Raw genomic sequence first — 72089 nt, 5'->3', positions numbered from 1 at the left:
ATGGAAACAGGATGAACCTAAGCTCAATTTTGAGTGTCATAGCAAAGGGTCTGAATACTTATGTCAATGTGATATTTAAGTTATTTCTTTTTAATTTCTTTGCAAAAATTTCCAAAATCCTGTTTTCGCTTTTTTATTGTGGGGTATTGTGTGCAGATTGATGATTAAAAAATAATAATTTAATCCATTTTACAATAAGGTTGTAACGTAACAAAATGTGGAAAATGTGAAGGGGTCTGAATAGTTTCTGAATGCACTGTATCTCTTGGGGCAATATCATACACAGGCTGTTTACTGCCTTGTGGAAATGGCCTCAGGCATGCCGGAAAGTCACCACAGTCTGATACCTCAAAGTCATCTTTAGATCAAAAAAGTGAAAGGGGGCATTTTGGTAACAAGGTATTCCCATTGACCAGGAGTGGACAGTCACTTTACATATAGAAACAAAGAACTGCAGATGCTGGTTTATGCCAAGAATAGACTCAAAGTGCTGGATAACTCCCTGGGTCAGGCAACATCTCTGGAGAGAAAGGATAGGTGGTGTTTTGGGTGAGGACCCTTTACATATTCATCCAACCAGCAATGTTAAGCATGCAGTGAAAATCTGTGCATTCAGTGAAAGCAAAAGCAAAATATTCTGACTGCTGGGTGTTGCCATTATTTTCTGCTTTCATTTCAGATTTCCAGCATCAGAAAATCTAGAAAGTCATAAACTGGGGGAAAAGGACAAGAGGAAATTTTGAGACATTGGGCAATAACTTATATTCGCTTTCTTTGAATTTAGGTTAACAAAATTTTTTTTAAAATCAAAGTTATTGCCCTAATGTCTCAAAATCTCTTCTTGTTCTTTCCTCCAGTTTATGGGTTTCCTGGGTGCTTCTCCATGTTCTAGGCACTTTGTGGATTGAATTTAAGTGATGAGTGCCTTGGCCTTGTTTATATAGCTTAAAACATTTTGGACTTGAGGGAATCAATCAAACCCGAAGAAATCCGATGTCCTAAGATCCTGTAGTTCCCTTTTTTTATTGGAAAAATAACACATTTTCCTCTGAGTGAGCACAGTGTCTATGGTCTTTTTGATGGATCTATGCAGTGGAAATGCAAATTGAACTTGGCATAAAGGTTCAGCCTGATGGAAGGTTTGACTGTCACTGGCAATGCCACCAAAGTGGTAGAGACCCTGTACTACTCAAATTGATGAATTCTGAAAATCTGTAATGAATTAATCATTAAATTTTATGCTGGAATCAAGGACAGAAAGCTAATTAAAGCATGAAGAAAGAGCCAGGGACTTCAATTACTTATCTGCATTGTTCTCTTTACCACCTGGCTCACACTGAGCCACAACAACATTTACATTTTATGTTAAAAAAACATGTTCTGCTATTTTCCTGCTGGCAATTAAAAAATGTTACGTTTTTGAAAAAAAAATCCCCTCTTCCACATGCTAATTAGGAAGGTGGAATCAATCTCAGAATATTTTTGCTGTTGCTTTCACTTTTTTTGTTGGCTGGTTAAAAATGTAGGATCTGTTCCCATAGATTTATTTCACCAGGAATTGATGATTTTTGGCCAGACATAACTCAGACATGCATTTGTAGCTACTGCAACTCACTTTGCATTTATTAGTTCAACAAAGTATCGGGTTGCTTAAAAAATGGGACTTTCATGACAGCTAACTCCTAATAAGACAGGGAAATTAGACAGGCTCTGATCCCAATACACAATCCTTCCAGTCTAGTTTTTCTTCTTACCACTAAGGCATGGTGATGAAGAAGAGTCTCGGGAAAACATAATCTAGGATCTTTTCAATCCTGGTTATCTATCCCCTCTTCCCCCTCTCCAATTGGGCAGAATATACAAAAGCTTGAAAGCACATACCATCAGATTTGGGAACAGCTTTTTCCCCTGTTGTTATCAGATTACTGAGCATTCCTCCCATTAGCTAGGGTGTAGTCATGATCTTCCAACCTATCTCATTGCGGACCTTGACTTTTCTCTTTTTCTCTTTAACACTGCAATGCTGTAACACCATTTTCTGCACGCAGATATTTTTCTCATTACACTATCTGTTGTACTTGCATATCTCATGATTGTACTCAAGTATAATAGGATTTGATTTGACAGAATAGCACAAACAAAAGCTTTTCACTGTACTTGGGTACACATGATAATAATAAAACAATATCAACATCAATGCAGAGATGCCCAGCAGTGCATGCTTTGTTTATAGGTGTGAATGCAGTCAGCATTCAAACTGCCTGCTCCTACGATTGTAAGCCTATATGACCAGATTCTCAATATGGTCCATGGTTTAAAGCTAGATGGCACTTTCCTCACAAACATTTTCCAAACACAGCTAAACTATGCACGCTTGAGAACACTCAATTACCTGAAGATGCCACACAAGGGTGATGACAGAGGAGTGTCTTATGCATGGCCACAACACTGCCAACATTCCTACAGCTGTGCAGTGATTTTGGGAGCCACAAATGGACTTTTACATCTGAAATGCAATAAACAGAGGATGTGTACAAATGTTTCTGTAATATTGAACTAATATTGAATACTGTAATATAGAAAAACACAAGCAGATTTGTCATGGTATTAATCTTGGTTATATTACTGTTATAGATCGGACACTGTTCCAGGTGTAGCCAACAAAATTGCTTAGAAAGTAATTAATAGGAAATTTGTCTGGAGATTATTTTATGCCTGGTTGTGGGAAGTAAATAATAAAGGTAATTTTCACCCTTGGTGATACTCTGCCAACGCAGATTGTGCAACCATTGTAGAATGGATCTGAGTTTAGTTTATGGTCATGTGTACTGAGGTACAGTGAAAAGCTTAGTACGCGTGCTAACCAGTCAGCGGAAAGACAATACATGATTACAGTCGAGCCATCCACATGTATCCACCGACATGATACATTATACAAAATAACGTGAATAATGTTTAGTGTAAGATAAAGCCAGTAAAGTCCAATTGAGGATAGTCCCAGGGTCTCCAATGAGGTAGATAGTAGTTCAGGGCTGCTCTCTAGTTGTTGGTAGAATGGTTCAGCTGCCTGATGGCTGGGAAGGAACTGTACCTGAATCTGCAGCTGTGCATTTTCACACTTATATATCTTTTTCCCACGCCAGGAGTTGTTGCGTTAGGTCTTCGGGTTCTGGGAGTCGGAGAATGGACAGATCCGAGAGGAGATTAAGACCAGCATGGTTAAAGTAAGAAATGTTGCTGTCGGAGTAGAGATTTAAACGAGTGGAGCTATTGTAATGTGTGATTGCAGATCCGCTTCAGTGACGAGCACACAAAGAGTCGCCTGGGGTGGGCACCATCTTGGGGATCAGATTTTTCTTTTCTGGAAATGGTTCATAAAGACAAATAAACTGCCAGAGATGCTTTTGCAAAGGTCAGATGTGTAAGAATGGAACCAAATCATGACAGAATCATTGAGTAGATAACAAGGTGCAAGCATTGGAGAGAATGGCATGCTGAACTGTGCCAAAGGCTGCGAAAACATCATGAAAAGATAGTGTGCCATTATCATTGTAAAATTATGAATGACAGAAGGACCTTTTAGAACTTAGTTCATAGTATCTTGTTACCCCATCCATCAACTACAGTCATAAAATTAACTATTCTGAATTTGAACACATTGGACTTACAAAGAACAGTTTTGACTGTTCCTCATTTAGTAGATTACTGGTTTTCTGCCTTACTAATTAAATTTTGACAACATCAGCTAATTTGTGCCATATTTGATCTCAAAATTCTTCCAGAAAAAGCTACAGTATATGTTACCTCTTCCTGTTCTTTTATAACACTTCTCCAATCTTTGGAAACTCTGACATCCCTCAGCTCTGGGACATATTACAAAATTAAATCTCAAAGCATTCCATTGCCTCAGTTTTCAAATGGCAACTTTGCTTTAGATTTTTGGTTGTAACTTGTACCTGCTGAATATCAATATTTGATATTTTCACCCCTTTCATCCCACTTATTGATATGTACATATCTTTACTGTGTAGACACAAGGTAGACACCAAGGGTGAAGATATGTACATATCTTTACTGTGTAATAATCATTTGTTTTTCATTAAATTTGTCATTTCAACTGATACTAGACAAAATGCGTGCTTAACATTTTATATATAGCCATGATCATGGCCTCTTCTGGCAAATCAAGGATCATGTTTTTTTTCAATGCGGTGAGGGAGGGATAATTGTGGAATTTCTTGTAAAAGTATCTGAAAAATCAGCAGGAGATTTTGTTGAATGTATTGCATTAAATAGTTAAACTAATTAGATCCCTTTTCACTCCATGCTTACATAAGTAATCAAGTCCCCACAAGGATTATGGTTGAATAGCATATTACTTTCAATAACTGTTTATTTATGATGTGTACTTTTAAAATAAAGGTCAAGAAATATTGGATTATTTTATTTTTCATTTTACATTTCCATCTCCAAGTGTAAGCATACCTTAAAAAATATTTAGTTCAAAATGTTTAATTACTCTACCCTAATTCAGAACTCCACTGAATACTTCCTCATTATTTGTTTTTATGAATGACTTTTAAGTTCTCTCTGTATCCTTCTTAGGGTGACGCAGGGGTAGACTCGCTACCTTACAATGCCAGAGACCTGAGTTTGATCCTGAGTACAGGGGTTGACTGTACGGAATTTGTAGGTTCTCCCCATGACTGCATGGGTTTTCCCCGGAGCTCCAGTTTCTTCCCACACTCCAAAGACTAACTAGGTTAATCGGCTTCGGTAATGATTGTAAATTGTCCCTAGTGTGTAGGATAGTGCCGGTGTACAGCGTGGACTCGGTGGGCCGAAGGGACTGTTTCCATTCTGTATCTCTGAACTGAACTAAACTACTGACGTAAAATAGTAGGTGATGTAAGCATTCAGAATGCATAGAGGTGCAAGCATTGGAGAGAATGGCATGCTGAACTGTGCCAAAGGCTGTGAAAACATCATGAAAAGATAGTGTGCTATTATCATTGTAAGATTATGAATGACAGAAGGACATTTAATATGCTGGAAACAATTATTTAAATGTTATTGCCAAAACTATTTTGTTTTCATAAGGTTATGGCAAAAAAAGTACAATCTTGTAAAAAAAAGTTGTATTTTGCTTCACTACTAATGTTCTATATCAAAAAGATCCGTTTACTTTAACTGTGCTAAAATGTTTCCCTGAGAATTTCCACTGCTGGTAACCTTGTATGACTTAACCTCAATTTGCAGTGGGGTTGGGTGGATACATTGAGGGACATCACGGCTTGCAGGCAAAGATTTGCAGCTGAGTTGAGAATAAAACAACAAAATGTGAAAAAGTAACACTGGCGTTTTATTAATTGCAGTAATTTTCAAAATGCAGTAGTGTTTATTTGTTTCAATGAAGAAAGGAACCTGAGAAGTCTGAAAAGTAATTACATAGTTTTAAAAGGTTTTAAATGTGGCTGTATAGTTGCTGGGAAACCAGCTATCGGCTTTCCCGGATGTCAGCTGCCATTCTTCAGTGAGCACCAGGGAGTGACTGGGAATGCACAGGACATAGTGTCCTGGAAGATTGGGCTGCTTCACTCTTAGCATTTGTCAGGAGGAGGACTTAGCTATAGTTTGCAATCTGTACCCTTCCTTATCAATTACCACCCTCAAGGGCTCATTTGTCAGTTTAGTTTAGAGATGCCGCGTGGAAACAAGCCCTTTGGCCCACCGAGTCCGCGCCGACCAGAGATCCCCGTTACACTAGCACATATGATAGACAATTTACAATTTTTACCTAAGCTAATTAACACAGAAATCTGTACGGCTTTGGAGTGTGGGAGGAAACTGGAGCACCCAGAGAAAAACCATGCAGTCACAGGGAGAACGTACAAACTACGTACAGAAAGCACCAGTAGTCAGAATCGAACCTGGATCTCTGGCGCTGAAGGCAGCAACTCTACTGCTGCGCCACCGTGCCATAGGCAGTTCTGGAATCACCAAAGAGGAGCAGCTTGTCATGGGTTAGGGATAGTGCAAGGGGACGGCAAAATTCCTTGTGGACCTTGTCCATTGCTTCCAGTGCAGCAGAGTATGTGCTGATGACGTTGGCATACTATTGCTCTGATAGAGTACATCAGCAGATTATGAGGCATCTGTTTATTCCACATGGGATTATCTGAGGCACCAAACCACTTCATTCTTTTTAACGACCAATCCAAAGATGCCAATATTCCTCTTTCACTTTGAATTTCCAGAAGAGTGTATCCATCATCGTTTTCTTTAAGGCAGGCATCTCCTGCTCAACACATCTCACACAAGACAACAATATCAACAAACTAAATCACAAAGTGCTGGAGTAAATCAGTGGGTTAGGCAGCATCTCTGGAGAACATGGATGGGTGACATTTCGGGTTGGGACTCTGCTTCAGACATGCATGGGTTAGTATCTGAAGAAGGGTTCTGACCCAAAACGTCAGTCTGAAGAAGGGTCTAGGTCATAAGGTCATAAGTGATAGGAGCAAAATTAGGCCATTTACCCATCAAGTCTACTCTGCCATTCAATCAAGGCTGATCTATCTCTCCCTCCTAACCCCATTCTCCTGCCTTCTCCCCATCTATCCATGGTCTCCAGAGATGCTGCCTACCGCGCTGAGTTACTCCAGCATTTTTAACATATTTTTGTAAACCACCATCTACAGTTCCTTGGTTCTAATATCAAGATAGAGAATGGGATGACTGAAGTTCAGGACTGCCGCTGCTGGGAGTGTCTAAAGTGTTCTTGACATTGCAGATTCTGCACTTCATTTGGAGATGTGAAGATTGCCAGTAAGTGGTTTATTTTAATGTGGAGTGGTTTTAGCACAGCACCTACCACACAGGTTTGACTGAAAAAGGCTTTCGTCCAGTGGCTAGAGGTCATTGCAGGAAGTCAAAGTAGAACTTTTTATGTGTAACATTGAAATAAAAGGCACATACGTATTTTTAGAAATAATTCAATGTGACAAAGCAGGATTTAGAATGGTACAAAGTGTCTGGTGGGAGTTCTGCTGCTTGTCAGGGTAAACAGCATCAGCCAGAACTCATGGCACAAAAGCATTAAATTGGTGTTCCATGAGTAGTTGGACGTCCATGCTGATAGCAACATACTTCAAAAAACAATGATCTTTTCATACTTCTCAGTTGTATGTGCGGTTTATAAATTTAGGCCCAACGCATGAGAACTGGTGGTGGAAGGATTCACGAACAGCAAACCTCACTGGTACTCTTTCACTCACCTTTTTACTTGCTTCCAACAAATAGTGGAATAAAACAGCAGCAAATACTAGACAGACCTATTTTCACAACCACTATTCTAAGAGCAGCTCTCTGAGAAATTAAGCATGCACACATCCTTGGAAGGATAATGTGCCTGCCTGTGTAATTCATTTTAAAATCTAAAAACAAATTTGGTACAGCTTTTTTATATTTCAGGTTGCTTAGAATGCAACACTAACAATTGTTTTTTATTTTATTTCCATTGGCCTTGCCAAATAAGCCTTTGCAGCTTATTCTTTAAATTTCCAAGCACCATTTACTTTGCATCCTTTGCACAGTTTCAATATTGGCAAACACAGAGTCATTTCATGGGGATTCTACTGTCTCTGTCTCACAAAGTTCGCCTGCATTCAATTTTGATTTAGTCCATAAAGCCAAATTTTGCACACAACAGACATAGAGCTCAGGTTAAATTATTTTATTACATTTAGTCCTGAAATGTCACTGTCCTTTTTTGGATGGTATTAATAATAATAATAATAATTTATTTGTCATATGTAGGTTGGCACAGGGTCAACGGTACAATGAAATGTATTTAACAAGACAACGGGTCACCTCAGAAGTAATATTCCAAGGATAAATAAGATACAAATGACATTAGTAACGTAAAAAGACAATATTAAAATAATCAACATATATCATGTGAAAAGTGTTTATGAGTTCAGAAGCCTGATGGCCTGATGGTAGAAATTGTTCTTAAGTCTAGCGGTACACGCAGCCATACTCCTGCATTGTCTGCCTGACGGTAACATGGAGAACAGCTGGGTGGCTGTGGTCCTTGATGATGCTGTGTGCCTTCCGCAGGCACCGCTGGTAGAAAATGTCCTGAATGGCCGGGAGACAGTTGCCAGTGATGTGCTGTGCCGTCTTCACCACTCTCTGTAGTGATTTGTGGCTGTGGGCAGAACAGTTCCCGTACCAGACTAATGCAGCTCGTCAGCAGGCTCTCGATGGTGCATCTGTAGAAGTTTGTGAGGGTGCTGGCGTTCATGCAAAACTTCCTCAGTCTTCTCAGGAAAAAGAGCCGCTGATGGGCCTTCTTTGTTATTGTGTCCATGTGCAGTGTCCAGGAAAGGTCCTCAGTGATGTGCACACCGAGGAACTTAAAGCTGCTGACCCTTTCAACCTCAGCATCACCGATGTGGATGGAGAGGTGTCCACTCCCCCCCTGTCTCCTGTAGTCCACGATCATCTCTTTAGTTTTGCTGACATTGAGAGAGAGGTTATTTTCCTGGCACCAGCTGTTTAGTGCCTTTACCTCCTCTCTGTAGGCCATCTCATTGTTGTCTGTGATGAGGCCCAAGATGGTCGTGTCATCAGCAAACTTTAGGATGATGTTTGAGCTGTGCTTAGCAGTACAGTCGTGCGTAAACAGGGAGTACAGGAGAGGACTGAGCACACAGCCCTGTGGCGTGCCCGCGTTGAGGATCAGCGAGGAAGAGGTGTGGCTGCCAATTCTCACCACCTGGGGCCTGCCCGTCGGGAAATCGAATATCCATCCGCAGATGGAGGTCTCCAGTCCAAGATCAAGGAGCTTGGGGACGAGTTTTGAGGGAATAATAGTGTTGAATGCCGAGCTGTAGTCAATAAAGAGCATTCTCACATATGTATTTCCTTTGTCCAGGTGGGTGAGCGCAGTATGTATTGCCATGGCGATGGCATCGTCCGTGGCCCTGTTTGGTCTATATGCAAACTGAAGAGGGTCCAAGGTGTCAGGGAGAGAGGAGCAGATGTGAGTTTTGACTAGTCGCTCGAAGCACTTCATGATGACTGATGTCAGTGCGACAGGACGGTAGTCATTTAAACAGGAGGTTACTGGTTTCTTTGGAACAGGAACGATGATGGATGCTTTGAAGGAGGTGGTAATAAAGTAATACAAATAATCGTCATTTGTCTCCAGTTTCCTTTTCCTTTGTTGTCCTCCATTGTTCCCTGAGGTTCCTGACTGATATAAAATAAATTAGCTTAAACATCTAGCTAGATCAATGATAAGTAATTTTGGACTTAACTCACAACTTTCCAATTTGGAATCGAACAGCTAATCACCACACAATTTTCACTAAAAATTAACTCTATCTCATGGACACCAGATTTGTATGATGTGGCGAAGCAATGTTACTGAACTTGACAAAAGTCTAGTTCTACAAAGCTGCTGAGGTTCCTGAAACATATGTTTCATACATCCCTCTAATTTTTAATACCAGGATGACAAAAATGATATTGGGTTTTTATTTCTTCAGATGTAGTGATGTAACATTGAACAGAAATTTCCATCCTGATTTCCTGGACTGGACACAACAGGATCAATCTCCAGCGGAAATTATTGAAAAAGGAAGTTCCTGCCCACAGTGAATACATCCAAGCTGATTTTATTTAAGACTTTGAAAATACATAAAGGAGCCCAGTCACAAGCAGGCAATTTGCAGGAGCCTTGACAGCTCATTGACAGTTTCGGGCATGGCAAATTAATCTGATGTCACTCTTCATTCTTGACCAGATTTCATGCACCTGTGATCATCGCTACAGGACTGGGCGGAAAATTTGTAATCTGTCATCGACATTTTTGTTGGCCAAATTGCTTGGGTAGACAGGAAATTAGAATAGCTTTTTTCAACAGCTCAGGTTGTGGTCTTTCATAGAACTGGTGCCATGCAGACATTGAGCCAAGCGCACGAAGTGAAAAAAAAAGAGAGCGGATGTTGTATTTGGCTCTACTTATATTTAATTGCAGCTGTTAAAAAGTGTGGCAGAGCTTGAAAATGCTAGCAAGGCATCTGGGTTTAATTAGATGAGTATGTAAGGTAGAGAAGAATTTTTAAACTACTTTGGGAAAATTTGCCGGATTCAATCCTTTTAGCTAAACAAAAGAGAGAATGTGAATGAGGTTAGCGTGCTGGAGAGAAATGTATGACAGTGCTCTTTACATCTGTTCCCCCAGACTGACCTTGCCAACCGAGATATGCTGTGAATAGTGGTACTAATTGCCCTGAATACTAAATAACCTATTCCACAGCAGGTGAGTGCAAAAAAACAGCTGCTCACTGTACAAACAATATGTATTCACACGTAATGTAAATTGTACATTAAATAGCAAAAATTAACAATAATATTTTTTGGGGCAGTCTATAAATTAACTTTGTTTTACATATTTTACTTCCATTGAACCAGTTTCAATTCATTTTTGCCAAACCCACTTTGATCAGATAGGCAATAACGTGCTTATTTAAATTCTGTTCCCCCGACCATGAAGATGTTACATTGTGATTCAGATATTCTGACATATGGCAAAAGATATACAGTAGATAAGGTATGTACTGTTCGGCTCTGAGTGATATTCTATTGTGTTTAGCTGCTGGAACAGAATTAATTTCCTATGCTTCATCCATTTTAAAACTGACTTTAGTCAATTGTAATTGAAGTTGGAAGCCAAAATTCCTAGAAATACATAAAATAAAAACTAATATTTGGCTGTCTAGATAACTGCATTTCAGCCTTGGTATAGTAATTTACTCGTGAATGGAAATGCTAATTGGTTGTTATTTGCTTCAAGTAAATAAAAAGGAAATCGCTTCAGGATAATTTAACAGATTTTATTTGTATGATGGTTGGTAATCTATGACAATACAGTGAAACCTACTTGTATATTTAATTGTATTTAGCTTCTGCAGTAAAAAATAGGCTTATTAAAAACTATTAAAATGCAGAGGCAACCTTGCAATTGTCTGATGTACCCACGTACACCATGGAACACCAGCACTGTGCCTCTGTTGTGCTGACGTTTCTGAAATAAACTACCATAAACACATCACCTTTAAGACTAGAAGATAGACACAAAATGCTGGAGTAACTCAATGGGACAGGCAGCATCTCTGGATTGAAGGAATGGGTGACGTTTCGAGTCGAGATCCTTCATCAGACTAGTGTAGGACCCTTCAAGATTAAGGTAAGACCCAAGATTCTCAACCACTGCTATACCACCATTAGGAATGCCAATCCCCAGAGAGGCATTCGAATATGGCAGAAATGCAACGGCCCTCCCCCACATCCTCACATCTTTCTGGCAAATGTACAATCCCTGGAGAACAAGATAGGGGACCTAAGAACAAGAAAGCTACATCAGAGAGAATGATAAGGGACTGCTGTGTTTCGCAGAGAGATGGCTCACCATCAACCCACTGAACATGGCACTCCACCCTGCAGGCTTTTCCATCCATCGAACAGACCGGATGACAATGTCTGAAAAAGGAAGAGGTGGCACCTGCTTCATGATAAACTCGCCATGGTGCTCAGATGTGATAATCTTCTCCCATTCCTGCAACCCCTCCCCCACCCCAGCTGAAACATTTGACATTTAACTGCCAAATCCTCCATGTACTGTAGTCCCCACTGCTATCCTGACTGCAGTCAGGTGTAACTATTGTATTTACCTGGCTAAATTAATTGTGTCTCTACACAGTAGCCCTCCAATTGCATTACAATTGTATAAATAGAAAGCAGCAAATAGGTTGAAGAAAGTGATTAAATGTTATTACAATTATTTGCTTCCTGACTCCACTGTTATCCTTACCTCTCACCTTAGGTAAATGTCAAGCTAGCACTCAAGGAATGGCGCACCGTGACCAACAGCATAAACAACCGGACCCTGGAGCCTTCCTCATCATTGATGAAGACTGCAGCCAGGCACCCGAGGAACACCATCAACACATCACTTTCAACGCCAGGGAACTCAATACATTTGACCACTGCTACATCATCATCAGGAATGCCTACCCATCCGCCGCTTGCCCACACTTTGGAAAATCTGACCACGAAGCTGTGCAGCTTCTTACAGACAGAGTCCGCAGAACACGGCAACATTGAAGCGGACTATGAAAAGTTCATCAGGGGAGGCAGAGAAGTGGTTACAGGACACCTTGAAATTGGTGGAATCGTTGAGGACTTCATCAGTGGACCTGAAATGCCACAGTAACCACTGACGTTATAAAGAAATACATGGGCGAGTGCAACAATACAAAAACATTTGGAGTCTTATCCTACCCAGAAGCCCTGGTTCAACCAGGAGATTCGTAATCTGCTAAGGAGTAGATCTGTGGTGTTTAGGACTGGTGTTGCTTAGTGGTGTACAAGAAGTCCAGGTACAAAGGCTACTGTGTGCAAAGGGACAATTTCAGACTAAGCAGGAGCCACAGATGAATGCTCAGCAGGTGTGGCAGGGCATGCACACTGTCACTTCCCACAAGGCGAAACCCAGCTAGCATAAGTGGCAAAGACTCACTATTGTTGCACTTCTGGATGAGCACTAATGCCTTTGATTTCCATTTTGAAAGGGGGAATGATGACTCTGCGGGGGCTGTTGACAGGCTGTGGGGACTATCATCAGCCACACAGCCCCTCATGATCCTGTGAACAGTCTCCGAGGCCAACGTCAGAGTATTCTCCGAGAAGATGAATCCACGCAAGGTGTCTGGCCCAGATGGCGTACCTGACTGAGTGCTAAAGGCCAGTGCAGATCTGAGATTTTCACCTGCTTCAAAATGGCTATCTCGCCAGCTCTCCACCCATCTGCATAACAAGAAAGTATATGCCAGATGCCATATGCTCATGGTCCACAGCGCAGCATTCAACACAATCACTCCCTCCAAACCCATCACCAACCTCAAAGACTTGGGCCTCTATTCCTCCCCTTGCAACTGGACCCTTGACTTCCACAGGGTAACTTTTTCACGCAAAGGGTGGTCGGTGTATGGAATGAGCTGCCAGAGGAGGTAGTTGAGGCGGGTACTAACGCAACATTTAATAAACATTGACAGGTACATGGATAGGACAGGTTTAGAGGGATATGGGCCAAACACAGGCAGGTGGGACTGGTGTAGATGGGACATGTTAGCCGGTGTGGGCAAATTGAAACGAAGGGCCTGTTTCCAAGCTGTAAGACAATGACTCTATAACGAGCATTTGGATAGTTTTACTTCCATTGCTTGGCTAGTTGAGCTGTGGGAACTGTTCCTGTACTGTATAACTGCCAAGCATGAATACAGTGACATCATCCACATACAAAAGCATCTTTCTATTTCTTTCTTCGTCAGTGCATCATGGATAACTTCAATACCTGGAAGGTAATCACTATCTACGGGAACAGCCTAATTTCAAGTTTCCATAAATTCCTCTTTATGTCCTCACATCTCCATCCTGCTCGTATTGAGAACTCATCCCATTCCCAGTCTATTTCCTCATCTTAACCTCAACCATGCTTTTCTTGCTGCTATCATTTATGCCACCACTTGTTTGTTACTGACTCCGGTTATAGTTTCTCTCCTCTCCACAGCAGTTAAAATAGATCAACACTGTGGATGTAATTATAAAGGTGAGAATAATGAATTCAATCAATTTAATCAATCAAAGATAGACACAAAATACTGGAGCAACTCAGCGGGACTCCACAGTCAAACAGGCCCAACAGAGGATGTACATCCTGTGGCAGCTGAGGAAACACAATCTGCCACAGGCAACGGTGGTCCAATTCTATACTGCCATCATAGAGTCTGTCCTCACCTTCTCCATCATGTCTGGTTTGGCTCAGCTACCAAGCACGACATCCGGAGGCTGCAACGAATCGTTCAATCAGCTGAGAAGGTTGTTGGCTGCAAACTTCCCCCCATTGACGAACTGTACACTGCAAGGGCCAGGAAGTGAGCGGGCAAGATCATCTGACCCCTCTCACCCTGGCCACTTCGCCAGGCAGCATCTCCGGAGAGAAGGCTCCTTGGAGGTTGACACCACCTGAGAGGGTGACATTTCTGGTCGTGACCCTTCTTCAATCAAAGAAATGTTTTGCTGATCTGTTTTATTCCATTTTATTGCACTGAATGCCATCAGATCATGCGCTTGATATGGATATATGCATTTGAATGCTTTTGTATGATATTCAGAAACACATAAAACCATTATAACCTTATCTGTACAAAATAAATAAAGAGACAGCACCTAAAACAGAGCCTTGGGGATTCGGCTCCTGCCAAAACCATCTAGTGCAGTACAGATTAACTGCCTGTTTACGCTGTGGTGGGAAGGTTGAGTGGGGTGAGGAAGCAGTGGCAGGAAGTATACTCCTAATAGGCAGATTGAGGTGCCACCACATATTTTGGCCCTGATTATAATTGTAAAGCACAAATGGAGATTACTGTCAAAAAATAGCATAAACACATGGCCAGGAATTACAGGAGCACCATAAAAACATGAAGATACTGGCGATTCAGCCATTACCTTCATGTTCTCTGCAAGCCCATTACCAAAAGCCAACCGCACCCCATTGGACCATCTTGCCAGACACCCTCAGCTTGATACTGGTGCAAACTGATCTTGCCTATGAATTGCCGAGAGACCCATTAGCTTACCTGCTAGATCTGAGGCTCAGGGTTCAACACAATTTGGATCTTCCCGACACCATTCTGTAGTGTTGAAATATCAAGATAATTATTGATCTCCAAGCTGAAATATACTAATTGACCAATCATTTATAGCCCCCAATGGGGGTAAAAAAATTTAATCTTTTGAGATGGGACATATTGTCATATTTGTATCAAATGACCCCATCTCACATACCCTGAGGTCTAATTCTGAATTCCTCAATCAATGGAAACATCCTCGCAGCACAGTGACACAGCTAGTAGACCTGTTGCCTTACAATGCCAGAGACCCAGGTTGAATCTGACCTTGGGTATTGTCATTATGGAGTTTGCACGTTCTCACTGTGACCACGTGGGTTTCCTCTGGGTGCTTCAGTTACCTCCCACATCCCAAAGATGTGTGGGTATGTGGGCTAATTGGCCTCTGTAAAATTGCACCTACTGTGTCGGGAGTGGATGCGAAGGTGAGATAACATAGAAGAAGTGTGAATGGCTGTTCAATGTTCGGTGAGGAATCGAAGAGCTGAAGGGTCTGTTCCATTCTGTAAACTAAACTAAAACTTCTCCAGCCTTAACCAAACCTGCCACGTCGAATCCCTTGAGAAAGATATAAATTTATATAAATTTCAATTGGTTCACCTATACTTCTACATTTAGAAGAACATTGTTCGAAGATTGAGTTCAGCTTTAGATTTTTTACCATTTATATGTGATGTCATCTTCGTCTCTCAAACCCTATTTTCTTTGTAATATATTTCTTCTCTGTTTCAGACATGATCTGATTATTTTTACCCAATACTTTTACTGTTCTACAGCCATTACTAATCAATTATTTCTTTTGAATTTATCTCTCCCAACTCTTTCCATCCCCTACCCAGAAATTGCACTAACTCCCACCCCACAGCAATTTTTTCCATCCCTCTTGAAAATTTTCACATCGGGCTTATTAATGGGGATGCTAATGGTAATATGTGCATTCTTTTTGATAACGATGCAAAAATCACTGGGAAGTGGGTTAAAGCTGAGGCAGGGTCTGAAGAAATAGCTCTGATTAGAAGAATTACCTCTGATTCCTGATTGGTACAGGTGGAGAAGGTAGGAGAACAGGGATAAGAGGGAGAGATAGATCAGCCATAATTGAATGGCGGTGTAGACTTGATGGGCCCAATGACCTAATATCAGTGGTGCTGGCTCAAAGGACCAAATGGCCCTCCCCTGCACCTATTTTCTGTTTCCTTATGACTATGAACTTATTAAATGGGCGAATTACAGTTTCGAGATTCTGGCCATTGAAGGGGAAGAGGAGGTGAAAAAATCAGAATAGAAGTTGCCCTGTGTGTGGAGACAGAATCTGGGAACGAAGAATAGATGGAGTCAAGGGTAGTGGAGGAGTGAAACAAGAAGCCACAGCAGGAGATGCTTCATCACAAAAACAGAGATAACTGTGAAAACTGCATTCTGCAAGCTTAATAATGGAGGAAATATTTTCCAAGATCTTGGTGGTAGACCACATCAAAGCCTTCAGGAATATGAACACTAATGCATATGCTAATACACTTTCACTTCTGCCTGCTCCCAGTATTGATGCATCTACTTATCCCTGGTAAACTGCATTATATCTCCTCATTTTCCCTTAATTCCTTAACATCCTGACCTTGACTTTCTTTGCAAGAGACTGAAGAAGTACAGGGGGATCTCGGTGTTTGAGTGAATGAAAAACGAAAAGCTGGCCAGCAGATCCAATATTTCGTTATGAAGGCCTGTGGTATTTTGGTTTTCTTTGCAAAGGGGTTGGAGTAAACAATAGGGAGGTTTGCTGCATTGTTAAGAGTGTTTGTTGGTGAGACCTCACCTGGAATACTGCATATGGTTTTGATCCCCTTACCTAAAGAAAGATAGCATGACATGGCAAGCAGCACAAGAAAAAAGTCAACAAGCAAATTACTGGAATAAGTGTGTTATCCTACCAAGAGAGAATAAATGATTTTGAACCTTATTTCTTTGCATTTAGAAGAATAATGGGCGACCTTATTCAAACATGCAAGATCCTCAGGGGACTTGACAAAGTAGATTTGGGTATCCTTTTTTACGAGTGTAAGTCTTGAATAAGGGTACATAACTGCAAGGTAAGAAGCTGGTCAATTAAAACTGAGGTGTGGAGACATTTTTTCTCCCAGTGGGTGGTGAATCTCTGTAATTACCTGCCCATGCAGGTGGTGGCAATTGCATCATCAAAAACATTTAAGGTGGAGGTGGATAAATACTTGATGGATAGAAGAATACAGAGGGATTGAGAAATGGACCAGAAGAGGAGTTTAGTTTAGAGATATAGCATGGAAACAGGCCGTTCGGCCCACCTAGTCTGCGCCGACCAGCAATCCCCGTACACTAACACTATCCTACACACTAGGGACAATTTACAATTTACAGAAGCCAAATTAACCTACAAACCTGAACGTCATTGGAGTGTGGGAGAAAACTGGAGCACCCGGGTAAAACGTGCAAATTCCGTACAGTTCCATAGTTAGGATTGAACCCTCTGGCGCTGTAAGGCAGCAACTTTACCACTGCACCACCATGCCGCACATAGAGGTCAGTTGAAGCCAGCATAGATCTGCTATGATCATTTACAATGGTGGGATGGGCTTCCAAAGGCATTGCCTACACCTGCTCCTATTTTCTTGAGGTTTAGCAACAGCTACACACCTTGCGTTTCTACAGCAGCTTCAGCCAGGTAAGAAACGTCAACCAGATGAGAGAGGATCATTAAGATTAGGAACTTTACTAAGGGATATCAGCTTGTTCTGTTCTCACTGACTTCATTGTCGCTGATTTTCAAAGATTTGAGCTCCCATTATAGGCGAGAAGTGGGTAATCTATCAACGTCACAGTCTAGCACAGCCTAATGAGATCATCTGCGCAACAATGCGACCTTAAAAGAAAGTTAGATGTATCCCCTACACGGTCTGGAAGCAGTAGAGCCTGTAAAACCTCAGGTCAGGGTGTTAACTGAACAAAAATAGGGCATTTAAGCCAAATTTGTAAAATTTGTAGACTGCAAGGGTTAGCATTGCTAAATTTCGGTCTATTTGGTGGCTTGAGGCAGCCCACAAGCAGTCTCTACTCTGATCGCAATGGAAGCCCCCTCACCACTCTCCTCCAGACTCTTCCCTCCTTTCAATCGCTGCAAATACCTGTTGCACAATTCCCTACATTCCTCCTTTTTAAATTGGGAACCAACCTTTTGCATTTTGTGCTCTTTTGAACTCTTTTGCCTCTTCTTTTGAGTTTGTGTTTCCTAACTTCCTCAAAGGCTGGTGAAAGCAGAGTCATCTATTTTCTTTAAAGCAGAGTTACATAGGTTCTTGATGAGCGAGCAGGTGATAGGTTATGATGGGGTGGGGGCAGTGGGAATGTGGAGTTGAGGCTACAGTCAAGCAGCCACGATGTAATGGAATGGATGAGAATGCTTCTCGCCTACTCACGTTGGATTAGCACGCAACAAACCTTTTTCACTGTACACCTGACAAAAACTAAACTCAAACTCCAGCTACTAAATCACCTGATTATTGGCGGCACGGTGGCGCAGCGGTAGAGTTGCTGCCTTACAGCGAATGCCGCGCCAGAGACTCAGGTTCGATCCCGACTACGGGCGCCGTCTGTACGGAGTTTGTACGTTCTTCCCGTGACCTGTGTGAGTTTTCTCTGAGATCTTCTGTTTCCTCCCACACTCCAAAGACGTACAGGTATGTAGGTTAATTGACTGGGTAAATGTAAAAATTGTCCCTAGTGTGTGTAGGATAGTGTTAATGTGCGGGGATCGCTGGGCAGCACGGACTCGGTGGGCCGAAGGGCCTGTTTCCGCGCTGTATCTCTAAATCTAAATCTAGATTATTATATCTGTTCCCTTGGAGAAAATACTTCATGAGAGGAATAAATCAGGTAGATGCACAGAGTCTCTTGCCCAGAGTAGGTGAATCGAGGACCAGAGGACATACAGTGGGCTTGAGGTGAAGGGGAAAAGATTTAATAAGAATCTGAGGGGTAACGTTTTCACACAAAGGGAGTTGGGTGTATGGAACAAGCTGCCAGAGGAGGTAGTTGAGGCTGGGACTATCCTCATGTTTAAGAAACAGATAGACAGGTACATGGAATCGGACAGGTTTGGAGGGATATGGACCAAACGCAGGCAGGTGGGACTAGTGTAGCTGGGACATGTTGGCCGGTGCGGACAAGTTGGGCCGAAGGGCCTGTTTCCACACTGTATCACTCTATGACTCTATGACTTCCCTGGTTTTTCACCTTCCAATTTTAATTACATTGCAAAAGCCTGTTAACAATTGTTTTTCTCAGTAACATAAGTCCATATTGAACATCATTTTGGTTCTTTACATTTGTGACAGACTGTTGAATCCTCCATTTTCCCTATTCTTTAGACTTCCTGACATAATTCATTTTGTTCATAATGTTATATCCAGCCTGCATTCTTTCAGGTCACAGCCACTATCAGGTCTAGTTACTAATTATTTCTAGTTCCTTTCTACAAGGGAGCTATTTTTAATCACATTTCTTTCCTCTTATTTCGAATCTCCAGTTTTTATTTTCGCCTTGCTTTCGACTGCAGCGATATTTATTCTCATTTCCCCTACTCCCTATGTCTATGTACACATTCAGCGTGAGCATCTGTTGTAACCTGGAGTCAGGTACATTATTACTGAAACCTGTTTAAACACTCAGCTTTTCATGTCTGTGTGTCATTAACAATGTCCACAGCTGTTTAAACTCTCCCAGCCTACCCTTGAGCAGTTACTCTATATGAACTCTCTGACCTATCCTGCAGATCAAGATTTTAACCCTTTGGGACAATTCACACACATGCATATTTCACCATAGTCCGTTGAATAATTTATCTGATAATGGATACGGCAGAATACGTCAACTTTTAATAACTCTGTTCATGTTATTGGCTGCTTAGTTGACATCATTTGAGTGTAGAGGAGATGATTGTTGACCACGGGAAATCGTTTTTTTTTATCCCCTAAGTTTTCCTTGCACTCAGTTTCATCCCTTTCTTTTAATGTAAAAAAACATTAATCCCTCTTCTGAATGTGAACATTACTGTAATTCAAAGGTAGACACAAAATGCTGGAGTAACTGAGTGGGGCAGGCATGGGTCTCTGGACTGGAATGGGTGATGTTTCGAGTCGCGACCCCTCTTCAGTCTGAAGCCTAAAGAAGGGTCTCGATCCAAAACATCACCCATTCCTTTTGTCCAGAGATGCTGCCTGTCCCTCTAGCCGAGTTACTCCAGCATTTTGTGTCCATCTTCGGTTTAAACCAGCATCTGCAGTTCCTTCCCACATATTACTGTAATTCAGTTCAATTTCAGTACTGCTGGTGACAAAACTCTTTTCCGGAGATGGGATTCTGTGTGGATCCTGCAGAGTTTTGTTTAAATTAACTTTTATTGCAATTTTCATCCATTTAATGAATTTTTACATGGAATTGCTGAAAGATACATCATTTTCTTATTTACATTTTACCATAAGACACACACCCAGGTCTGATCACCCTGCGGTGGGCCTGCCTCAACTGAGGGTGTCTTGTGATAAAAGGCCGAAACACCCAGTGACGTTGAGGTACACAACTGAAGATGTGTCTGAATGGTAGCAACATCACCTAGTGGTCACCCCCAAGAACAACACCAGTCAATTGTAGTGCAAACCTTAGGGATTGTAACATCAAGTCCTACTAATCAATCAGGTGAGAAAGGCAATACATTATTTCTAAATCATTATTTATTAATAGAATATTTTAGGGTAGACCATAGAACAGTATGGCACTGTAGTTATGCTGAACATGTTGCCTACTTACACTGATCTCGTGCCTATATCTAAAAGCCTCTTAAATGCCATTATTGTGCCTGCCTCCACCTCCACCTCTGGTAATGCATTCCAGGCCCCCACCACTGCGTAAAATACTTGCCCCACGCATCATCATTAAACTTTACCCCCCTCATCTTATAGCGATGCCCTCTAGTGTTGGACATTTCCACCCTGGGAAAAAAGGTTCTGACTGTCTACCCTATTGATGCCTCTCATAATTTTATATAGTTCTATCGAGTCTCCCTTCAACCTCTGATGTTCTGCAGAAGGGTAGGTATACTTAATGTTAATTACAAAATCACCAGCCTATGGTTAATACAAGCCTTTCATAAATATGCATGAAATGAAGGACAGGTTTAATTTACAAGAGTTATTGATAGGATGCTATCAGGTAGGAGGCACCACCTTGGATCTATTGAGTGTAAAGATAAAGTGCATTATTATTGAATCAAAAAGCATTGGTCAGATGGATGAGAACATCATTTAAGATCCAAATGTGAAAGCCCTGGAAGGTTAGAGGATCACAAGAGGAGGGTTCATCAAGATTAATGAGTCCATTTGTAATTGAAATATGTAAGTAAACCACACTGACCACAAGCAAATGTTTCTGAAGGTAAGGGTTATATTTAGACCTACAGACCTATAAGTCTTAGTCAGTTACTTAAAAACTGCTCCTAATGTTCTATCTCCACAGAGGAATGCGGCTTGGTTTGGGAACAGTTCTGCCCAAGACCGCAAGAGAGTGCAATGTCAGAAACTTGTGGACGTAGCTTAGTCCATCACCCCGACCTGGGTTTCCACATTTGACTCGATCTACACTTGTCGATGCCTCAGTGAAACAATCAGAACTTCTCCCACCCTGGTCATTCCTTTTTCTCCCTGCTCTTGTTTGGCAGAAGACACTGTGGCTTGAAAGTGCATACCACGAGACTCAGGAACAGTCTCTTTCCCTCTATTATCATGCTCCTGAACAGTCATACCATAAGCTTGGGTACTGAAACAGAATAAATAAAAGCTAATTGTTTTGTGATTGAATAAGAACTGTCATTTTTTCAGACCAGATGAATTTTGCAGCGAGATTTTCAGTATCAATGTCATTTTGGGCAGTTTCTAAGTGCTAAGGAGAACATGTATGCTGCAAGGTAACAAATTTCCCAAGTGAAAACAAAAACAAAGACAATTTATCCCTGGGCACTAAGGGACAAAAATATATGGAAAATTATTCCTGTCTGGGTCAACCCCACTTTAAACTTCACATGACTGTTTATTTTTAGAGTTGCGCAAATGATTTTTTAATTCAAAATGTCTTAATTTCTAATTGCAGAAAAGCAGTCTCTGCTCTAAAAATGTGACATTTCCATGTTCTCACATCATCGCTATTCAGGGCCGATCCTACAACAGTCTGAAAATGGTCTCAACTTCAAAAGTCACCTGTCCATGTTCTCCAGAGATGCTGTCTGAGATGCTGAGTTACTCCAGCACTTTCTGGGTTTTTTTGTCAATAGCATCTGCAGTTCCTTGTTTCCACCCAGAACAATGGATACTTTAGTACTAACTAGTACTGAACCATGAGAGTTTTGTCCCATTGACTAATACATATAAAAAACTAGACTAAAGCACCCCAAACACTTCACCTTTGTGATTCTCATATCAATTTCAGCTGTAATTAAGCCCAAATTGTAGAACTATAAAGCACAACCTATAAACGCACTTCATCACCCATACCTTGATATACGTAGATACTTCAAATAAATTATGATAAATCACTGCATTTGTAAGAATCAGAGAGATAGATAGATTGATCACAAATTATCTCTGATAAATGCTGATTAAGAACTGCTTACATAAAACTTTCTCCTGTGCAGTTAAACTATAGTCTCATTTAGGTATGATTCCTGATGACAAAGCTTTGTTTAACTCTTTTGATATAAATTCTGACACTGAAGAACATAGTGATACCTCAATTACTTTTAAAGTTAACCTTTATTACCAAACTGCCTATGAAACGTGTTCATTCTCGTCAATGGGAATTGTCCAAAATTCTGTTCATTCAAATTGATCATCAAATGACTGAGTTATGAAACATCTAAAAATATATACTGGATTTTCAGGCTTGGTCAAAGCAGATATTTTTATCCAGATAAACTGTCAGCGACCAGAACTTAACACTTATTCCTTATTCCTTTGTGAAATGGTGAGTTGCCACCATCTTGGAAAACTGGAAAACTTATGGTGAATTTTCACCATGCAGTTGTACAAGGACACCCACAATTGTGACCCACAGTGGTGAATGAATGGCATCATTTTCCCAAGTCAGATTGGCAGATGACTTGTGTGATTCAGGAAGATGTGGTTTCCTATATCTCTTGTTTTTCTGGATAATAGTTTGCAGATTTAGCAAGATAGCAAGAGTACAGGGGTAACATGTTAGGTTGAAGGGTAAGCCAGGTTGACAAGAAATGTTGAGAGTGTGGTCAGGAAAACTGAGGATGCATGCATTAGATTTAGGCAGACAATTTTTGTTGGATAGTACCTGTCTGGCCATTATTCTACAATAACAGGTAGATGTTACTGTTACAGCAATACCTGTAGAGCTCTGAGGATGTCACAGCTAAGTCTACACTTCAAGTCTTCAGCACTTCAGCTGGGACATTGATGAACTCCATTATTTTTGTTATAACCCAGCCCCCTCTGCTACTTTTAAAATATTATATGGTGTGATTTATGTTAACTGATGACTGGCATCTGTCTTGCTGTGTGCCACATGGATAGCAAGCACATGTTGGATTTATTTCTTTAAGTTTCTGGTTGGAGAAAGTAACATATTTCAGCACCAGCCTTTCTATTCATGTGCTAGGCTCTGCCCCCACCAATGTTGGGACTGCCTAGGATTCTCCTTTGTCTATTAACAAGAAAATAGTGGTTTCCACCATTATTCAGGATCAGATACGATTTGTGACCTATCATCTGATGTGTTGTTTGTTAACACTAGAACCAGTCTTGTATTTTTCCTGGTGTTCTGTTTTTAACTCCACCATGTTTATCAGTTACATTATAAAACAGAGGTGATGCAGTGAAGACATATTCAAAATGAGTTTTTAGTAAACTGGAGGGATGGTACATATTGCAGTGTGGGGTGAAACCAAATGGCTGATTGGTTGAACGGTTTACAATTGCACCGTAATAACTTGTGATCCCACAGGTATATGACATTAAATTATAGATACCCCACCTCAGTCAGGAAAAACATAATTTCTGTATTTATCTTGTCAAAACTAATGAGAAATTACCTTGCATTCTTCATAACTCACAAAGGTGTAGCCCTGGTCTGATTAGTTTCTCCTCATATACCAAACCCAGAATCCTTCTTTGAGTCAGAGCCAGATTGTTTGGTCCCCTGAGACCACGCCGACCATCAACAACTAAGACTGCATGGAGTCATAACGAGCCATCCAATCCTTATTTCACTATCACTGATATATCCTTCCTTAAGGTGGGAGACCAGATACACTAGATGAGGTTTCACCATGCCTTGATATAACTAGAGCGTATCTTTGTTCTTGAATTTAATACTTCTTGCATTAAAGATGAACATACAATCTACCTTCCTAATTTTTCATTATATCTCCTAGTTATTTTTCACTTGTTAATATTCAGGGACACCCAGGTCGCACTGAACTCAAGCACCTTTCATTATCTCACCTATTGACACAAGTATTCTGCAGTTCTATGTTTATACCGAAATTAATGCCCTCATATTTTTCCACATCATGTTCAGTCGACCAATATTTTTTTCAATAGGTGAGATAATGAAAGGTGCTTGAGCCCATTCCATTAGCCAGTCTTTGTCCACCCAAAGCTAACTGCAGTCAGTCTCTTTATACTTTGCATCATCAGCAAACCTGGGTATGTTACACCAGATCTTTTGGTTTAGTTTTGTTAAGTTTGGAGATACAGCGTGGAAACAGGCTCTTCAGCCCATTGAGTCCCTGGCTGTCCTACACACTAACAACAGTTTACAATTCACAGAAGCTAAGTTAACCTACAAACCTGCAATTCTTGGAGTGTGGGAGGAAAAAAGAGCACACGGGTAAAACCCACACGGTCATGGGGAGAACGTACAAATTCCGTACAGCCAGCACCCATAGTTAGGATCGAACCTGGGTCTCTGGTGCAGTAAGGCAGCAACTCTACCGCTGCGCCACTGTGCCACCCGATCTTCTCACGAGATGGTGTCTTAAACGTGGTGACTCTTGTGCACGGACTCAGTGTGGTCTACTACCTTACACTCTTGTGCTTAATAAGATTGTGACTAATATATAACAGGATTGTTATTGAACTGTATGCAATAAAATAATTTCACTGTACTTACGATACGGTACGATAAAACTTTATTCATCCCCGGAGGGAAATGGGTCTGCCGACAGTCACAACACACAAGGTACACAAAAAAGGTACACCAGATAATAACGTACCATTGAAACTTTTGTCTTACATTAATTAATCATCCTCATCCATGCCGCAATATGTCCCAAGTATTACTTTACTTTTGTTTTGTAATTTAATAACCTCTTATGTGACACCTTATCAAAAGCCTTATGAAAGTTCAAATACACTACATCAGCTGGATGCCCTCCTCAGCTCGGCTAGTTAAACACTCAAACATGAATCCCCATCATAAATCCATAGTAATCCTATCCAATCCTATTTTCTTTTCTATTACCATTTCCTTTATAATATGTTACAGCCTCCTCCCTGCTACTGATGCCAGGGTAACAAATTTAGAATCCCATGCTTTCTCTCTCCCTCCTTGTGTGAATACAGCATGAAACAGTCCCTTCAGCCTCCCAATTCATGCTATCAAGCACCAAAGGACCAATGTATATTAATCTACATTAATCCAATGCTAATCTCATCCAACCCCCCCCCCCCCATATTCCTATCAACTCCCTCTAGGTTCTTCCACACAACTATGTACTAGCAGCAATATATAGCGACTAATTAACCTGCCAAGTAGCACATCCGTGAGTCACAGGAGGAATCCAGAGCATCCAGCAGAAAGCCACACAGTCCCAGGGAGAATGTTCATCCTCAGCACAAGCAGAACAACAGGTCAGGAACAGGTCAGGATTGAATCTGGGTCACTGAGGATGTGAAGCAGTAGCTTTGTTAGCTGCTCTACACTGGCACCCAAGGCGCTTAGTTAAGGGTTTAGTTTAGTATAGTTTAGAGATATCACGTGAAAACAGGACATTCGGCACATCGAGTCCGCACCAACCAGCGACCACCCCATATGCTAGTTCCATCCTACACACTAGGAACAATTTACAGAAGCCAATTAACCTATAAACCTGTATGTCTTTGGAGTGTGGAAGGAAACCGGAGCACCCGGAGAAAATCCACGCGGTCACAGGGAGAATAGACAAACTCCATACAGATAGCACTCCTGCTAGTCAGGATCTAATCAGGGTCTCTGACAGTGTAAGGCAGCAGCTCTACTGCTGCACCTCTGTGGTTACATCTGCTAGCTTCAAATTTGTGGAACCATTCTTAAAACAAGATATTTTGGAAGATGACAAACAGTGCATCCACCATCTCTATCAACACCTCATTCAGAACTTGTAGCCTGCCAGTCACCAGGGCCTGCCTGGGCTTTATTGCATTTCATTTTCATTAATTTCAACAAAATTAGTTTTTTTCTCCTAATACTAGTTTTTTTGACCACCTCATTCACTCCAGCCTGATATTTCTCTATTATTTATGAGGAAAAGTCCCACATTAACTTGAGCTAATCATTTCTTTTTCATATATACATAAAAGGTTTTAAAGTTTCCACTTGCATTTCTCGCTGATCTACTTTCGCTGTATTTCACTTTCCTTTTCTTTATCAATGCTTTAGGCCCACCTTTGCTGAATTTTGACATTTTTCCAATTCCCAGACGTACTGCTTTTTTTGGCAGTTATCCTTTTCCTTTGATCTTATACTATCCTTAACTTCTCTTGATAGCTGTGGATACAACACCTTTCCTGTTTTCTTTACCTTAAAAGGGATATACATTACTTGTGAAGTATATACTACTTCTTTAAATGTTAGCCATTGCTTGTTTACTCTCATAACTTTTAACATAATTTTCCGGTCGACTGTAGCTGACACACACCTTATACCATCATAGTTGCTGTATTCAGATTTGAGACCGAACCTAATCATTTCCAATTTTTTGCATTAATAACCTTATGTGCACGGTTTCCTAAATACCCTTTAACTGCCAAATCTTCAATATGTATATAGAGTGACCTACAAGGGAGAGTCCAAAGCTTGATCTACTTTGAGGGAATGAGGCAGGACAAGTAACAGTAGTGTCTGTGGGAGAGTCTTTAAGGACTCGCGATCGCAATTCTATTAGCTTTAAACTGATTATAGATTAGTACAGGGTTTGGTCCCCAAGTTAAATTTCTGAATTGGGGCAAGGCCAACTTTGATGGTGTTAGGCATGAACTTGCAAAAATTAATTGGAGTAGGGTTATTTGCGAGCAAAGGAACTACCTGAAAGGTAACATTGCATGGGGCCCAGGGAGAGCTAGATAACTGGAAAGCGAATTGGCATCAAGGTAAGAAGCAAAGGTTGGTAGTGGAAGGTTGTTTATTGGACTGGAAGCCTTAGACTAGTGGTGCGCCTCATGGATTGGTGCTGGATCCTTTGCTATTTGTCAACTCTATCAACGATTTGAATGAGAATGTACAAGGCATGATTAGTAAGTTTGCAGAAGAAACTAAAATAGGTGGAATCATAGAGAGTGAAGATGGCTGCCAAGCATTAAAAGTGTGATATTTATCAGCTGAGTAGGTGGGCTGAGGAATGGCTAATGGAGTTTAATTCAGATAAATGCGAGGTGCTGCATATTCACTGGAGTTTAGAAGGATGAGAGGGGATCTTATAGAGACGTATAAAATTATAAATGGACTGGACAAGCTAGATGCAGGAAAAATGTTCCCAATATTGGGCGAGTCCAGAACCAGGGGCCACAGTCTTAGAATAAAGGGGAGGCCATTTAAAACTGAGGTGAGAAGGAACTTTTTCACCCAGAGACTTGTGAATTTGTGGAATTCTCTGCCTCAGAGGGCAGTGGAGGGCAAATCATTAGATGAATTTAAGAGAGAGTTCTAGGGGCTAGTGGAATCAAGGGATATGGGGAGAAGTTGGGAACAGGTTACTGATTGTGGATGATCAGCCATGATCACAATGAATGGCAGTGCTGGCTCGAAGGGCCGAATGGCCTCCTCCTGCACCTATTTTCTATGTTTCTATGTTTCTATATTGGGGATTCAAATCAGTGCTGGGGGAACTCAAGAGTCAGGCAACATCTGTGGAGGGACTGGAAAGACAACATTTCAGGTTGGGACCCATGTCTTCCTCAGGCGTTAATGTTGTTAGGAAAGGAGTTTCTCTGTTTCCACCCATACACCTAATTTTGGCTTTGCACCACTCCTCCTCTTCTCTCCTTATCAACTACCTTATTAGATAGGGCGGCACGGTGGCGCAGCGGTAGAGTTGCTGCCTTACAGCACTTTCAGCGCCAGAGACGTGGATTTGATCCCGACTACAGGTGCTGGCTGTACGGAATTTGAACATTCCCCCGTGACCAACGCGGGTTTTCTCCGAGATCTTCGGTTTCCTCCCACACTCCAAAGACGTACAGGTTTGTAGGCTAATGTATAAATGTAAATTGTCCCTAGTGTGTCTCGGATAGTGTTAATGTGCGAGCATCGCTGGTCGGTGCGGACTCACCTGTTTCCATGCTGTATCTCTAAACTAAACCCTTTTGGCTTTTTTTCCCCTCCAGCCTTTGCCACTATCACCACCCATCTGCCAATCACGCACCTTCGCCTATGCCCACCCATCACTTGCCAGGCCTTGCCACCCTCCTCTATCTCCTCACCCCCCCTCCCCACTCCATCAGGCTGAATGTGTCCCAGCCCAAAAATATCATCTGTCCATTCACTCCACAGATGCTGCCTGATCCACTGAGTTGCTTTGGAATGTTGGTGCAGAAGTTGAAAATATAAGCACCTGGCCAATGGATCAGAGTTAGCAAGAGTGTGGGTACACTGCCTAAACTGTCAGTGGGAATAGATTTACTGATGACCTTAAAAAAGGAAAACTGGAAAAATATAAGAAAATATAATTTTGCAAGGTTAGATCAACATAAAACATAGGTGAGAAGAGTTAGATGGGGCAAGTTGGCCAGCCTGGATGAGTTGGGCTGAAGCTGTTTCTGTATTGTATGATTCTATGACTCTAACTCTTTCTCATTCCAGAGTATTAAGTCAAAATTTGGTTGATAGTCCAGCATATGGAATGGGTTACAGGCTATTGCAGAGGAATCATCTCAAAATATTTAACATGTCTTTTTTCCATGTTAAACAAATTTATTTTAATTTAGTTTTCAGTAAATGTTGATTTGAAAGCAGTAGCAATTGGCATGTATCCACTTTTAAGAACTTGCAGAAAAAGCCTTGAATGTGAACCAAAAAAAATCAGGAGGTTGAGGAGTTCGGCCTACTGTGATAAATTATGATGAAACAAGAATAAATAGTTCAACAAATGCAAATGCAATGTTGAACTTATTTTTTAAGGTACTTTTTGATCCCCACTAATTTGTCCATTTTCACTTTCCAAGAAGACAACCACATTTTCAAAATATGCAATACATTGTCTCGAAATTATCGGGATTGACCAGATTTTACTTTTGATTCATGTCTCAATCATGGTTATGGTAAACCACAATTTTTTTCAAAACTTGTTATTCAGTCCCTCAGAGTGACCACACATTCTGAAGGTTTGGAATTTAAAGAGTTATTTATAAAGCAATTACCTACCGTAAGACCATAAGGCGTGTGAGCAGTATTAGGCCATTTGGCCCATCGAGTCTGCTCTGCCATTAAATCATGGCTGATCTATCTTTCCCTATCAACTCCATAATACCTGTCTTTTCCCCATAACTTTTGATGCCTTTACTAACGAACCTATCATAGAAACATAGAAACATAGAAAATAGGTGCAGGAGTAGGCCATTCGGCCCTTCGAGCCTGCACCGCCATTCAATATGATCATGGCTGATCATCCATCTTCATTTTAAAAATCTCCACTACTTGGACTCCACAGACTTATGTGGCAATGAATGCCACAGATTCACCATCTTCTGACTGACAAAATTCAAAAGGTACATCCTTTTATTCTGAGGCAGGTCACTGTGGTCCAAGAATCACCCACCACTGGAAACATCCTTTTCATATCCACTCAAGTTTGGCCTTTCATTATTATTTGATGGGTTTCAATGAGATCCCCCCTCATCCTTCTGGGTGCCACTATCACCACCCATCTGCCACAAGTACAGGCCCAGAGCTATCAAACGCTCATACATAAAACCTATAAACCATGGTATCATACTTGGTAAACCTCCTCTGGACCCTCTCCAAAGCTAGCATATCCTTCCTCAGATATTGGGCACAAAATTTCTCACAATATTCTAAATGTGGCCTGACCAGTGCTTTGTAAAGCCTCAACATTACATACTTGCTTTTATATTTTAGTCCTCTCAAAATGTATGCTAACATTGCATTTGCCTTTCTTACCACTGACTTAACCTGCAGATTAACCTTTCGGGAATCCTGCCCCAGCAGTCTCATGTCCCCTTGTACCTCTGATTTCTGAATCCTGTCCCCAATTTGAAAATAGTCAATGTCTTTAGTCCTTCTACCAAAGTACTTAACCGTACACATTGCTACGCTGTATTCTATTTGCCTACCTAAGCTATTCTGACTGTTACAGCCAAACACATGGTGACTTCTTCCACCAAGAAGTACAAGACATTACTTGCATGTTCCTCTCTAAGTTGCACACTGTTCTGACTTAGAAGCACAGGGAGTCTGTTCATGGTGCATCAAGGGTTGTTCATCCTTAGTTGCCAATACCAAATTATAACGGTTATTATTCGAGTCATAGAGTGGTCCACCAAGTTTGCTTCAACCATCAACTACCCATCCAATTTTTTATTCTCCCCATATTTTTTTATTTCAAATTTATACTTTATTCAGAATAAAGGATATAGAAAAAACAAAAATTGTGCAAAGATTCTTCATACATTCTCAGTGCTTCGCTCCACATTCAACTCAACTTCCCGCAGATTCTACCATTGCCCAACACAATATTGGCAAATTACAGTAGCCAATTTACCAACATACATCTTTGGGATGTGGGAGGAAACTGGAACACCCACAAGAAAGCCACCTGGACACAATGAGTACATGTTAACTTCACGTAGATGTTGCCTAGAATCAGAATTAAACTAGGTCCCTGGCAGTGTGAGCCACTGTGAGCCAGCTGCATCACAACACTACATTATTAGATGGTAGTCGTGGACACTATTGGTTAAGACAATAGACAATAGGTGCAGGAGTAGGCCATTCAGCCCTTCGAGCCAGCACCGCCATTTAATGCGATCATGGCTGATCACTCTCAATCAGTACCCCGTTCCTGCCTTCTCCCCATACCCCCTCACTCCGCTATCCTTAAGAGCTCTATCCAGCTCTCTCTCGAAAGCATCCAATGAACTGGCCTCCACTGCCTTCTGAGGCAGAGAATTCCACACCTTCACCACTCTCTGACTGAAAAAGTTCTTCCTCATCTCCGTTCTAAATGGCCTACCCCTTATTCTTAAACTGTGGCCCCTTGTTCTGGACTCCCCCAACATTGGGAACATGTTTCCTGCCTCTAATGTGTCCAATCCCCTAATTATCTTATATGTTTCAATAAGATCCCCCCTCATCCTTCTAAATTCCAGTGTATACAAGCCTAATTGCTCCAGCCTTTCAACATACGACAGTCCCGCCATTCCGGGAATCAACCTAGTGAACCTACGCTGCACGCCCTCAATAGCAAGAATATCCTTCCTCAAATTTGGAGACCAAAACTGCACACAGTACTCCAGGTGCGGTCTCACCAGGGCCCGGTACAACTGTAGAAGGACCTCTTTGCTCCTATACTCAACTCCTCTTGTTATGAAGGCCAAGGTTATGAAGGTTAAGTGTAGTGTTATCTGCAAGACAACTAATGTTCTGCTTTTTCCAACTGTCATTATTGTAAACACTAACCTGGGACTCATCCTTGCCCCCTCTACCAATTAAAATGGACATTTCAATTACCTTTATTGTCATAAACATTCAAAGCCATAGCTTAGGTTGATGGAAATGAGAAACCAAAGAAAGGAAGAGTTTAGCTTGGTCTAATGTCTCTTCCATCTTGCTGCCATCTCCATCTCTCAACTATAGCTCTTGTTAAGAGCTTATAATTTCCATGAAGTTGCAGAACCCAGCACGTTGTTGATGCACGAAATGCATCTCATGATCATGATTTCCTTGAATTTAAGGAAGGTAGTTTTGGAAGAAGCAACCAAATACTAGAACAAACCAAGGAATGAAATTGTCCAGATAGAACCCTAAAACAATGGTCAAGCAAATCTCATTGGGGAATAGTCACCAGGGATATCAAGGACATAGGTCTAGTCATCAGGGATACCAGCAGTTTTCCTGACTTCCCACATTCTGAAGGAGAAACATTGTACCATTCTACCTGCCAACACTAATGCACTAAATCCAAGAGTAGGAAAAGCACAACAATCACACACAAGAAACAGCAGATTGTATCTTTACCTCCAATCATGCTGCCTCAGCCTCTCTCTCTCTCTCTCCCTCTCCCCCTCTCCCCTTCTCTCTCTCTCTCTCTCTGTCTGTCTCTCTCTCTCTCTCTCTCTCTCTCTCTCTAGCTCTCTCGCTCTCTCGCTCTCTCGCTCGCTCTCTCTCTACATAGCTGCTCTGCTACAGCTTGCCTTTTTATTGACTGTTCAATTAGCCTGTTTTGATCACTCAACCAATCTAACAGCTGCCTTATGAAACTTCACACTGCTGTACCGACACTGAAATATTCTGACTCAATCAATCCAACGACAGCCTTTGGAAATCTCCTGCTGCTTCTCTTAAGTCTGGAGATTACACTGCATTTAATGCTTGGCTATTGCTCGGCATAAGTTTGAACTTTGTCTAAGGATGTATAAAACAATCATTGTCCTCATGTAATCAGCCCAAGATTAGAACGAGTATTTTTTTACTTTACCCTATCAGGGTTGCTAGTCACCATACTTTCATGCTTCACTTTCCTTCGTTATTCTACGTAAATTGGAAAAAAAAAGAAGAATCTTCCCACTGAATATTTCAGACTTCCTGTGACAGCGCCTACTTCTGGAGTGGAGGGTGCATTACAACCAGGGATGCCATCAGGTCAGGTTCTGGTTCTGGTTCTGGTTCTGGTTGATTACTGCACAAACACCTCATTAGTGGTTATCTCGCACAGGTCGGAGTGAGTAGAGTAGTAATTAAATTTTGAAGTGGGCCTTTTTGACCAAGTTGAGGAGATCTAGTTGCTCAATCCCTTTTTTAAATGACTGAACATCGGGAGCGGCACATGTGTTGGGTGGTAACATATTCCATTCCCTTATCGTCCTAGTGTAAAGGGAATATTGGTAGCAAAGTTTATTGAAATTCAGCGAGTTGATGATGTAGGGACTGGTATTTTGTCTTGCTTCATGGCAGTTGGTGCTCTGGGATGACGGAAGATTTGATGGCGTGATTTTGTGAATCTCTTTGTAAATTGCAATAAGACAGCCTGATTCTGCGGAGCTCTAGGGTATCCCATCCGTGAGAAGTCAGCATATTATTCACGCTTGATTTGCGCTTGTAGTCATTACATACAAAGCGAGCTGCTCGTTCGAGGTCAGGATCAAAACCGAGTCTCTGGCGCTGTGAGGCAACAGTTCTTCCAACTGCGTGCTGCTTCATCTGAAACCCTTGACATTTAGCTGACCAACAATCAAACTGCACCCTATGTCCTCTCTGAGATCTGGGAGCTCCTTAAATATAGGTTCAAAAACATGTCAAGAATGCATTCATCATCCTAGACTTGGGTTATCTCAGATTGCTGTTGCTGCTGGTCTTTGCCATATCTCCCCATCTACTAGGAGGTCACCAAAACTCCATATTCAGGCAGAGAAAACTTTACCAACTTTTCTTTCAGTCACAGGAATAAGTGAAATGGATACAATATTTACAAAGGCTTCAGTTTTCCACTGAGAACAAGAACTCACAGCTAAAGATTTCCTAGGCCACCTTTTGCCAGAAGCAACTATCTGTATCACTTAGGGTTATTTGCCTGGGTGTTTGAGTTGCTCTAATCTACTGGAGCATTTTTGTTACAATCTATAATTATTGCAATAACTATTCTTTCAGGAGCATCACTCCCCAGTAACTGAAGAGTGCCGCTTCATTATGGCATGTCTCTGAGATCTGAGTGCCAAATTCACAGCTGCCAGGCGTAATACATGCTGAAGCTCTCATAACAGCGTCACACGGTGACCCTCAGCAATGTTGATTTGGAATTGAAGCTTTCAGTGTCTAAAGTACATTAATAAACAGAATTGGGTGACACTGACGGCTTTTTTTAAAGTGCATTAAGCTGCAGTGAAGCAATGTATTGGGTATTCGATTAAGTTAAACAGATGGAAAAGTCTTTTGCATTTGCTTTCATTCCAGTAATTGCCTTCTGCCTCTCACCATTTTTTCAAGACCATTTCCAAGACCATATCCAGTTCTGTGGATGAGAAGATTTCAGAGTTTACCCCTCTTGATTTTCCATTGTTTCAAGTCAAAGCAGGATTGTTATCTGTTGCTCTGAAGCCTATGATTTATATTTGTTGCATACATAAGGTAGACATAAAGGAGAAATTGGACCCATTACAAACAAGGGAATTGCAGCAACACAATTTCCCCTACTTCACTTCCCTGCAATCTCCCTCAGCTCTGTGGAAATCTTTTATACTGCTGTGCTGTGGTTGCCATGGGGAGAGCTCCTTAAGGCTGAGACTTGCTTCCCATGATTCTCACAGCAAAGATATAGGAGCTGTGATATCTACAGGCAGCGAGTGTCAGGATTAAAATGCTGGCTGCATTTTAACACATCACATCTTACCACAGGGGAATTGGAGGAAGTATTATACTGAACTTTCCATACTGCATTTAATATGGTGCTGCATTTTAGGGTTTTGAAGGAAATGAAAGTTCGGATGGTAGTAGATCCTCCTCTGGGAAGAACACGCAAAGCTGCATTTCACGCTGCATCAGAGAAACATCCAACATTATCAAAGACTTGTCCCACCCCGGTCATTCCTTTTTCTCCCTGTTCCTGTCTGGCAGAAGGTACAGAAGCTTAAATGCGTGCACCACTGGAAGAAACTGCTTCTTCCCCTCTGTTATCAGTCTCCTGAATCGTCCTTCCATAAGCTAGTGAACTGTCCGATTCACCATTACCCCATTATGGAAATTGCACTTTGTCTATGGAATTGATGCGCTACAAAGCTGAAAACTATATTCAGCACTCTGTATCTTCCCCTTTGCTTTATCTATTGCACTTAAGTTTGACTTGATTGTATTTATGTATTGTATAATTGATCTGTTTGGATAACATACAAAACAAAGCTTTTCACGGTGCACGTGACAATAATAAATCTAAACCTAAACCTCAATCCAAAGTTCATGGACTTGGAGATAACATATCAGCATAGGCAGAAACGGGTTGATTGATAGGAAACAGAGAGTAACTGCAAATTAGTCTTTTTCTGGCTGGCACGATATAACAAATGACAATGCACAGTGATTAGTGCAGGGATTTCAACTATTTCTATTTGCATAAAGCTGGACACAAAAAGCTGGAATAACTCAGCGGGACAGGCAACATCTCTGGAGAGACCCTTCTTCAGACTGGTTAGGGATAAGGGAAACGAGAGATGTAGACGATGATGTGGAGAGATAAAGAACAATGAATAAAAGATATGCAAAAACGTAATGATGATAAAGGAAACTGACCATTGTTAGCTGTTTGTAGGATGAAATCAAGAAGCTAGTGCAACTTGGGTGGGGGAGAGATAGAGAGCGAGGGAATGTTGGGGCTACCTGAAGGAAGAGAAATCACTATTCATACCACTGGGCTGTAAGTTACCCAATACCACTGCATGTGAGATGCAGTTCCTCCAATTTGCGTTTAGCCTCACTCTGACAATGGAGGAGACCTAGGACAGAAAGGTCTGTGTAGGAATGGGAAGGAGAATTAAAGTGTCTGGAAACCAGGAGATCAGGTAGGTTCAGACAGGCTAAGCGAAGGTGTTCAGCGAAAAGATCACCCAGTCTACGTTTGGTCTCGCCAATGTATAAGAGTCCACATCTTGAACAACGGATACAGTAGATGAGGTTGGAGGAGGTGCAAATGAACCTCTGCCTAACCTGAAAGGACTGTTGGGGTCCCTGGACAGAGTCGAGAGAGGAGGTATAGGTAGGAAAGTCATGCTTCAGTTGAAAAGGACATTGGTGAGACCACATCTGGATTGTAATGTTTAGTACTGATTTCTTTATTTAACAAAATTAATTCAGTGGTAGCAATTCAGAAAGGTTTTACTGGACTAATACCTGGAATGGGTAGGTTGGCTTTTATGGAAAGATTAGAAAGGCTAGATTTGTATCTGCTAAAGTTTGAAAGAGTGAGAGGTGATTTCATTGAAACGTATAAGATCTGCCGAAGTTTTGGTAGAATGAATGTGAACAGCATAGTTCCTCTTGTGGGAGACTAGAGGTCATTGTTTAAACATAAGGAGTTACCCAATTAAGATGGACACAAAGTGAAGCCATTCTCCCAGAATGTCATGAAATCTCTTCCACAAGTGCCAGTGGGAACTGAGTCTTTGAATATTTTTAATGCAGCCAAAGATAGATACTTGAAAAGCAAGGATGAAAGGTTACAATGCTTAGAAAAGACAGCATGGTTGAGGTTACAATCAGGTAACCATGATATTATGAGGCTTGAGGTGATAAGTGGCCAATTCCAACTCCTAATTCAGATGCGCGTATGTTGGTATCAAGGTGAAAAGCATTCCATCAATTTTGTAAAGATAAATTTTCCCACATTCCTAATTTTTTGTGAAGTGTTCTTTAATGCCCAAATCTATTTCCAGGTGTTAGTGTTTAAATGACGTTAATAAGATGATATCATATCATATCATATATATACAGCCGGAAACAGGCCTTTTCGGCCCACCAAGTCCGTGCCGCCCAGCGATCCCCGTACATTAACACTATCCTACACCCACTAGGGACAATTTTTTTTTTTAATAACATTTTTACCCAGCCAATTAACCTACATACCTGTACATCTTTGGAGTGTGGGAGGAAACCAAAGATCTCGGAGAAAACCCACGCAGGTCACGGGGAGAACGTACAAACTCCTTACAGTGCAGCACCCGTAGTCAGGATCGAACCTGAGTCTCCGGCGCTGCATTCGCTGTAAAGCAGCAACTCTACCGCTGCGCTACCGTGCCACCCGCTTCAGCAATTTCCAATTTGATCATATTTCCAGAGTCTAGGTGACCTGCCCTGGAATTAACCTTTCATTCTCTATTTCTAGTTTGTTTTCAAGCAATAAAGTTATGATTCCAACACAGAATTTTTTTTTTTAAATGACCATTACATAAAAGAACAAGGAATCAAAACTACTTCTGAGGCCTGAGGGGACTTTGTTAGAAATGGACATTACCTGAATTTTGTATTGTAAACCAGACTGGGTGAACATTTTTTTCCATCATTGAGGAGTCAGATACATTAAACTGGCCCTATTCCAGACATAAACAATTATTTAGCATTTAAAACTTTGTTTTACACTTCCCAGAAATAACTTCTGTTTTGCACATCATTTGATGGCCAACTACATTGTCTAATTTTAAAAGTTGTTGAACGTAATTTTTACCTCAACAACACAGAATGTCAGAGTGTGTAAGAAAATAACTGCAGCTGCTGGTACAAATCGAAGGTATTTATTCACAAAATGCTGGAGTAACTCAGCAGGTCAGGCAGCATCTCAGGAGAGAAGGAATGGGTGACGTTTCTTCTTCGGAGAATGTCTGGTCAGTGGAAAGCTACCTGTCTTCATAGCTGAGCTAACGAAGAAGAAAACAAGGATGTTGCCAGGACTTGATGGCCTGAGCTATAGGAAGAGGTTGGACAGGCTAGGTCTTTATTCTTTGGAGCGCAGGAGGATGACTTGTATAAGATGTGTAAGACCATGAGGGGAATAGATAGGGTAAATGCACTGAATCTTTTACGCAGGGGAATCAGGAACCAGTGGTCATAGTTTTAAGGTAATAAGAGTAAGGTTTAATAGAAACCTGAGGGGCAACTTTTTCCACAGAGTATGGTATGTATGTGAAACGAGCTGCCAGAGAAGGCTTTTAAAAAGCATTTGGATAGGTACATGGATAGGAAATGTTTATGGGCCTGGTGGGACTAGTGTAGATGGAACATCATGGCCGATTTGGGCCAAAGGGCCTGTTTCCATGCTGTATGCCTCACTGACTTTGTGACTCTGTTTTCTAATGCAGATCTCCTGCATTAGCTTATTGAACATGCCCAGCTTTAACTTTACAGATGAAGCTCTTCAGCATGACAATGCTTTCCACACATTTAATTCACCAAGGAATAGCCAGAACTAGCCCCAGTCTGAAAATGTGATAAACAGCTTCAATGGACAGTTGAGTGAGGAATCAAAGTTGTCAAAGCACAGTGAATAAATATTTCTGTTTATTGAAAACATACAAAAAAAATCCGTTTTTAAAAATGATTCAAAATTACAAAAACCATAATGTAATTAAAACAAATTAACATATTTACAAACCTCAAAAGGTAATAAAAATCTAAAAATGCTAATACCTCAATCCTTTGTAGGCATTCGGATGGCGTGAAATTAATGGAGAAGTCCCAACACCAGAACTCGGTGACTAATTCTGTGAGAAATTTCCCACTGCAGATTTGACACAACTTTACAAACCTCTGCTGGTGTTCAGAAAAAACTCTGTACCCAGATCCTAGCTAGGAAAATTCTGAAGCAACCAACAAGTTTGAAACGACTACATTTCTGTGTGCATGGCAGTAATCCAGAACTTGTTGATAATTACATGGAGAAATGCCAACAGCGTCCCTACAAAATCCACCCTGCTGCCACTTCTGATTGTCCTGGTTATTTTTTAGTTTAGGTGACTTGATAACTGAGCCTAATTTTGAACATCCCAGAGAGACACAAAATGCTGGAGTAGCTCAGCGGGGACAGGCAGCATCTCTGGAGAGAAGGAATGGGTGACGTTTCGAGTCGAGACCCTTCTTCAGACTGCTTTGAACATCCAAACCTGATCGAAAGAGGGTGGAAGAGTAGCTAAAATAATGAGTATCATTTACCAGCAACTATCTTGCCTATTTCCTCATGGTGCTGGATTCTCCATCAAGCTAAACCTGTCAGTAATTCCTGGGCAGGGAAAGATGCAGAAAGTAAATTCAGATTTTTTTTCAGATTGCATGATGAAGAAGCAGGATTGCTACTTGGGGCATTCCATGGAAATCTTGCTCTTTCCCTTTTGGTGCATTTTCTCCCTTTTTCAACCCCATTCTTGCCTGCTCCCATCATCCCTAATCTTACTTTCTCCATCAGATGACCTTGGGCTTATCAAGAACCTCTTATCAAGAACTACTGCTGTTTAGTGCCATCAGAGATCACAGCTATTAGTCAAGTCATCAGTTTTGTCCACAGTCAAACAAAATAATATTTTCATTTATTTAAACAACTTCTTGCAATTAAGATCAACAGTGCCTTGCTGGGATTTCCCTCTGATTTTCCTTTTCCCATCTCCTCATCAGCACTGGGCCAGGAGGGAAAATGTAATATATTTTACAGATTCTTGATTAGTGAGGGTGTCAAAGGTTATGGGGAGTAGGCAAGAATGGGGTTGAGAGATTAAGATGGATCAGCCATAAATGAATGGCGGAGCAGGCTCAGTGGGCAGAATGGCCTAATTCTGCTCCTATGACTTATGAACATTATGTTTTATACCCTGAATATTTCCCTGGAAGTAAACCAGACATTGTTTACCACAGACAGTTAATCTGATTACATTAGTCTTTGCAGATCCAGTCAAGGTAAAATAGCATCCTCGTCAGCTACAATAATATGATGAACTGATATTTTTAATTCTGTAACTGAGAACGAGCAAGTCCTGAGATCAACAGAAGACCATTTGTTGGTATGAGCATTTGATTACAGCTTAAAACCTGACAGCACAGAATAAAAAATGTCTTTGGCATTTCCTTAGATAGCATTATGGCAGGCAGCCGGAAGAGCCACCATCTCACAGTGCAGAGACTCAGTTGAATCCTGATCTATGGTGCAGACTGTATAAAGTTTCTACCTTCTCTCTGACCACATGAAGTTTCTCCAGATGCTCTGGTATCCTCTGATATCTCTGACATCCAGATTGGTAGATTAATTGACCAGTGCAAATTGTACAATACCGTACGGAACCCATTGTGTTGGTGAGTAATATAATCTGGACAGGGGCGTTGGAAGGAGGATGGGAGGATGGGAGGATGTTGATGCAGTGCAGGGAGGATTAAAATAATGTGATTATTGCAGAATTGATGTAAATGGGCGGTTAATGGTTGGCATAGACTCAGTGGGCAAAGGACATGTTCCAATGTTTCATGATTTCATTTTCGCATCCAAGTCTGATAAAATGCTTCAGTCTTTTATTCCATTCCATGATTAGGGGAGGCAAAGCCCTTGTGGTCCAGAAATACCCAGAGGTCTAGACCGGTTGTTCTATGCCTATATGCATTTAGAATCGGAAATGTTTTGGCTCAGAAGCAATCCTAAACCGGATTGACATTGTCCATTCAGGTCTACTGGTTGCATTCGGAATTGTGTTCCAATTTGGCCAAATCTTCTTATCGAGTCCACATCACAAGATTAGAAATTGTTCAGCCAGAGCTGAACACACTTCTCGCTCGGCATCTGCATACAATGGCGTCTTGTGCTTCTTGCGCTACTTGTGCGTAGTGGTAGAAAGGTTGGTGGAAACAGGGCCGCGACATCAACGCTCTCTCCGTGACCCCATTTGACCAAATGAAGACCACCATTCATATGGAGAAAGGAATGAATAAAAGTGGTTAAATAATTTAACACATTTTATTTGCCCATCTAGCTCGCTTCCAGGGGGGAGATATAACATTTCTGTGGCATCTTGCTTCAAACTGTTACAAGGTGAGTTCCCTCTTATTAAATCAGTTTTAATCATAGAGCAACTTTCAGTACCATTCAGACTGATGGTGAACTTCCTGGGATCGGTGATTCAGTACAATGTTGTGGGTGCGAACCAGCTGATATCTGACTTCTGCACCTGCACACTGCAACTCATGAATCAGTGCCAAGCTGAAGGAGACTCATCAGATCTTCTTTTCATTTGCTGGACTCGGCAGAAATTCACTGAATTGAAGGGCCCAAAAGTCTGCACATCCAGTACTCAACTTAATGCCAAGGGTGAGTGGCCCAAATAGCAAGGCCACATTTATTTGAAAGGAATCACGAATCTTGATTAAAAACATAAGCGCAGATAAGTGATTCAGTAATTGGTCATTTTAACATTTCATATTTTAATTTATTTCATGTAAATATATCAAATGTTCGTGAATTGTTTTATTTATTTTTAATTATTTCAAAACAATTGAACTGTTATTAAACGTCTCTGATCAATCATGACATGTAATTAAGTCAGAGGCCTTTGACGGTGGTGATGGGATTGGATTTAAGGTTCCAGTTCCTGATGTCTGCACATGGCTTGTGGACCACACTATTTTGCAGGATTCCCGGAAGTAATAACCTCAAGATCAAAAGATATCATGGAGCTGCAACTGGTAAAACATTATATTTATACTTTTTTTATTATAAAATAAATTTAATAGCCTCAATTGTTATAGACAATAGACAATAGACAATAGGTGCAGGAGTAGGCCATTCGGCCCTTCGAGCCAGCACCGCCATTCAATGTGATCATGGCTGATCATTCTCAATCAGTACCCCGTTCCTGCTTTCTCCCCATACCCCCTGACTCCACTATCCTTAAGAGCTCTATCTAGCTCTCTCTTGAATGTATTCAGAGAATTGGCCTCCACTGCCCTCTGAGGTAGAGAATTCCACAGATTCACAACTCTCTGACTAAAAAAGTTTTTCCTCATCTCTGTTCTAAATGGCCTACCCCTTATTCTTAAACCGTGGCCCCTGGTTCTGGACTCCCCCAACATTGGGAACATGTTTCCTGCCTCTAACATGTCCAACCCCTTAATAATCTTATACGTTTCGATAAGATCCCCTTCATCCTTCTAAATTCCAGTGTATACAAACCTAGTCGCTCCAGTCTTTCAACATAGGACAGTCCCGCCATTCCGGGAATTAACCTAGTAAACCTACGCTGCACGCCCTCAATAGCAAGAATATCCTTCCTCAAATTTGGAGACCAAAACTGCACACAGTACTCCAGGTGCGATCTCACTAGGGCCCTGTACAACTGCAGAAGGAGCTCTTTGCTCCTATACTCAACTCCTCTTGTTATGAATGCCAACATTCCATTGGCTTTCTTCACTGCCTGCTGTGCCTGCATGCTTCCTTTCAGTGACTGATGCACTAAGACACCCATATCACGTTGTACGTCCCCTTTTCCTAACTTGACACCATTCAAATAATAATCTGCCTTCCTATTCTTACCACCAAAGTGGATAACCTCACACTTATCCACATTAAACTGCATCTGCCATGCATCCGCCCACTCACACAACCTGTCCAAGTCACCCTGCAACCTCATAGCATCTTCCTCACAGTTCACACTGCCACCTAGCTTTGTATCATCGGCAAATTTGCTAATGGTACTTTTAATCCCTTCATCCAAGTCATTGATGTATATTGTAAATAGCTGCAGTCCCAACACCGAGCCTTGCGGTACCCCACTAGTCACTGCCTGTCATTCTGAAAGGGACCCATTTATCCCCACTCTTTGCTTTCTGTCTGTCAACCAACTTTCTATCCATGTCAGTACCCTACCTCCAATACCATGTGCTCTAATTTTACCCACCAATCTCCTATGTGGGACCTTGTCGAAGGCTTTCTGAAAGTCGAGGTACACCACATCCACCGGCTCTCCCCTGTCAATTTTCCTAGTTACATCCTCAAAAAATTCCAGTAGATTAGTCAAGCACGATTTCCCCTTCGTAAATCCATGCTGACTCGGAACGATCCTGTTACTGCGATCCAAATGCTCCGCAATTTTGTCTTTTATAATTGACTCCAGCATCTTCCCCACCACTGATGTCAGACTAACTGGTCTATAATTTCCCGTTTTCTCTCTCCCTCCTTTCTTGAAAAGTGGGATAACATTAGCTACCCTCTAATCCACAGGAACTGACCCGGAATCTATAGAACATTGGAAAATCATTACTAATGCGACCACAATTTCTAGAGCCACCTCCTTAAGCACCCTGGGATGCAGACCATCAGGCCCTGGGGATTTATCAGCCTTGAGTCCCATTAGTCTACCCAAAACTTTTTCCTGCCTAATGTGGATTTCCTCCAGTTCCTCTGTCACCCTAGGATCTCTGGTCATTAGAACATCTGGGAGATTGTTTGTATCCTCCTCAGTGAAGACAGATCCAAAGTACCGGTTCAACCTTTCTGCCATTTCCTTGTTCCCCATAATAAATTCCCCTGCTTCTGTCTTCAAGGGACCCACATTTGCCTTGACTATTTTTTTCCTCTTCACATACCTAAAAAAGCTTTTACTATCCTCCTTTATATTATTGGCTAGTTTACCCTCGTACCTCATCTTTTCTCCCCGTATTGCCTTTTTAGTTATCTTCTGTTGCTCTTTAAAAGAGTCCCAATCCTCTGGCTTCCCACTCTTCTTTGCTATGTTATACTTCTTCCCTTTTATTTTTATGTTGTCCTTGACTTCTCTTGTCAGCCACGGGTGCCTCTTACTCCCCTTAGAATCTTTCCTCCTCTTTGGGATAAATTGATCCTGCAATTTCTGCATTATTCCCAGGAATACCTGCCATTGCTGTTCCACAGACTTCCCTGCTAGGGCCTCCTTCCAGTCAATTTTGGCCAACTCCTGCCTCATGCCTCTGTAATCCCCTTTGCTATACTGTAATACTGACACCTCCGATTTTCCCTTCTCCCTCTCCATTTGTAGAGTAAAACTTATCATATTGTGGTCACTGCCTCCTAATGGCTCATTTACCTCGAGTCCCCTTATCAGGTCAGGTTCATTACATCACACTAAATCCAGAATTGCCTTCTCCCTGGTAGGCTCCAGTGCAAGCTGTTCTAAGAATCCATCTCGGAGGCACTCCACAAACTTTCTTTCCTGGGGTCCATTACCAACCTGATTTTCCCAGTCTACCTGCATGTTGAAATCTCCCATAACCACTGTAGCATTACATTTGCGACATGCCAATTTTAGCTCCTGATTCAACTTGCACCCTATGTCGAGGCTACTGTTTGGGGGCCTGTAGATGACTCCCATTAGGGTCTTTTTACCCTTACAATTCCTCATCTCTATCCATACTGATTCTACATCTCCTGATTCTATGTCACTCCTTGCAAGGGAGTGAATATCATTCCTTACCAACAGAGCTACCCCGCCCCCTCTCCCCACCTGCCTGTTTTTTCTGTACGTTGTGTATCATATCATATCATATATATACAGCCGGAAACAGGCCCTTTCGGCCCTCCAAATCCGTGCCGCCCAGCGATCCCCGTACATTAACACTATCCTACACCCACTAGGGACAATTTTTATTTTTATTTTTTAACATTTACCCAGCCAATTAACCTACATACCTGTACGTCTTTGGAGTGTGGGAGGAAACCGAAGATCTCGGAGAAAACCCACGCAGGTCACGGGGAGAACGTACAAACTCCTTACAGTGCAGCACCCGTAGTCAGGATCGAACCTGAGTCTCCGGCGCTGCATTCGCTGTAAAGCAGCAACTCTACCGCTGCGCCACCGTGCCGCCTGAATATTCAGCTCCCAGCCCTGGTCCTCTTGTAGCCATGTCTCAGTGATTCCCACAACATCATACTTGCCAATGTCTAACTGAGCCTCAAGCTCATCCGCTTTATTTCTTATACATATACGATATACATTAATGACTTAGATGAAGGGATTAAAAGTACCATTAGCAAATTTGCAGATGATACTAAGCTGGGGGGTAGTGTGAATTGTGAGGAAGATGCAATAAGGCTGCAGGGTGACTTGGACCGGTTGTGTGAGTGGGCGGATACATGGCAGATGCAGTTTAATGTAGATAAGTGTGAGGTTATTCACTTTGGAAGTAAGAATAGAAAGGCAGATTATTATCTGAATGGTGTCAAGTTAGGAAGAGGGGATGTTCAACGAGATCTGGGTGTCCTAGTGCATCAGTCACTGAAAGGAAGCATGCAGGTACAGCAGGCAGTGAAGAAAGCCAATGGAATGTTGGCCTTCATAACAAGAGGAGTTGAGTATGGGAGCAAAGAGGTCCTTCTACAGTTGTACCGGGCCCTGGTGAGACCGCACCTGGAGTACTGTGTGCAGTTTTGGTCTCCAAATTTGAGGAAGGATATTCTTGCTATTGAGGGCGTGCAGCGTAGGTTCACTAGGTTAATTCCCGGAATGGCGGGACTGTCATATGTTGAAAGGCTGGAGCAATTAGGCTTGCACACACTGGAATTTAGAAGGATGAGGGGGGATCTTATTGAAACATATAAGATAATTAGGGGATTGGACACATTAGAGGCAGGAAACATGTTCCCAACGTTGGGGGAGTCCAGAACAAGGGGCCACAGTTTAAGAATAAGGGGTAGGCCATTTAGAACGGAGATGAGGAAGAACTTTTTCAGTCAGAGAGTGGTGAAGGTGTGGAATTCTCTGCCTCAGAAGGCAGTGGAGGCCAGTTCATTGGATGCTTTCGAGAGAGAGCTGGATAGAGCTCTTAAGGATAGCGGAGTGAGGGGGTATGGGGAGTAGGCAGGAACGGGGTACTGATTGAGAGTGATCAGCCATGATCGCATTGAATGGCGGTGCTGGCTCGAAGGGCTGAATGGCCTACTCCTGCACCTATTGTCTATTGTCTATTGTCTATTATACTTCGCGCATTTAAATACAACACTTTAACTTCGGTATTTACCTCCCCTCTCACACCGGTCACAATTGGCCCTGACCTTACTCTCATATCCCTTCTAGAACTTCCCTTCCCATTCATACGAGAGTCCTTTACAGTTTCTCCTGTATTCGCTTCCCCTTTAACTCCATCTCCATATTCCCAATTTGTCAACCCCTCCCCCCCACTACTTAGTTTAAAGCCACGCTTGTAGCACTAGCAAACCTGCCTGCCAGAATGTTGGTCCCCCTGCTGTTAAGGTGTAACCCGTCCCTTTTGTACAGGTCACCCCTACCCCAGAAGAGATCCCAGTGGTCCAGAAATCTAAATCCCTGCTCCCTGCACCAGCCCCTCAGCCATACATTCATATCCCCGATCTCTCTGTTCCTGCCCTCACCAGCACGAGGGACAGGCAGCAGTCCAGAGATAACCACCCTCGACGTCCTGCTTCTCAGTCTTCTTCCTAACTTGTATGTTCTCCACTGATATTCACTGTGGGTGGTACAATGGCAAGCGATAGAGCTGCTGCCTCACAGCACCAGTAACCTGGGTTCAATTCTAACTACAGGTGCTACCTGTGCGAAGTTTGTACATTTACCCCGTGACCACATGGGTTTTTTCCGGGTGCTCTGGTTTCCTCCCACATTCCAAAGACGTGTAGGTTTGTAGGTTAATTGGCTTCTGTAAATTGCGCCTCGTGTGTAGGATGCAAAAGTGGGATAGCGTAGGACTAGTGTACGGGTGATCGATGGTTGGCATGGTCTCAGTGGGCCGAAAGAAGTGTTTCCGTGCTGTATCTCTAAACCAAAAAAAGTGTAACAAATATGCATTCATGAGTTTATATTAATTTTAATACTATACTAGACCAAGTGGACCCGTTGGGCACATTCCGCGTAGAGAGGGGACAGGGAAGGGGAGAGGGTGTGAGTGAGAGAGCCCTGGACCCAAAGCGTCTCCTGTATTGTAGCACCCTCAACCCCCCCACTCAAGCCCGCTTATCCCCCCTCCTCCCCCCACTGACCCACTCCATCCCCCCTACCCACCCCACGTCACCCTCCCCCACTTGCCCCTCCCCTACCCCCACTCCCCCAAGCCCTGCCTTCACCCCCATTTCCCCCTCCCCACCCCTATTCCCCCTTCCTCCCCTCCTCACCCCCACTCGCCCCACCTCCCTCCCCTCTCCCTACCCCACTCTCCCTGCCCGCACCCTACTCTCCCCCCACCTCCAATCTTCCTTCCTCCCCACCCCCACTCTCCCCCACCCCCACTCTTCCCTTCTTACCACCCCACCCTGCCCTCCTCCCCACCCCCACTCTCCCCTTACCCCCACTCGATAGATAGATAGATAGATAGATAGATAGATAGATAGATAGATAGATAGATAGATAGATAGATAGATAGATAGATAGATAGATAGATAGATAGATAGATAGATAGATAGATAGATAGATAGATAGATAGATAGATAGATAGATAGATAGATAGATAGATAGATAGATAGATAGATAGATAGATAGATAGATAGATAGATAGATAGATAGATAGATAGATAGATAGATAGATAAATAGATAATATATTGCTTGCATTATATAAAATGTAAATTTGGCATTAAAGTTTTAATCCTTTGTTTTAATCAATTGTGATAAATGTTCACCCAGATTTTTTACTGCATGCTTTCATGTTATTGAGTATCAAAGAGAATGGTTAAAATGCAGAGGAGATAAGTATCCATTTTTTGCAAATTAATCTGTTTTGTATCAATCAGCGAACAGAAATCAAAGGTCACTATTCCTTCATTTGAAAAACAAGATAGTGTTTCCCTTTCATTTGCTCATCAAAGTGACGAACCCTTTATACAAATTGACTAGAAGGGTTAACATAAATAGACCAGCAATGACCGAGCGTTGTTCTCCACTTTGATTTTTAGTGGTATTTTTATGGTGCACAATAGTAGAGCTGTCTTTTTAGACTTGTACTGAAACCTGATATAGAGTTCCCAGCTGGTGGTAAATGTGCACAGTTCATGGATTGCTGTGTGACTGAGGCGGCTTGACTGACAAATTAACTTTATATCTCAGTATAGACTAAGGGATTTTCAATGGTACATTACTCAGATTAAAAAGAGTGCACATTTAAAATATTTTATCAGTGACCGATTTCTTCTTGTATTATTCAAATTAATATGAATGCCTACTGTCCATTTTTGGTGGAGTCAAGTACTAATGGGTACCATTCTTGTCTCTGCAAAATGGGGGTTTAAAACATACTCCGCAGAGATGGTCATAAAGTACAGGGTGGCATAGTACAAAATTAGGCGTTTGGTCAATGTACAGATCCAGTGCCAACATTGGGTTTGGCTCCAAGTCTGCCCAGCAACAAGGGCTATAGCAGCTCTGTAATACAAATTATATTAAAATGTGGGCCAAGGTGATTTAGGATGGAACTAAACCTCGAGAAATTATAATATGCTGCATACGGCTGCAATGCAAATCAAATTAGTTGCTGCCAACAAAGACATTTCCAGGTCCTCTGTAAATTGCCTTCAACTTTTTTGAGTTTCTGAATGTTTTCCTTGATGCTATTTTGAGGTGAGGCAGTTTTGGATTTCTTATTTAACCTGAGGTTGAATAACCAATTTGTATGCATTTCTCTGCACAGATTTGGAACTCCCCATCAAAAAGACAAGCAATATTTTCTGAATAATGCTATTAGACACTGCTTTTATATTCCCTCTCGAATCCCATGAGATGGAAAAATCAAAAGAAGGCGAAACAGCAGCATAGGAATGAGCAGCATGGCAAAAGACACAAATGGAGAGCATGTATAAGAATATGAGAGGCAAAGATAGGGTAGATAATCAAAATATTTTGGCATCGGAGTAACAAAAAAAAGATAGTGAGGGCTTAAAGTGAGAGTAAGGATTTTTTAAGATGATGTGAGGAGTATGTTTTCTTTGTATGTTTCCAGTTGATATCTGGAATACCCCATCTGAGGAGGCGATGGTATTGGGTATAATTGCTATGGTTAAGAGGCATCCGGATAGTCACTGAAATACACAAGGCATTGAAGGATTCTGTTCTAATGTGGGTAAATAGAATTGGTAAAGATGGATAAAAATACTGGCATGGACAAGGTGAACTGAAGGGCCTGATTTGTAGCAAAAAAAGCAAACCAATTTCCTCCAACATTGATTTTTGACTGGGGATTCCTGCACCTGTAGTCTTTTTGGCTTCATTGGCTCGTTTCTATGCTGCATAACTCTACATCCACCTCCCTTCAGCAACCGCACGGATGCAAGACTCCTCTGAAGACTTTGGATGGGATTTTTCAGTTACAAAAAGATAATGGATAGGTTTTGTTTGCATTCCTTAGAGAAAAGGAGACCAGGAGGGTGTACTATCTTGATACACAACATTATAAGAGGCCTAGAATGGGCAAAGGAGTCTACGTGTTGAGGACATAGGTCTGTGGTCACTCAGTGGATGGTATAATCTGGGATACAGTGCTAGAGACAGGTACTCTCACAACATTTATGAAGCATTTGGGACAAGACAAATGAATTGCGAAGACATGGTAGACTACAGACCAAGTGCTGGTTATTGGGATTAGTATAACTAGGTACTTGATAGACAGCACAGGCAATGGTATGCTAAAGGGACTATTGACTCTACACAACAGTTCTTCTTCTGGAAACCGGCAATGGGCAGCAGATAATCCAAATGTCTCATTTGCACATATAGAGTGTAGCTTTCTTGGAAATGGTGGAATTATAGAAGTGGCAGATGAAATATAGTGTAGCAAAGTGTGGAGTCATGCATTTTGGTAGTAGGGATAAAGGCGTAGACTATTTTCTAAATGGGGTGAGAATCCAGAAATCGGAGGTGCAAAGGACTTGTGAGTGCTGGTGTAGGATTCCCAACATGTTTATCTGCAAGTCAAATCGGTTGTAAAGAAACAAACTCGATGCTAGCATTAATTTCAAGAGGGCTTGTATACAAAAATAGGGATGCAACATTGAGGCTCTATAAGGGGCTGGTCAGACCGCATTTTGAATAATGAGAGCAATTTTGGGCACCATATCTGAGGAAGGCTGTGCTGGCTCTGGAGAGGGTCCAGAGGAGGTTTATAAGAATGATACCAGGAATGAGTAGGTTAACGCATGATGAGCATTTGTCAGCACTGGGCCTATACTCACTGGAGTTTAGAAGAATGAGGGGGGACCTAATTGAAACATACAGAATAATGAAAGACATGGATAGACTGGATGTGGAGAGGATGTTTCCACTAGTTTGGATGAGGGAATTGAATGCAACATCTCTAAGTTTGCGGATGACACGAAGCTGGGTGGCAGTGTTAGCTGCGAGGAGGATGCTAGGAGGCTGCAGAGTGACTTGGATAGATTAGGCGAGTGGGCAAATGCATGGCAGATGCAATATAATGTGGATAAATGTGAGGTTATCCACTTTGGCGGCAAGAACAGGAAAGCAGAGTATTACCTGAATGGTGACCGATTGCAACGTGACCTGGGTGTCATGGTGCACCAGTCATTGAAAGCAAGCATGCAGGTGCAGCAGGCAGTGAAGAAAGCGAATGGTATGTTGGCATTCATAGCAAGAGGATTTGAGTTTAGGAGCAGGGAGGTTCTGCTGCAGTTGTACAGGGCCTTGGTGAGACCGCACCTGGAGTATTGTGTGCAGTTTTGGTCTCCTAACCTGAGGAAAGACGTTCTTGCCTTAGAGGGAGTACAGAGAAGGTTCACCAGATTGATCCCTGGGATGGCGGGACTTTCATATGAGGAAAGACTGGATAGACTGGGCTTGTACTCGCTGGAATTTAGAAGACTGAGGGGGGATCTTATAGAAACATATAAAATTCTTAAGGGGTTGGAGAGGCTAGATGCGGGAAGATTGTTCCCGATGTTGGGGGAGTCCAGAACCAGGGGTCACAGCTTAAGGATAAGGGGGAAGTCTTTTAGGACCGAGATGAGAAAACATTTCTTCACACAGAGAGTGGTGAGTCTGTGGAATTCTCTGCCACAGAAGGTAGTTGAGGCCAGTTCATTGGCTATATTTAAGAGGGAGTTAGATGTGGCCCTTTTTGCTAAAGGGATCAGGGGGTATGGAGAGAAGGCAGGTACAGGCTACTGAGCTGGATGATCAGCCATGATCATATTGAATGGTGGTGCAGGCTCGAAGGGCCGAATGGCCTACTCCTGCACCTATTTTCTATGTTTCTATGTTTCTATGTTTCTAGGAATAGAGATCATAGCCTCAGAATTAAAGGACATTCTTTTAGGAAGGAGATGAGGAGAAATTTCTTTAGTCAGAGGGTGGTGAATCTGTGGAATTCTTTGCCACAGAAGGCTATGGAGGCAGTCAGTGGATATTTTTAAGGCAGAGATAGATAGATTCTTGATTTGTACAGGTGCCAGTGGTTATGGGGAGAAGGCAGGAGAATGGGGCTAGGAGGGAGAGATAGATCAGCCATGTTTGAATGGTGGAGTAGACTTGATGGGCTGAATGGCCTAATTCTACTATTCCTTATGACCTTATGATAATGAGTCAGTACAGGAAAGAGAAGGAACGTCTGGTTGATTGGTGCAGCAATCTCTCGCTCAAAAACAAGGATCTAATCGTTGACTTCAGAAAGCGGAGGTCGAGACACCAAATGCCATTTTTTGTTATTGGGTTGGGGATGGGGAGCATTAACAGCTTCAAGTTCCCGGTTGTTAATATCTTGGATAACCTGTCCTGGACCCAGCACTTAGACATAACCATGATGAAGAGGCACCATGGTCTCTATTTTCTGAGAGGTTTAATGAGATTTGTCCTGTTACCAAATACTTGAGCAAGCTTCTACAGACACCCAATAGAAAGTATCCTGACTGTTTACGCCATGGCCTGGTGCAGCAATTCCATCACATAGGAATGCAAGAGGCTGCAGAGGGTAGTGGACTCAGCCCAGTCCATAGCAGGCACAGGCCTCCCTGTTTATGAAAACATCAGCATAAGGTATTGCCTGGAGGAGGCAACCTCTGTCTTCAAGAATCACCACCATCTGGGCCGTATACCTTAATTTGACTGCTACCATCAGGCAGGAGGTAGAAGCCTAAAGTCCCACACCTTCAGGTTCAGGAATAGCTACTTTCCTACAACTGTAAGCTTCTTCAACTGACCTGCACAACCTTAATCCTACATCAGCAAGGGAACACTAAGGACCATCTCTTGCATCACCACAGACTAGTTTCCTAATTGTGTATTTTTGTGCGAATGTTCTGTTTTGTACAGTCTTTTATTTTTAATTGTCTTGTATAATTTATGCATAATTTTACATTCTGTTTTTTCTGACTCTTTGTACCTACAATGCTGCTGCAAGTCAGTTCTTTATTATACCTGTACCTCACCATATTTATGCACATGAAATTAAGCTTGACTCAACGATACATGACTTAGATTGGATGAAGCAATATGAACCAAGCAATTTTTGTTCCAAGCTCCAGTTTATAGGACACAGAACGTTACAGTGCAGCACCAGGCCCTTTAACCCACAATGTCTGTGCTGAACATCATGCCAAATTAGACTAATCTCTTCTGGTAGCATGTGACCCACTTACATATCTATGTGCCCATCTAAAAGCCCCATAAATGCCATTTTAGTATCTGCCTCCACCACCACTGCTCCCAGTGGTTCTCGGCATCATCATTTTTAGACAATAGCAATAGACAATAGGTGCAGGAGGAGGCCATTCGGCCCTTTGAGCCAGCACCACCATTCAATGTGATCATGGCTGATCATTCTCAATCAGTACCCCGTTCCTGCCTTCTCCCCATACCCCCTGACTCCGCTATCCTTAAGAGCTCTATCTAGCCCTCTCTTGAATGCATTCAGAGAATTGGCCTCCACTGCCTTCTGAGGCAGAGAATTCCACAGATTTACAACTCTGTGACTGAAAAAGTTTTTCCTCATCTCCGTTCTAAATGGCCTACCCCATTATTCTTAAACTGTGGCCCCTGGTTCTGGACTCCCCCAACATTGGGAACATGTTTCCTGCCTCTAACGTGTCCAACCCCTTAATAATCTTATATGTTTCTTTGTGTACAAAATGTGCTCCTACAATAAACATTCTCCTCCCCCACACACCAACCTACCTACCTAAATGCTATGCCCTCTTGTATTTGACATTTGCACCCTGTGGAAATGACCCTCTACTGTAACTGCCCACATGGTGAGGGGACATAATGGAACCATGAATGTATTTGTATCTTTTATTTTTAATTTACTATTATTTTCTTTTATTACCCATTCATAATATAGGGTCATCACAGGCAATGAGTATTTTTTGCCCATTCATTGTAACCCTAATCTTCATGATCAGATACAAAAGATCAGTTGAGTCAATCATATTGCTGTTGGTGGGTCTTCAGCGGGTAGTCCATAGAGCTCAGGGGACCATCGGAACACAGCTACCAGCCTTGGAGGGCATCTACAACACACGATGCCTCAGAAAAGCCACCAGTATCCACAAAGACTCTTCACACCCCTGCAACAGTCTGTTCTAACTCCTTCCATCAGGCAGACGATACAAGGCCTTCTACGCCCGCACCTCCAGACTCAGGAACAGCTTCATCCCCAGGGCCATAGCTGCTATGAACCGGTCCTGCTGAGCCAGATGGTCAAAACGCACAGTGATCCGGCACAGATCTACTTGCACTTTATTCTGTCTTAAAACTGTTACAATTTGTTTCGTTGGGTTGTTGTTGTTTAAATTAATAGTGACTAGCTAATTAAATTATTGCATCATATGGGAGGCGCATTCCCAATCTCGTTGTACCCCTGTACAACGACAATGAAGATATATTGGTGTGGGGAGGGACACATTTAATTCCCTGAAGGACATTACTGAACCAAATATGGCAAGTGTATTCTTTGGCTTGAATATTCTGCAATATGTTTTCCGATGCTTTGAAATGCAGCATTGCTTAAGGCACCCGGAATCATATTGGCAAAATTAAAGAGTCCACTCAGATCTCTTATTTAAGGGTAAGAAGTAAAAGCAAAATTATTAGGAACTTGCTTGAATATACAGCCTTTAGCAATCACCAAAGCATCTAACTTTGGAATTAGTATTAAGAGAGGGTGCAAAAATGTTGGACTTAAATATGGAAAGATGGGTAGCATAAGAGATTTAGGGAGGTTTATGAATTAGGGAGGAACCTTTTTGCAGAGGATTTATTAATTATATGATGCGCTAAGACAATTTTTATGTTTGTTTTTAATAAATACAGCCCTGAAGTGACTAAAATTATGTTAGAGACATTTAATGTGCGTTTATTTCTGATTGAGAGACTGTTCAATACTAATTTCTGGCCTTCCTTTGGTGGGCAACTGAGGAATTGAACAGGAGTTGAGGCCAGCATAAATATACATCCATAATCATAGCCTGGGTGTGTGTTCCTTTGATTCCTTTGTTCCTCATGACAACAGAGCGATGAATCAATGTGCAGTGGAAAAGTTTTAAAATCTCTGCAAGTGCCAGGAAACCTCATGTAGCATGCGTGCGAATGATGGTTACCATATGTTATGTTTGTAGTCTTTAAAGACGTATTTTTTAATTATCTGGTTTCAAAGTATGGCACAGAAAAGCCACAAAACCAGTAAATGTTGCAAATATGCTTCTGCTGTGGTGGAATTAGCATCAGGAAGGTCAATGTCAAACTGGGTAGCCAAGATTTTTGATTGTTACTTTGGTGTTCTTATTAGAAATATGATCAAGTGATGTGAACTAGATGGTTGGACGTGCATGTAGATGAAATTGTGAGCACACCAAGAGCCTCTTTTCAGCAGAACGATCAACAATCAAGTGGGTAACTGCTCTCACATCTCTATTCACCACCACCCACCCCCATTCATCCAACAATGCCACCACATTTTGTTTAGTTCAGGGGTACAGCGAGGAAACAGGCCCTTCAGTCCACCAAGTCTGCATCGGCCAACAATCCCACACACTAACACTACCCTTCACGCGAGGGACAATTTCACGTCTATACTAAGCCAATTAACCTCCAAACCTGTACGTCTTTGGAGTGCGGGAGGAAACCGGAGCACCGTGAGAAAACCCATGCAGTCACGGGGAGAACGTACAAAGAGCACCCGTAGTCAGAATTGAACCCGGATCTATGGCATTGTAAGGCAGTAGCTCTACCACTATGCCATCGTGCCTCCTGTCGTTCAACCTCCTTCCAAAATGCCTTTTACTCCCAGTGCTCTCCGGGGTTCTTTCTTCCCAGCTGTTCTCTCCTGCTTAATTCCCTCCCAGTCCTCCAATCATCCTGATAAGCCCTTCCCCTCTGCTTTCCCATTTGGCCATTACCTTCCCATGGCTTCCTCCTAATTGGTCCAGATCACTTGGCTCTTCTCATCCAATGGCATTCTCTCAATCATTTGACTATTAAACAAAATGTCTATGATACCCTGTGGCAATAATCCAGCAAAAAAAACACACACAAAGTGCTGGAGTAACTCAGGGGGTCAGACAGCATCTCTGGAGAACATGGATAGGTGCAGTTTTGGGTCGGGACCCTTCTTCAGACTGATTGTTTGGGGGGATAGAGGGGGAAGAAAGTTGGAAGTGAGGAGAGGGAGGACAAAGCATAGCAGGTAATGGGCAAACATAAGGGGGGGGGGGGGGGTGGTTATTAGAGGTTGGACAAAGGCCAGAGATGAAAAAAATAGAAGGTGTGATACAAAAGGATTGAAGAGTCGCTTATTGTGAGGCCAGAGGAGAACATTTAGGGGGAGGGGAAAGGGAGAAATAGGTGCGAGTCCAAGTGTGGCACAGGAGAATGGGGTGAAGAAAGGGAATGTGGGGGAGAATCCAGCTGCCAGTTGCTCTGTCTTTTGGCCACAATTGGCCCAAGGCACCCAATGGACGTTGTACACCAAAGAGAATACTAATTCCTGTTTAAGGACCCCTGTCACATTGACCAACACTGAACCAAAAAGGACTTTTTAATTAAGTTTAGAGATACAGCATGGAAACAGGCCCTTCGGCCCTACAAAACTGTACAGACCAGGAATCACCCATGCACAAGTTCTATCCAACACACTGGGGACAATTTACGGAAGCCAATTAACCTATTAACTTGCATGTTTTGGGGATGTGGCAGGAAATCGGATTTCCCAGAGAAACCCTATGTGGCCACAGGGAGAACATGCAAATATCATACAGACTGCACCTACAGTCAGAAGCAAACCCGAATCTCTGGCACTGTAAGGCAGCAAACTACTGCAGCGCTACTATGCCATACTATTTTATTTTACTCTTTGGTCCACTGAGTTCACACTGACCATCAATCACCCATCCACACTAGTTCTATGCTATCCCACTTCTGCATCCACTCTCTACGTGCTAGGGGACATTTGCAGAGGCACATTAACCTACAAGCCCACATATCTTTGGGATGAGGGGGGAAACCGGAGCACCCAGAGGACATCCACAGGAAAAACATGCGAACTCCGCAAAGACGGCACCCAAGGTCAGGATCGAACCTGGATCTCTGGCGCTGTGAGGCGCCAACTCTACCAGCTTCACCACTGGGCCGCCACTGGCTACCACCTAAGCAGTGACCACTCCATCCCACAATCTGGAGCACCCTTCATAACTTTCCAGCATTCCGGAAATTGGCTCTCTCTTTTTTCTGTTGTTGCTGAAACAAAGGCTAACATTTTATCTCTGATTTTGGATGAGCTGTTAGGTGGTGTACCAGGTGCTGATAACCTAGAGAGTACACAGACTCGTCTGAAAGTGCCCATTGCAATGGTGCTGTGCTTGTAGCCCACTCCCTAATTTGGATCCATAAGTGAGATGGAATAGATTTTCACCAGGAGATGTTACATTTTCATTTTCCCACCAGTGTAGCTTCCGCAGTGCACCACAGGGTTGCGTCTGTAATTGCAGCTTGATGAGTTTCCATTAAAGCATAAAGGCAGACTCAGCGATTTTTAAGAGAGTAAAATTACATCTGTTTATCTTGATCTAAGATAATGCCAATTTAATCCTTTAACTGAAGAGCACATTTGGTTAAGATATCATCACATGTAATTAGTATATTGAAAAGTTAAGTGACCGCAAGAACATAGGAGTAGGAGTAAGCTACTAGACTCCACATTCTTACCCCACAATTTGATATAATCATGGCTGATCTATGATGGCCTCAACTCCTGTGCCTGTCCTCAATTCCTCATTCTTTCAAATATTTCTCTATTTCCACCTTAAGTCTATCTAATGATCTGGCCTCCATCACTCCCTGGGGCAGAGAATTAAATCACCAGCCATTTGTTTTATAATTATTGCTTAATGTCCAATGCATTGGTCTACACAGACTTGTGGGGAACAAATGTTGTATGAACGATTAGTGCTTGCTTAGACTACAGCTCAAGCAGGTATTCTATTTTGGAAAGGACCATCAAATTTTAGTTCTTTGATAGCTCACACCCATCTATTTCAATCAACAGACACATACTTTGGTTTGGGTCTAAATTAAGCAGAAGGATTTGAGTTTTAGTTGCAAAAATAGATGGCTCATATTGTTTGCCAAATATATGTCATAAAAATAAAATTAAATAACATTGCATGAATGTTTTTTTTAAATTTGTTTTTGAGGAAGGGAGTATACAAGGGGGTCCTCTAAGGGTTAATATCATGTTATTATATTTGCCGTGCACATATCAACTTCCAACTGCATCTTTAAGTCATTGGTCCCTCTTTATCCTTTTATGTGCAATTTTGGTCTCCTAATTTGAGGAAGGACATTATTGCTATTGAGGGAGTCAATGTAGGTTCACCAGATTAATTCCTGGGATGGCAGGACTGACATATGATGAAAGACGGGGCTTGTATTCACTGGAATTTAGATGGATGAGAGGGGATCTTATAGAAACATATACAATTCTGAAAGGATTGGACAGGCTAGATGCAGGAAGAGTCCAGAATTAGGGGTCACCAATTGAGAATAAGGGGTAGGCCATTTAGGACTGAGATGAGGATTTTTTTTTCACCCAGAGAGTTGTGAATCTGTGGAATTCTCTGCCAGAGAAGGCAGTGGAGGCCAATTCACTAAATGTTTTCAAGAGAGAGTTAGATTTAGCTCTTAGGACTAAAGGAATCAAGGGTAAAATGGGGAAAAAGGAGGAATGTGGTACTGATTTTAAATGATCAGCCATGATCATATTGAATGGTGGTGCTGGCTCAAAACACCTATTTTTCTATGTTTTTTCTATGTTTCTAAGTTCTGCCATTCATTTCCACCCGATTTTGCCACTAAAAACAAATTTGTTTTCTTTCTTTCCCTGTTCTGATGAAGGGTCCCAGGGCTGAAAAAATCACTGTTTCTCTTTCCACAGGTACTACTGAACTTGTTGAGTGTTACAAGCATTTGCTGTTTACATTATAAATGAACGTGGGTATAAGGGAATACAAATGCAAAAGTTAGAGTCAACATGAATCTTAAACTCATAATAAATATTGATCTTGATAATAGCCTTGGACAAACTATTGAAATGGGTCAACAAAAGCATATACAATTTAAAGTGGTTGGGAATGAGGTGATGGCTTTAGACAGTCAGAATGGTATAGTGTAGAGCCAACCAGAGTAGAAGAACATAGTATATAGATCATTGAACGATACAGCACATGGCTTACCATGTCCACACCAACCATGATGCCAATTTAAACTACTTCCATCTGCCTATACATGGTCTATATTCTTCCATTCCCTGCTTTTTCATGTGTCTGTCCAAATGCATCCTAAACATTGCTACCACATATGTTTTTATCTCCTCTCGTGACAGTGTGGTCTAAACCCATCCCCTCCAGTATTTGTCATCAATACACTAGCAAAAAGACCGTAACTGCTTAGTCTATCTATGGCTCTCATAATTTTATATACTTCTATCCAGTCGTTCCTCAGCCTCTGATATCCCAGCAAACACGACCCAAAGTTGTGCAACCTCTCCTTATAGCTAATGTACTCTAAACAAAGCAACATCCTGGTAAACCGCTTCTGCAACCTCTCCAAAACTCCCTCGCCCTTTCTATAGTGTGGCAGAAATAAACGCACACAAATATTCCAGATATGGCCTAACCAAAGTTTAATACAGCTGCAATATAAGTTGTCAACTTTTGTATTCAATACCTGAGTGAAGCATGCCATATAGATAGGGAAGACAGTCTGAATCTTTTTTCCCAAGGATGGAGATATCGAAGATGAGAGGGTATAGTTTAAGGTCGGGGGGGGCAAAGTTTAAAGGAGATGTGAGGGGCAGTTTTTGTTTTACACACAGGGTGGTAGTGCCTGGAACGCACTGCCATGGGTGGTGATGGAGCACGATACAATAGCAGCATTTAAGATTGGCACATGGATATGCATGGATATGCAGAGAACGGAAGGATATGAATCAAGTGCTGTCCGACGAGATGAGTTTATCTTGGCATCGTATTTGGCACAGACGTTGTGGGCCAATGGGCCTGTTCCTCTACTGTACAGATCCTATATTCTATGAATGCATTCTATACATTTGTGTTAAGATTATTGGGTAATTCCCTAGTTAGTTAGATAGACATGGTGATTAAACCGCTATCAGTGACTATGCACATAAATACCCTGTAACATTTTGCAAAAAAAAAATAATCTCCTTTTACTGGGAGAATTTGCTGCTATTGTTTCCTCCCTTATCATTTGATACAACCCATTCAGAGGTGCCGTGAGTTGTATGATTCATGACCAAGTCAATATAGAGTATAAGTAGAATAGCAGACTTATTTATTGCTGACAGCATTTCATCGCATTGACTGAGGCAGGGTTGGACATAAATTCCCTATTAATGCAAAATACAAAGTGCTGGAGGAACTCAGCATGTCAGGCAGCATCTTAGCAGGGAATGAACAGGCGATGTTTCAGGCCGGGACACTTCTTCAGACTCTTGCAAGTGATTTTATTTTACACTAAGACAGTGTACAAGAATAAGACTAAATATTAACAAGGCTTTGGGAAAGCAAATTCTTAAAGCAAATTAAGAAATTACGTTGTATATTTGACTTTCAATAAAGGAATGCTGAACACAAACTATAAAAAAAACAATGTCAAATCTTTACAAAGGTAAGGTTGCGGCTCAGCTGGAATAAGGTATTCAATTTTATGCACCACCTATTAGGAACAATTTAGTAGCCAGCAAAGAGATACGGAGGGATACTCAACTAACGATCTTCAGTCCGAGGAGCTTAGGGTTATTCTCCTGATAGGAAAAATCATGAATGGAGGGTTAATAGTGATATTTAATCCACACTATTTCTTTGGCCATTTCCCTGCCAAACTGGGCTTATAGATTTAGGTCATAAGGTCATAAGTGATAGGAACAGAATTAGGTCATTCGGCCCATCAAGTCCACTCTGCCATTATTAAGGACAAGGGGGAAGTCTTTTAGGACCGAGATGAGAAAACATTTCTTCACACAGAGTGGAGAGTCTGTGGAATTCTCTGCCACAGAAGGTAGTTGAGGCCAGTTCATTGGCTATATTTAAGAGGGAGTTAGATGTGGCCCTTTTTGCTAAAGGGATCAGGGGGTATGGAGAGAAGGCAGGTACAGGCTACTGAGCTGGATGATCAGCCATGATCATATTGAATGGCGGTGCGTACAGGCTCGAAGGGCCGAATGGCCTACTCCTGCACCTATTTTCTATGTTTCCATGTTTCTATCTATCCCTTCCTCATAACTCCATTCTCCTGCCTTTTTCCCCATAACCTCTGATTTGAAGTAACTAGTAAAATATCTGGAAGGGAAAATAATAAGACATTCTTTGCACAGTGGGTTGACAATCAGAAAGTGAAGAGCATGCAGAATTCATAGGAGCTTTTCTGATGTAATTGCATATGTGCGTGAAGAGGACTAACGTAGGATTATGAGGAAAAAGCTTGGAATAAAATGGATGGATTATCACAAAGCAAGATGAGATATGCCCAGATGAAAGTTTCCTTCTTTGCTGTAAATGTCCAAGATTTACTTTTCATTCAAGTCAGATTAAATTATCGTTACAGTAATGAAAATAATTTTTGTTTGCCTATTTATGCCGTACAACTTAAAAAAATTTAGAGTAAGGTTCGCAGGCATTAGGAGGTTATAATATAAAGTATATTGCCAGAAAATGCCACTTTATATTAAAAATGGCAATATCTACATATGCAGTATTTGTAATATTTATTTATTTCTCCTTTGTCAGTCCTATTCTCCACCCTCAGCCCAACAACTCCCTCCCTCCTCCACTGCTTATTTTCTGAATGTTAAAACACTCAAGGATCATGAGACATTTTTCAAGAAACCTCAATCTGCCTAAGGGATAAACAAACTTACTTACTTCCTTATCTAGGTTATTGCAGAAATTATAGTTTGAGAGTTCCTACCAGTATTAAAAACAAATCTGGAGGGAAAAATCCTTGTTGAATTGGCCATTATCAGATCAATGCAATTCATTAGATTTTTCCCTCAAATTTTACGAGATATGAAATAAACTCCACATGAAGCAGATTTAAATCCCTTCAATTGAAATTTAGCATTTTCAACCACCAAAGAAATGGCTGTATTTGAGACCCTCCTGGTTCCTTTTCTTGTTGGTGTTGTCTGATGTTTCTAGTCTAGAAGTGATAGCGGGTTTCAGAGCTGTCCAATAAATCATTCTACTTGACGAGAGTAAGGGACACAACAGGGCAGGACATCAAAAGAGAACGTACCCTTTGAAGTCAAACGTTCGTCCTTTGTAGTGCTCAGTGATCTGACATTTTACTTTTTGTTGGTCAAGTAAGGGGAGATCAAGGGTATCAGAAAACAATCGGTAGTCCCACTTCTTTCGCATCACAACTGGCATTTAAACAACCATTTAGGTGAATATATCTAATATGGAAATAATGACGGAAGATAGTCACACTCAATTATACCAAGAACGCTTTACTGAATAGGATTCTCCACATGCACTTTAATACTGAAATTATCTGACTTCAGAGCACACAGAATAGAGTATTGTTGGATATTTAGCTGTTATTATTAATATCATTTGGAAAACTGATATCCTATGAAGGAGCAAGACAATTTTTAAACTGTAGTTAACCCAAAAACCTAGTCAAGGTTTGTTGCATTTGCAATTTTACTCTGCTCAAATCTTTCGTAACTAAATGTTCAATGCTCTTTGGTTCAATCCTGTAACCCTAATGCTAATAATGAATTGTTATAATGGATTAAATTCTGCAGCTAAAGTTCTTTGCTATTAGCTATAATTGACCACAGTGCCTTAACAAGCAACCCCCTCTATTGTTCCGTCTCTCAAATTGTTATTTAAAAAAATACACCAAGAAGAGGCCAAGGTGCTGAATAGGATAGCCCCAAGATGGGTGAATAGATTGGAATCATTTTGTACCCATGATTGCAGTTTAGGCAGCACACAAAACTAATTCTGCCTGCTCATTATAATGATTCCAGTAATAAGCCAGCACCCATCATGCTGCTGAGGGGCTACCTGTCCAGAACTGGAACTTCTGATTTACAACCTTCAGCTTGGCATCAGCTTCCATTTCTACCCTGCACCTGATCTCCACTATAATGCCTTTTTCTCTTTCAAGAAACTGAGCTGAAAAATATTGTAGGAAGTGCAAAAGAAGAGTGATAATCTGGACACTGTTATTATATTTCACACTGAACAAGCTGAGTTTTTAAAATTTCCATTTTCTCTATAACACTGCATTCTGCACTGAGGGTAGAAGGTATGGGTGGCGTTTCAGGTTGAGACCCTTCTTCAGACTGAGAGTCAGGGGAGGGGAGTCAAGAGATTTGGAAGGGTAAGTTGTGAAAATGACAGATCAAAGCAGATGCTGATAAGGAAATGTAAAATGGATCATTGTTAGCCAAGGGGAAGGTGACAACGAGGTATACAACCAGCAATATTTAATCAGGAGGACTGAAGAACAAGTTGGAGACCTAGGATGGGGAGGGACAGAGAGAGAAGGAAATCAAGAGTTACTTGAAGAGCACTGTTTATTTTCACTTTTGCATTACCTGATGTACTCATGCATGGTATGATTTGCTTGGATAGTGCACTAAGGTTTCTCACTGCATTGTGGTGCATGTGACAGTAATAAACGAATACAAATACAAATCAATACCAATACTAGCTCAGAAATCTACAATGTGTGTTGTTTAAAGAGTAGCACGAGAGGTGGGATCTGCAAGTGGTCGATACCAGGCATGAGTGGGTTGCAAACATGACAGAAGAGATGGCTGGCATGGATACAGATTTGCTTGAGGCCAATGTTGAACAAAGAGACTCAGCTGGGAGCTTGAATGAAGCAAGCTACAGAAAAGCTAACAGGTGTTGCAGCAAAATACACAGTCCATTTGGAAAATAGCCAGAAAACCAGCATTCAAAGTAACTAGCATGGAGGAATCTGACAGAGGGCTTTGCACAGAGCTTCGAACCTTCCCTTCCCAGTTTTAAGGTAGTGGCCAATTCAGTTCATTCACTTTTGGGTGAAGCCATCGTGCAGCTTTTTGTGCCTTGGCACACTTCCATTCTAGCATGTGCAAATATCTCATGTCTTGGTGCTATTGTGTAAGCCAAGGCTATGGAACCAGGTGACATCTTCATGAAAGTCAATAGCAATACCAATAATAGCAAACACCCCCATAAAACAAGCTAGAGAATACCAAAATCAGACATTTAACATATACTATTAAAACATAAAGAAGGAAAGGACAGACAGGCTGTTGGCGAGGCAGCCATTACTGGTGTCGAGGAGGTAGATGGATAGGAATATTGTGCATTCCTTCCACTGTTTGTGCATGGCCTCTGTGCTGGTGCGTGGAAGATAGAGGCAAATCCTGCCACCGACGTCTGTCTTTGCTGAGAGCCGACTCTTGTTGGATGGAAATTGATCCACATTTTTATCATCTCACCGAGCATCTGGATTACTGAGGACTTTTTTAGCAACACAGGCAGGTTGATAATTGTGCTTTGCCCTCACAATGTTTACTATTTATGGCAAGTCCTGCCCTTTCATTCACTTGAATGAAGCATTCAATGCAGTCAATGCCACCCAGAAACTTAGTCTCCAAGATGGCACCTGTGCAAGTGAGATCCACATTGATGTCTGAAGTTGGGTGAACTTATTTTTGGAGTGGAGATGATGGTGATGGTTGGACAGCATCTGTTTCAGCATCAGTATTCCAGCTGCACTCTATTTTTTTAGTGAGGATAATTGAGAATTAGATTGGACATAGACTTGTTTGATCCTGTCTGCATTGTGATCTGGTCTTGTGGTAGGTACATTGCTTGGGGGCACAGTGTACATGTCATCCAATCGCTGGTATAGAATGGTAATGCATTGCTGAAGACAGCCATATCTGAGAAGGATTCTCCATAACTCCTCTGGATTATCAAGAGCCAAATGCTTGTGCTAAAAATGTGTCAGGCCCGAATCAGAGAAAGTACATGTCTATGCACATCAAATGCCATTTTCTTCCACAAACATCATCCACAGCGCTCGAATAAAAGGCATAACCAACTCCCATTTTGCATTCATAATCTTTAATTTTCCGGTATATCATATTACTGAACACCAAAGCTCTGCATTGGGCCAAGTACCAAACCAAAATGGCCAATATAGGGACAACCACATTGGAAATCCTAGTTCAAGATTATAGCAGTGTACAATTAAACCGTCAATCTTTGGACTAAATGTTTATAGCTTGCTACCTTAAGCAATTATCTTTTAACAGTTAATTTTATGAATTTTGGTTTATTTTATTCCTTCCCACATTTCCATTGGCATTAGGTACGTTGGTCTAAAATGCTGTTGTCTAGTCACTAACACTGCCTATTAACTAAAATTGCTCTTGAGCAAGATGCTAAATTAGCACTTTTCCCCTCATTTCTTGGCAAGGTGCACTGTTACAGATTATGCCTTTTGCTTCAAATACATTTAATCGCAGGAAATTAAAAAGGTCTATGTGCAGGACCACCTTCCAAAAATAATTCTCCAGTGCAGGTAATACAAAACCACTCCTGTGAAAAGGCTCCTTGATTTGCCCTGCACATTGGTTTCATTTACATCAGGAAGAAGTGGTCATCCAATTTTGTCGTGCAAATGAAAACTGCTGTGTACTGCCAGACCTCTGTGGTTAAGACACCCCAGCTATAGTTCTTTGTTATGTTCACGTTGCTCGTTTTTGTCAACACTGAAAGAATCCAGATCAAACTTCTGCAAACACACTCAATATATCGGAAAGCATTTTAAAGCAGCAGAAGAGAGATGGTAAATATTGAGTCATGGAAAATTTGCATAAGGGCAAAACATATTATAGTTCAAATATTTTTGTGTGGACATTGATGCCACAGAATATACCATAGAGTCTTTGTTTGATTCTGCAGTATTCTTGGTACTGTACCTGTTGACCTCAAGTGAATTCTATAACTTTATCACACAGGGCCCTTTGCATATTCTCCAAGACTCGATAATTCAGGTTTGTCTATCTGAAATTTAAAGTGAATTCAATACATTTTTGCACTAAAATATTCTTTATTTTTTAAATCTTTTAAAAAAACAATTATTACTCTACTCCCTCAAAAATCTTATTTGTAATCAGGTATAATATCTCTCAAGAGGTTGTAGCTTTGAATATGGCATGGAAGGTCACAAAATAACATGATAGTACAATATATAATGCATCATCTTTCAGCAGTTTAAAAATGGAAAATAACAATTAAAATAACCACAATAAATAAACATATAGACAATAGACAATAGACAATAGGTGCAGGAGTAGGCCATTCGGCCCTTCGAGCCAGCACCACCATTCAATGTGATCATGGCTGATCATTCTCAATCAGTACCCCGTTCCTGCCTTCTCCCCATACCCCCTGACTCCGCTATCCTTAAGAGCTCTATCTAGTTCTCTCTTGAATGCATTCAGAGACTTGGCCTCCACTGCCTTCTGAGGCAGTGAATTCCACAGATTTACAACTCTCTGACTGAAAAAGTTTTTCCTCATCTCCGTTCTAAATGGCCTACCCCTTATTCTTAAACTGTGGCCCCTGGTTCTGGACTCCCCCAACATTGGGAACACGTTTCCTGCCTCTAACGTGTCCAACCCCTTAATAATCATATATGTTTTGATAAGATCCCCTCTCATCCTTCTAAATTACAGTGTATACAAGCTAGTCGTTCCATTCTTTCAACATACGACAGTCCCGCCATTCCGGGAATTAACCTAGCAAACCTATGCTGCACGCCATCAATAGCAAGAATATCCTTCCTCAAATTTGGAGACCAAAACTGCACACAGTACTCCAGGTGCGGTCTCACTAGGGCCCTATAGAACTGCAGAAGGACCTCTTTGCTCCTATACTCAACTCCTCTTGTTATGAAGGCCAACATTCCATTGGCTTTCTTCACTGCCTGCTGTACCTGCATGCTTCCTTTCCTTGACTGATGCACGAGGACACCAAGATCTCGTTGTACGTCCCCTTTTCCTAACTTGACACCATTCAGATAATAATCTGCCTTCTTATTCTTACCACCAAAGTGGATAACCTCACACTTATCCACATTGAACTGCATCTGCCATGCATCCGCCCACTCACACAACCTGTCCAAGTCACCCTGCAACCTCATAGCATCTTCCTCACAGCTCACACTACCACCCAGCTTTGTATCATCTGCAAATTTGCTAATTTTACTTTTAATCCCTTCATCCAAGTCATTAATGTAATTGCAAATAGCTGCGGTCCCAACACCGAGCCTTGCGGTACCCCACTAGTCACTGCCTGCCATTCTGAAAGGGACCCATTTATCCCCACTCTTTGCTTTCTGTCTGTCAACCAATACCCTACCAATACCCTACCAATACAAATACCAATACCAATACCCTACCCCCAATACCATGTGCTCTAATTTTGTCCACTAATCTCCTATGTGGGACCTTGTCGAAAGCTTTCTGAAAGTTGAGGTACACCACATCCACCGGCTTTCCCCTGTCAATTTTCCTAGTTACATCCTCAAAGAATTCCAGTAGATTAGTCAAGCATGATTTCGCTTTCGTAAATCCATGCTGGCTCGGAACGATCCTGTTACTGCTATCCAAATGCTCCGCAATTTCGTCTTTGTAGATAAGAGGCTGTGCAAGGGCACAATGTACAGCAGCAACAATGCAACGTGTAACAAGACACTGCTTGGGAGAAGTCTGATATCAGTTGTGCTGCTGTCTGCAAAGGATGGTATATCCCAAGTGAAAACAAATATATGTTTGAATTTTGGCAAGATCTTTTTTTTTTTAATGAATTTAATTAATTTCAACAAGAATAATGGCTGACAGGTGCAATTATGAAAAATATCATTTCCAAACAGAGACAACTAAGCCTGGTTTGTAAACATAGCAGAACAGGAGCAGATCATTCACTATTGAGCCATGATTGCCATCTAAAGTTTTCTTCATATCTTTTCACTTTAAGTTGCCAGCCTTTCACCATTAATTTATCAGCTGTATAAATCTTTCTCCTTTCACATCGCTACTTTCTCAGTAACCATTTCCCTTTTACATTTCAAAAGAATGTGCAAATAATGACCTTCAATACGAGTTTCTTGTATTAGGTTTTATTTTAATCATTTATCTACATTTAAGATTATATGTACTTACTCTGAAATCCCTTAGGAGAGGAAAGAATCAATTCCTATCAACCTTGTCAATTCCCTACATTATTTTAAACATGTCAAACAAATTCCTGATCCTCACCATCCATTGGGAACACTGCTGAAGTTGACCCAGATCACTTGATTAATTGGTTATACATTATATTAAATCTCAATTCCACTCATTAAGTGTAGAGTTGGAACTGTTAAAGGGAATTATGTTTGCATACTATTCTTTCGAGCTTTGGGTATATGAAAAAAAGCTGTCAGAGGATGTAGTCGAGGTAGGGAATATCCCAACGTTTAACAGTTAGGTACATGGATAGGACAGGATTGGAGGGATATGGGCCAAATGCAGGCAGCTACGACTAGTGTGGCTGGGACATGTTGGCCGGTGTGGGCGAGTTGGGTTGATGGGCCTGTTTCCACGCTGTGTGACTTCATAACTCTGAAAAGGTAAAATGTTTTCACTTCTCTCTCTTTGTTGTAATTGCGACATGAATGTGCACATTGTTAGCAGGATTTTAATGTGTTTCTCTGCAAAACTCCCCATCATTCCTAAAAGTTAATACTAGTGTAGGGCTGTTGAAAAATGGAAACCCATAAAACAGAACTATGTCTTCAGGATTAAAACAAAAACAAGCTTTTAGAAGAACAAGTGGTTAGTTCTTCATAACATGCCCTATTTGACCAGGAAGGGTTAACATTTTACATCTCCAATGCTGACATTTCCCATTTTGAATAGCATGAAAAATATAATAAAATTATAACCCAAGATTTACTTGTGTAATAAGAACCTATGCCACAATCCACACAGGCAAAGGCCGCCCTGGCCAATGCTGTCCCTCACAATTTGTATCATTGCTGTTTGTGGGATTTTGCTATATGCAGATTGGCTGCTTACCAACCCTTTCACATTTTATTTCACTGACCTTCAGAGCTCAAGCAGTCACAGAGCCATAGAGTCGCAGAGTCATACGAAACAGAGACATGCCCTTCATCCTTCCACACCCATGCTAACCCTTTTGACCACCTATACTAACCTCATTTGCTCACAGGAGCACTATACCTTCTACATAAGAAGGCTTCTTACTGAAACTGCTCTTTGGTTTAATGTCATAAGAGAACGACAGTAGCCTGGAAATTCAGTGCCATAAACGTCATGTTTTTATGTGCTTTACAACAGAATTGCCATTTTAGGTTTTGGTTCACGTGCTTCTGTGGGTGTGAAACACCTCCTTATAGGGACACTGGTCATGCAGAAGTTATGTTTCAGTTTTACTAATTAAATTAGATTGCAGCTACACAGCAAAGTAAAAATGTGGGCTGCATCCAGAAAAGCTAAGCCCAACAGAAAAACGTCAGTCAAATGCAACATAAAGGGACAGAAGTACTGTATTGTTATTGGGGAATCAGTTGCAAAAGTAGCATGGATACAACAATAGAACAGGTTTAGGCGCATTATTCAAGGGAGATCTACTATATCACCGAAGGAGATGGCTCCAAACTCGCACCAAGGAATTTCCCTCTTCCCTCATGATCTCTGTAGAGAAGCAGGGTGCCTATTCACGCCACACATAGTGGGTTACCAGCATTAAACACCATAGTTCACTACTGTGGGTCCACAACTTCTCACAGCAGTTTCAGATGAAAACCGTAGCTTTGAGCTCCAACCACATTTGGACATCCCCCAAAATTGCACATGGTTTATGTTTCGAACCATGTGAATGAGCTGTGATTCACAGGCCATTTACACGCCACGCCTTTCTTGATATTTGCTACGAAAATCATTCTCCACAAACCCTAGATCAAGTACTTAGTTCAACATGTTTTTAAGTGGCATTTTCAGGACTCCAGTGAAATATCAGCTAAACTAGGTCCCCATCTTTAGAGAGATACAGCATAGAAACAGGTGCTTTGGCCTACCGAGTCTGCGCAAACTGACGTTCACGCCGAACACGAGCACTAGCCTACACACCAAGGACAATTTGCAATTTTATTTACACACGCCAATTAACCTAAAAAACCTATATGTATTTGGAGTGTGGGAGGAAACCGGAGCACCCGGAGGAAACCCACGCGGTCACAGAGAGAATGTACAAACTCCGTACAAAAAGCACCCGTAGTCAGGATCGAACCCAGCTCTCTGGTGCTGTAAGGCAACAACTCCTCTGCTGTGCCACAATGGCACCCTCTCTAGAGCAATGTTTGAATTCCCAACATGCAGAGTCGGAGGTGAGAGTGCTACGACGAGAGCCAAGACTGAATCTTCTGAAAGTGCCATTAAGTTAACAAAACAAAACAAAAATGAAGGGAAATAGGTCATGAGAAATACTGACAGTAAGGGTATAATTTACAAACAGGGAGAAAAGGTTCAAGCTGAGTTAAAAACTTATATGAACGAGACATCTTGCAGAATTTCAGTGTTTTTATGATCAAGTAACAGCTGCCTCACACTGCCAGAGACCCGAGTTCGATCCTGACTACAGGTGCTGTCTGTGCGATGTTTGTGCATTCTCCCTGTGGCCGTGCGCATTTTCACTGGGTGCTCCGGTTTCCTCCCACATTCCAAGCTCGTAGATTAATTGGTTACGGCAAATTGTCCCTAGTGTGCAGGATGCAAAAGTGAGATAACATGCAACTAGTGTAGGAGTGATTGATGGTCGGCATGGACTCAATGGGCTGAAGGGCCTGTTTCCACACTGTAGCTTCAAACTAAACTCTCGAAACTAAATTTCACAGTAATTGATTTTTCGAGAATATTGCTATCAGTATTGCTCTTCCCAGGATCATGTCTGTTGAAATTTTACATTAACCTAGATGTAAATTTACCTTATTCCTTTTCATCCATGAGTTCACTCACCCAACTAAGCAGGATTTTGTTCCGTTTTATATTTTAAGTCGGGGACATCATGTTTTACTTGTTTTCAGTTTGAAAAGGGCATTCATCCATACTGATCGTGTTCCGGCAACTGATCAACAAAATCGACAGACTTAAAAAAATGATCCCTCAGGCAGAAGAATAAAGGCTGTACATAATGGGCAGCCAGGCCTTCACACACAAAGCTGCTGCTTGTAAAAGTGGAATCTGCTGAATAAGCAGTTTTCAATAGCAACAGCGTGTATAAAGGCCCCGAAGGGAGCTTCGGCTCCACAAACTGCAATGCATAAAGAGGAACTTTCTTTGGAACCATCAGTAGTGATTAGAGCCAACTGGGTGACTTTAGGTTTCAATAAATGGAAATAATTTGGTGATTATTTCGTAAGTCTCTCCAGCTTTCTTTTTTTTTTACAAAATGCAGTGTTCTTTCTCCAGACATAAATGAATTGGAATTTATGCAATGAACCTGCCTGCATTTGCTTTGTTCCTTCTTACTTATTAATTGCCTCAGTCATAGGTCACATAATAACCCTAAAACCATAACACCAACCCTCATTATTATAGCTCAGCAATTAACGGCCTTAGAGAGTTCACAACAAAACACCATACGTATGTTCTGACTTTGCCCGAGAGTATCTTTAAAAGATCCTTTTAAATTTAACTTCAGTTAATTTAAGGAATGACATGCATTGAGAAACATAGACTCCTGTTTTTAGAAGTTAATTTCCAGTCACAGTGATTTATAAATACAAATTTAACTGTGTCATAAAGATGCTATATTGGATTGCAAAGTTCTTTTTCTAGCAGATTTAGAGGTACTAGACAGATAAACTGCAGCAACGTTACTCCACTCCATGTATTTCTATGCAAAGGATCAGAGAAATAAATAAAACAGAAAATACTGGAAATACTCAGCAGGTGTGGGAGCATCTATTGAGAGTGAAATAATTAATGTTTCAAGTCCAACGACCTTCATAAGCTCAGAGGAGCAATTGGTATAATGGGATGGTCTGAGGAGGGTCTTGACCAAAGGACAAAGGAGGGATGTCAGACGAAGAGAAACATAGAGTGAAGATGTTAGCACGTCTTTGTTTTCAAAAGCTGACAAATGAAACTGCCAGTACACTCAATTAATAACTTTCTGATCCAGGATTTCCCCACTAATCTTGGATGGCATTGTGTTCTTCAATGGTCCCTCAGTAATATGGGACATTCAGAAACATTTAAAAACCCTTCATGGCTTTGACAGGCAGCAAAGTTTTCTGAGGAGCTTCAGGCGTGAACCTTTACTACCGAAGCTCGAGGCTTTACCACTGTTCAAGGCTTCAGCGCTGGACTATGATTCTTCTGGCCAGCAAGTTAGGGCCTCAGCCTCTAGATCAGGTAAATTTTGCAGTGACTTGAGTGGTAATTCTGCTCACTGTGCATGTGTCAGCAAAACCCAGACTATTGTCGCAGCTCAGCCGCTAAAATAGAACAGAGCAAAAGGACCCAAAGTCCTGGAGTAACTCAGCAGGTCAGGCAGCATCCCTGGAGAACATGGATACGTGACATTTTAGTATGAGATTTTTCTTCAGACATCACATAATGCTGGAGTAACTCAGCAAGTCAGGCAGCAACCCTGGAAAACAGCATCTCTAAGAATATGCACTAAATACTGGAATAAGTCAACAAGTCAGGCAGCATCTCTGGAGAACATGATACAAGGTGCT

This window comes from Rhinoraja longicauda, chromosome 11 (genome assembly GCF_053455715.1).
Source record: "Rhinoraja longicauda isolate Sanriku21f chromosome 11, sRhiLon1.1, whole genome shotgun sequence".
NCBI classification, from domain to species: domain Eukaryota; kingdom Metazoa; phylum Chordata; class Chondrichthyes; order Rajiformes; family Arhynchobatidae; genus Rhinoraja; species Rhinoraja longicauda.
Note: the sequence above shows the minus strand (reverse complement) of the source record.